Genomic DNA, 56,671 nt, shown 5'->3' on the forward strand with positions numbered 1-56,671 from the left:
CAACACGGACCTGATTGGTTACGTCCGAGTGGTGGGATAAACAGAGCACTACAATGGATTGGCTTCCTGTCCAGGGTATTCCTGTCTCAAACCTGGTGTTTCTTGGTGGAATTGGACCCACGGTGACCCTGACTAGGATAAAGCTTTTGATGAAAGTGAAATAAAAAAAAAAAAACATATATTGAAATCTGCCCTTATGAATGAAGAAATCAACACGATCACCTTCACAAATCTGCTCAGTTGCTTTTCTGTATTAAACAACATTAGATCAAATGTTAATGTTGCTTTTATGATTTTTTCCACAAAGCATGTCCTGTATAAATGGCATTTTACAGGCTGATCTTAATTTAAATGTTATATTTTATTTATTTAAACATATAGCCCTTTAAAACATATTTTCACATTGTTTAAATAATTTACATAGAATATTTTAACTATATTTATTCATGAATGAGAAATTAAACAGTGGCTGAAAGCATCTTGATCTTTTACCTTATTAAAAATACAGGATCTGTAAATATTCACTAGCAGTTTTTTTATATACCAGCATCACATCAGAAATAATAAGTAATGTTTTAGTTTTAGTTTTAAGGTCTTAAGGTAGCAAAATATCAAAATAAATACATCAATAATACCTAAAGTTTTGTGTAGCATATTAGCATCTGTCAGCTACACATTAGCAAATACAGTTAGAACAAAACAGCAGGCTGGCGAATTAGCAGCTAATAAACACGTTTTAAAATATAAACAGGGTTTTATTTTTTACATCCTATTTTTACATCGTGTTAAATGTTCCAAGAACATCTTTAATTCTAACTGTATGTGAAAACATCAGCATTTATAAACTGCTTGCCCCTGTGTTCTGTTCTGTGTGAGATTTCAGTATTAAAGTCTTGATTCACATTTTATAATATATTTATAATACAACGCGTCATTATATAATAGCCACAATTTTTTTGTTGGTAAATTAATTCCAAATAACAGTAGGATAGCAGAATGGCTAACTAGCTGCTAAAACAGCTTTTAAGTTTAATGGCATTTCAGTGTCATCTTATCTGGACTGTTTAGAAAACACAGAAGGAGGTTTTACATTCCGTACAAACATTCTCCATCATACATTCAGACATGTCAGTCATTCTGAACTGATCCATGTGCATTATAACACATCATAATAGGATCGTTGTACCATTGTGGTGGCAGACGGGGGACGATGTTTTAAATACTGTACTGGCATAATTAATATCACACCTGACATACAAAATAATGCAAATCTGTGTGTCCACTGTCAGTGTCAAATAAAATCTTTTTCTTAAAAGAAATAATGAAATACTGCAATGTAGTTATTTCATTTTAAAATTAAAAGCACCACCAGTGACAAAATATTTGTAACACGTTTTATCAAAATTTATAAGAAACATTTCACTTAATTTAATTTCAATTTATTTAACAGAAATACTTTGTAATTCTTATGTAATCTGTTTGTACGTTACATTGTTTGAAATAAAATCCTTCCTGTTTTATATATAGATATAATAATAATAATACATTTCTGTTTTAATAACACCACTAACATAAATCATGGATTATTAAAATATAATTTAATAATTGTGTAGTAAACAAGCAGGGCAGACAATAGTTCTGATGCATTTTAAAAATAATACATATAAATAATAATAATAATATATTAATAATAAAAACAAAAAGTTCAAAAAACATATATATAATATATAATAAATATATAAAACATATCTATAATATATAATCTATATGTAATATAATAAAAAATACAATATAAGGTAATAATGTATTATGATTATATTCATATAAATGTTATATTTAATAATAATAAATAAAACATAACAGCAATAAAATAATATTTAATTTGTTATTATATATTATATATGATATATTTGTTATATATAGTTATATATTTATTTATTATTGTTATTATATATATTTATTATTACGTATTAATAATTATAATAAATTTATATACATGTTTTTCATGCAAATCACCATTAAAAAAGTCTGATTTTATATATATATATATATATATATATCATAAATAATAAATATAATCAAAATAATCAAAAAATAAAACACGTCATGCAGGTCCACGTTTCCTGTGGTAGCTTTGTATTCTCGGCACATTTTTATGGCTTTAAAATTGTAAGCGAGCACTTGTCACCACAATGGTACCACGAATGAAACACCTGTAAGGCATTATGATTTTAGGATTTATAAAATGTGTTACCTATTTTCCTTGCTCAATTTTGAGCATTCGAATGATCTTAGCCATGCAGTTGATCAGGTAAAAGCTTTGGTATCATGTCTCTCACTCACATTCTGACATTCTTCAGATATTTGTGACCTTGCATTTAGTTTTTTAGTGGCAGCGACTGTTTAGCCTGAGGTTACACAAATCTCCCCGTGTTCAGGAAACACCTTCTCCTCCACTTACGCCAACGCTTGCGGTACATGAAAGCACTGGTGAGAGGGGTGGATAACATTGTGAGCGTCATCATGCCACATTTTCCTCCTCCTCGTAATCCACCACGCTCGAGTTTACTCCACAATCATTCCCTGAGATCGTTCTTACACGTAGTCCTGCAGGCTGTAGTGGACCTTGGCGCTCTGAGGACACTTTCGGGACGGCGAGTTGCACTGCTGTTCCTGTTCGAGTTTGAGTTTTTCCTGCGCTGGGTTCTCTTTGTGATGCTGCTCTTGGTCTTGCATGGACGGCTCCGTCTGGCTCTGCTGTTCTCTACGTTCCTGCTTTTGCTGCTTGTCGTTGTTGGATGAGCCGCAGTTCGTTGCGACGTCCCTTTTCCTGGGGCATGAGAGGCAAAAAATGACACCCCCGGCTAAGAAAAACCCAGCTGACACAAACGCCACATACACCGCTCCCCCCGGCTCATATTTTCCGCTTGGAGGAACTTTAGAGTCCATAAATGTGTTGATGACCTCATTGGTGAACCAGGATGCCGGTACAAGGCACAGGACTCCTGCGAGGACAAAACACGCCCCTGCGGATATTGCAGTTTGCACCTTGGAGCTTTGACTGCCCCCCCAATGGGTGCATTTAAGTCCCAGAGCTGCCAGCCAGAGCCCGAGAGTTGCCAGCAGGCAGGAAAGCACCATGGTAGTCCGGGCGGTCTGAAGATAGGCTGGCAATGCCAGGACAGAGTACTTAAGCGTGCAGCTAAAGACGCCAGAGCTGTACCAAGTGCAGTCCATCCAGAGGCCCTGCATCTGCGAGATAGCCGACATGATGTTGGAGCCCATGCTGATGCTCACCTTCCAGTTTGGAAGCAATGTGGCCGTGGTGGCACCAAGGACTCCTAGAAGTGCCAGGACAAACGCGAAAATCTGCATAGTGGACGAGGGCATGATAGACGCCTGGAATCTCCTCCTTGTCTCTTTCCTTACCTTTTTCGTTTTTGTTCCCTGTCTTTTGCCTTCCACCCTCGTCGCTCACCTTGCAGCGCCCCGTCCTTGCGCCGTCCCGGCTCCCTATCAGCACTGCTCAGGGCCAGATAATTTCCTCGGTGCGGGCTCCGCTGGGCTGCGATAAAGAGCGAAATGAGAATTGAACTGAGCAAGCAAGCGTGACGTCCTGACAGATGAGGCTCAGGGGCTGGTGCCTACGATGGTAGACTGTATTTTTCAGCTTTCAACATTTGTTCCCTCCCTCTCGCTCTCCCCTCTCTCTTTTTTAGGACATTAACACCCGCAGCCGGAACGCGTTTTACCCCTGCACCATCGTTTCGCCATGATTTTGAGTGCCTAATTATACCTTTCGGTTTGCGAAAGTAGCCCGAAGATGACGGGCGATCAGGGTTACGCCAATCTTCTTGTCAAAAAACGGCAGGTAAAATAACACCATTAAGAAATTGACTTTAGTATTTGGACAAGCCAGCGTGCTGTGTTATTGTATAGTTAATTGACTTTGTCCTTATCTCAGCCAGCCAGCCTGCACGAAAAAGCAAAATCGCCCGTTTTCTTTGTTCGCCTTCGCATTGCGGCTCTAATTCCAAGATAAAAGCTGGCACGCTGATAAACCCAACCACGTGTCGGCCATCTACGGACAATATTTATACTCACCTTCACGATGGCTTTCGTCATTCCACAATGCACCAAGCATCTCGCGATGATTTTACCCAAAGCCGGAGAGGAGCCATGTCTAGGAAAAAAAAAACAAGAAATGAAGGAAGCATATCTTCAGCACTGGTATTTTTATTTAAATAATAAAAATAAATAAATCAAAAGAATGTCAGGCATGTCTTTAAAAGCCCAGCCATGCTTTAAATGCAGAACTAAGCCAGTCTAAGTGTTTTAACCCTCCTTCACCTGAAGGTCGTTCATTCATAGATGCTCATGCGAGAGAGAAAAATCACACAATAAAAGCATTTCCTCACTGAGCACTGAGCAGCTGTCAGATAAGACTAGCAATTATACACCAGGAACCCTCCAAAAGAAAGAAACGTGTCTTTTGTCTCCGCATGTAGAGAGAAAATTACAGATAAAAGCTTGGAAACCCACTGAATCTGAGTCTTGATGAGAAAGTTTTGATTGTACACACTGGTGAAAGCCTGTGATTAAACTAATCCACAGCAATCACAGAAATCCTCAATTACTGCAGTAAAGGGGGGGGGGGGGGGCAACCCGGACCACCTGCATAGAGACACGCTGGAGGGGTAAAATCACACACAGACGTGGTCATCTCGACTACTGAAAAGTCCAGCTAGAAAAAAATACCATTTACACACTGAGTCTTAATTAGAGGTGGGTGCAGGGCCGGATTTAATGACCACCCCTAGATGTTTATACAGCAGTTTATTTATATTATCCATTATTTATATGCTACCTGATTTGAAAGGTGCTTCATAAAATACCCTCTTTCTCACAGCATTGTATTCCTTTTGCTCTGTGATGGACTGGCGAGCTGTCCGGGGTGGTTTCACCCAATGAATCAAACCCACCATGACCCTGACCAAGATAAAGCAGTGATTAAACAGACCCTAAATGAATGAATGTATTCCTTTTTTCTCGTACTCACATTTACATTAATTAATTCATTCAAGGTCTTGTTTTAACACACCCAATGCATCACAGTGCAGCGGTCATCCACCCCTTCAGACACAGCCAATCATGTCTGTATGTAGAGACCCGACTGGCCGACAGCACTGCTTGGGATTCGAACCCTGTATCCCAGAGGTAGTGGGCTAACATAATTTATCACATATCTCTCACATTTGGGCAGTTTAGGGATATTCGCCTTCTGATTTCTTTGTTAGTGTTTGTGATTGGTGACTTACTTATTACGTGTACATGGAACAGTACATGGAACAGTGGTCTTGTTGTCAATGTCAGGGAAAGAAAAACCCAAACTGTTTGTCTATGCTGTGAGGAATTGACTGAACCTTAAAAACAACATGGAACAAAGGTCTCCTGTCAAGGTATCAAAGAAAACCTACACAAATGTATTCCTAGAACCACTAGATGTAGTCAGCCAAAATATTTTATGCCATAGCGTTAAGGATAATCTAGATTAATCTAGGATAATCAGATGGAATGCCATGTCATTGGAAGCTGGGATATGCTTCCCAAATATCGAACATATAAATTGCTGTATTGTTTGTTTTTTTAAGACAAAGAAGTACACTATATGACCAGAAGTTTGTGGACACCTCAATATTAGCTTTGTCAAACATTCTATTCTAAATCCAGGGACGTTAATAAACATTCCCACCACCGTTAAGACTGTGTTTGGAAGCTGGGGTGAGAGCGCAGGGGCAGCCGTTATACAGCACCCCTCGAGTCGAGATGATTAGGGCTTTGCTCAAGGATTCAACAGTGACTGTGTGGCAAACCCGGGATTCAAACTCACAACCTTCCAGTCGGTAAATGCTACCACTGTCCCATGATGACTTAAATGATGACTTTTCACACCACATCTAAATTGCTGTATTGTTTGTTCTCTCATATAACTATATGACCAGAACTTTGTGGACACCTTAATGTTAGCTGGTCAAACAATCTATCCTATTCAAAACCTATGGGCATTTATATACATCCCTGCCCGCTTTATGGCTTTAACAGTCTCCACTCTTCTGGAAAGGTTTTCCCAAACATTTCCCCTCCCTTTTCAATAAAAAAAGCATTTGTGTGGTCAGGCAGTGATGTTGGGTAAAAACATTGCACTAATGCCAGTCCTGACCAGGACTTGACTTTCTTAATGCTGGTTTTCTTATGAGCAAATTCTAGCTGTGCACATAAGCAGGCACTGGAAACCTTGCTAGTTTTCCCACACAGAGTTCAGTACGGACTGAACTACAGTTCCTTACAAACCATACAGACAAAGGTCATCCCAATATTTAATCAGTCAATATTCTCCACAGACTGAAAAATGTCACATTCTGGTCTACATTCTACTCTTTTGAAAATAACATGGATCTGAAACAAAGCCTAAAAATAGAGGTTTAACTTCGTGTGAGGTAAAGTGAAAGTAAAGAAAGTTAATTACATGTTTTGAGTATTTCTCCTGTGAGATGCTACTAACAGTGAATTATCTTAAAACACTGTAGATTTAAAATGAAAGGTTAAACTAAGAGAAGCTTACTAAAACATTAAACACTAATTATATTTGGTAAAGCACGTTTACTGTTTACACATAAAAAGTGAATCCCAGGCTGTAGTGTCCAGCTGCATGGAAGGAAGCCAGACGTCTCGGGACTGTGCTGCTGCTGGTGTGTTTGGTCTGATGTTTGGAGATCGTGGGAAGAGACTCTGGGAACCGTCATATTTTTCACAGCGCTGTTTTTCCATCAACTCTGATTCCTTTAATACCTCAGGGACAATTCGTTTCCTGACCAGGAGAACATACAAATAATTTATAGTGAATTTCGAAGTCCAGAGACTTCTTCGCTGCATGATTTTTTGCACTCTTGATGGTGTAAAGTCACTCATGCTCCAGCAGCTTTGAGTATGATGAAGAGACCACTGTTCCATGTAGTTTTTAATGGAGAAAGTCAAACTAACTCCATTCATATACACTGATCAGCCATAACATTAAAACCACCTCCTTGTTTCTACACTCACTGTCCATTTTATCGGCTCTACTTACCATATAGAAGCACTTTGTAGTTCTACAATAACTGACTGTAGTCTATCTGTTTCTGTACATGCAAGCACCAAATTAATAAACAAAGTTTGCTGTTTGTACTTCAAAACATCAGACGTAACCTTCAGAACTTCAGTCTTTCAGAGAAAAAGAACATCACCCCCCCCCACACACACACAATATTCAGGTATGCTCAAAATGCCCCTCATTATACTGATAAAAAATATATTCACATATTCCACTCAATAGCTTTGCATAACGTTAGAATCCGTAAGTGTTCTCATCAGTGGTTTATATGACAGAAATGTTGTAGAATGGTACAAACCCCAGGGGGTAGATTTGGTCATGGGTATGGCCTTGGTCCTCAAAGACAAAAAATAAACAAAAATTAGTCTATCTGTACCAACCCGGGCCGGCACGGTGGCTCGGTGGGTAGCACTGTTGCCTCACAGCAAGAAGGTCCTGGGTTTGATCCCTAGGCATGGTGATCCGGGGTCCTTTCTGTGCGGAGTTTGCATGTTAGCATGTTCTCCCCGTGTCTGTGTGGGTTTCCTCCGGGAGCTCCGGTTTCCTCCCACAGTCCAAAAAACATGCAGTCAGGTTAATTGGAGACACTGAATTGCCCTATAGGTGAATGGGTGTGTGTATGTGTGCCTGCCCTGCGTTGGACTGGCGCCCTGTCCAGGGTGTTACTGTGTGCCTTGCACCCATTGAAAAGCTGCCATAGGCTCCATCAGCCCCACTCCCCTGAATGGATAAGCGGTTAAGAAAGTAAGTGAGTGAGTGTACCAACCTGAAAGCACTGTTCCAGTCCCCACTGTTCCCACACACCCAGGCTTGAGTACATTTATCTAGTGAGTCCAAAGCATGTCCGAGGGATGCCACACACATGCACACCAAAAGTCAGAAGCTCCTTCTAAAGTCCAGCAAGTTGTTCTCCAGCAAGGGATTCCTGTTTATAAGCATGTGATAGTTTGTAAAGACTGGACATCAGTGTGAAAGTCAGTCCACACTTCCCGGAGCTTTACTCACTCTGCTCTCTCCGAGCACCCTGCCTGTGGCGGTACTCGTAACATAAACACGCTGTTGATGTGGGAGTGAAGTGGGCTGGACTTACAATCCTCCACACTGTGTTACTGTGGCAACGCAGCCTCAACATCACCATCATCACGCTCATCATCATCGTCTCATTCCTGCACAGCTCAGACTGTCTTAAATATTCACTTATATCCAAAATACCCTAAAACATGGGTTAAATCCTTACTGATCACCGTGCATGATAGGTTTAGCATGTACTCCATGTATCTCTGTGGGTTTCCTATAGGTAGTCCAGTTTCCTTTAACATCAGAATCAGAATAAGATTTACTAGTTTACACAAACACAAGGAATTTGTTTCTGGCTGTTGGAATCTCTCTACTATATACAGACATTGTACAAGTTATTTAAACAAAAATGAACAGATATATAAAAAAAAGAGAAAAATAGCTGGAAATACATAAGAAAGTTTTGGGAATTAATAATAATAATAACAATAATAATAGTAATAATAATAATAATAATTACAAGCATCATACTACTAATTATAATAACAATAATAATAATAATACAAAATGTCATAATAATAATAATAATTGTTATTATTTTAAACATTATACGACTACTTCTAATAATAATAACAAATAAGAAATAATGTCATAATAATAAATATTATAATACTACTACTGCTACTTAATGCTGATAAATAATAATAATAATAAATATATGAATAAATATAAAAATAAATGTAATAATAATAATAAAAATAATAAATACACTACTAATTATAATATATAAGAATACATATAATAATGTCATAATAATATAATAAAAATTATTATTATACTTCTGCTACTACTACTACTACTACTACTACTACTACTACTACTAATAATAATAATAATAATAAATATAATACTGCTGCTACTACCAATAATAATAATAAATAAAAATAAATATAATAATGTCATAATAATAATAATAATTATAATAATTACAAACATTATACTACTAATTATAATAACAATAATAATAATTATTATTATTATAAACATTATACGACTACTTCTAATAACAATAACAAATAAGAATTATTGTCATAATAATACATATTATAATACTACTACTGCTACTACTAATAATAATAATAATAATATGAATAAATATAAAAGTAATGTAATAATAATAATGATAATATGAATAAATATAAAAGTAATGTAGTAATAATAATAATAATAATAATATGAATAAATATAAAAGTCATGTAATAATAATAATAATAATTTTAAATGTTTCAAAACTTAATATAAACAAACTGAGTTAAACTGACTCCATGTAAATGTTCGTGAATATGGAATAATATTTTTAGAAAGCTCATGATCAGGTGTCTATAAACGTTTGTTCAGTTTTATTTTCTTGCAATAGAAGTGTATTTAACTCAAATGTTGAGAGTTCTTTTACATTCTTAGCTAATTACCCTCAAACAGGTTTTTGTGACCTTTTAACCATCCTTGCCAGGGGTGCAAATAATTCTTGAGCTGATTGAATATGATAATTAGAATTATTTTTATGTGTGCATGGTAAAATCATCACGTTTTTACAGTCGAGAGGCCACATTGTTCTGTTGTTCAGTGGATACATTTACACCCACTCTCCTCCATCTGAAAAGGTGACATCCATCATGTGGCACAACGAGGTGGTATAAATATTCACCCTCCCACACAGCCGCCATTAATGTCACCCACTTAAGTTCTGAACAAAGGAGCAGCTCGAGACGAGAGCCGACCACACCACTCGTTTCACTTCTCTCCTCGCTCTGAATATTTAAGTATTATGCACTTTTATTTCTGTTCACTTTACACCCACTTCACATCTCCACACACAGTTAATACATGAATATATGAATCTATAAAGAATATAAATACACTGTATGACCAAAAGTGTTTGGATACCCGACCAAAAGCTTGTTGCACATCTCATTTGAAAAAGAGGCTTCTCACAAGACTTTGAAGTATGTCTGTGGGAATTTGTGACCAGTACAAAGATGGAACCATCCTGAACTCCAGCTCAACATTCTTTGAGTCTCCTGCCTTCCCTTACAGGCTCATAATCACTCGGCCTGCACTCGTTATATCATAATTACACACGGGTTCATGCACACTAGTTGATTATGATTATAGAGCCTCTTTATTTAAATCTTTATTATTTTTATGGTATAAGAAAAATCTGAACCTTTTGGAATGATAGTAAAGAGTTCACGTAAACTGCCAAAGAATTTGCAAAAAAACATACAAATACAAAAACAAATAATAAAAAACAGCCTATGGGAGGAAAGCATTTATATATGATGGACTGAAATTAACACCCAGGTAAAACCAACCAATCACAGGAAAGAGTGTGTTAACAGGAGCAGAAAGCTGTGACCAAATATGGAAAGCTGGTAACAAGAAGCAGGTGAAGGTGATCAGCACAAAACTTAATAGGCACAGGAAATAATGACCAAATAAGGAAAGTGAGACTAAAGGAAATCCATATAAGGACAGTGGACTGTGAAAAGGGTCAAAAAGAAAGACTAAATATGGAGCGTGATAGAAATCAAAACCTGTTAAGATAATAGATAGACAGATAGATAGACAGACAGACAGACAGGTAGACAGACAGACAGACAGATAGATAGATTATTAACCCTGAAGGAAATTAAGGCCTCAGTAGCAAGTTACATAGATCAAAAGTAATAGTACACACTCTAAAGACTCACATTATACAAACAAGTACCTGCATAATCACACCGTAGTCACATCGTACCTGCAGATGTGACAGAACCATCAAACAAAAACAGCGAGACGATGTTAAAAAGGAAGAAAAAAGATTTTATTAAATATTACAATTAAAAAATTGGTCCCAGTACAGAATATATCAACATTTACAAATAAATTATACAAAAGTACAGTACAAAAGAGGTGTATTTTAAGAGGTACTTTAGATAGAGTAACAACAAATGCACGTATTTCAAACATTTAACTTATTTAGAAAAGGTTTTGTTTACAGAATTGTCTTGTTCAAGTTTGTAAGCAATAAATCAAGCTGTTCTAGTCCTGAACTGAGAAAAGCTTTTGTCAAAAAAAGGTACAAATATAGACACCATATTCACAAACCACAAATCTACCAGTCCATAAAAAGGCAGTAATCCCGAAAGGCACCTTCTGACCTCTGTACCCAAACCCGGCACATTTTCCCATCTACACCGTGGGCACAACAACATTTTGGATGCCCATCACTGTATCGTAGAAGCAGCCCTCGTTTACTGCGGAGTTCAGACTCTGCTCGCTGTAATCCCTCACCAGCAAAGATCCCAGATCCACACTGGACGTTTCCTCCATTGTGGTCATGTGAGCGGTTCTCCCGCGCCCAGCTTCCCGCGACACATCCTCTGCGAAACTCAGTCTCTGTAGCTGAGCCTCCAGCGAGCTGGTGAGGGAGCTCAGCCGGGCGCTCGTGTTCCTGCCGGGTTCTGAACGAGTGTCCCCACCGAGCGTTCCGGCCTCTTCCGGGTCGAGCGGATTCGGCTGAAGCCTCTTGGTCCAGGATCTGCTCCTCACGGCCGTTTGGTGGTTCCTCCTGGGGAATGTCAGGTTGTGTGTCTCAGCCGGGGCGAATCGTTTGGGGTTTTCTCTGAGCACAGAGCGGAGCGCCTTCACCACGTTCACCATGTTCTCTAGATTACTGTAGATAACAGAGAAAACAAATGTCAGTTAAGCTGAAGCTAACTGGACAAGATTGTTTATCCCAGAAGGAGTAATTAACCAATCCAGCGTCCAGGTTAGACTTGGTTCATTCTTAGTACTCGTTTAACTGCAGGATTGGTTTTACTGTTAATGTCACAGCTTGATGTCTTTCACACAATGGTGCCTCTCAACAGCAGTTTATCAGGTTCAGGTTGTACTTTTTTACAAAATAACGTGGTATAACAATCCCAGGATAACATGAGGTCAAAAATATACATACAACTATAGGTGGAATCTTCTTGAAATCTATCAGTCAGTTGGGCGTCTACACAGACATGACTGGCTATGTACGAGGGGGGTAGTGACCAAAGATGGGACAGACCACCTAGGTCTTTCATCTCAATCAGCCGCTTTTGATTTTGATTGCCATCAACATACTTCTGGCATAACTGTGGTTGGAACTGTGGTTGACCACTCACTAATAGACAGAAAGGCCATTCTGACCCAGAACTACCTGGATTCAAGGATGTTATGGAAAACTTAACACACTAATATCACCATGCCTCACAGTAAGTACAGGGCTGTTGGGTTTGATTGCCACACCCTTTTTGATTGCCATACCCTTTAAAGTAAAATTATGTAATGATCCAAAAGATGGTGAACAAATAAACATGTCCACATTTTGCCTGAATGATTTGTTTAAACAGCTTTAAATCTGTTGCCTGTCCTGATACAACCCTCCTATTTCTATCTGGGCTTGAGACCAGCACTGAGAGTGCACTGATTAAGTGATGTGACATGCACTGTAGTGATGTAGTCGTTTACCTGCTGCAGAGCTGAAAGACCGTCTCTGGTCGTCCTTCGACTTCTGATTTGGTGTGAACCAGCTCCCAAAGACAAGGGTTCTCAGATCCTGGAAGAGCAGAGAAAAAAAACCATCTTGTTAAATTATTTACACTTGATGTAATTAGATTTTAAGCTCTCAAGTGGTGCAGCGCTGTATTTCGCTAGCCCATCACCAGTGTGAGACCCGGGTTTGAATCTCAGTAATGCAATCGACCGGCGAGGGGACAACACACACTGGATGTGATTGGCTGTGTCTAAGGGGGGTGAATGAAGCCCTGCGATGGGCTGGCAACCTGTCCTTATATATTTGATCAGACACACAAAAAGGCTTCAAGTGTCATGAAAACGTCATGCCATGACAAAATAGCTTATATATTTTTAAACTAAGTATATTTTAACAAGAACAGTAGTAAGTGTAAACACATTTTAAACAAAACAATGAAATTAACAGACCTGCTGAGTTTCCAGGTCGGATCTGTAGAGACGATGCAGGGATGAGCCAGCGAAATTTGAAAGGATCCAAATCGGCAGAGCGGTACGGCGTCTACATGAACAGCGAAAACAAACAAACGAAAAACGTTCATTTAAGTACGAGGGCTCACTTTTGTACACAGTCACTTTCTGATGCTTCTTTCCAGCATCGTACCAACTTTTTAATGCCATCAGAAAAATACGTTTTTGGTTGAGCATGTAGCCACTGATGCAGCACTGCTTTTACATCATCATCACATGAAAATCTTCTTCCCCTTAAAGCTTCCTTGAGCGCCCAAAAAGGTGGAAATCAGATGGAGCTAAATCCGGACTATAAGCATCTCTCAGTCTCTCAGACACGACCGATTCCTCCTCCTCCACCCTCACCGCTTATAACCACAATATCAAGATCCACTGTACATTTGTTTTTTTGCGGTCATTCCTGTATTTAGGTGTTGCCACTGTAGATCATTCTGGTCAGCAGACCTGATTTGGCTCAGATTTTATATCGGATGCCCTTTCGGACACAACCCTCCTTATTGCATAAAACAATAATGTTACAGCTAATTAATATTTACAGAATGTTAAGCAGACTCACCATCCTCTTCTTCATCTTCTCTCGATACACCAAAATAACAGCTCGCTTAAAAACTGTGAGGAACAAGAGAAAAAAATACGTTTTCATTGGTTTCTAAACCCGAGTCATTTATCACCAGCTTGTGTCAGAAAAGTGTGATTTATATTTATTTATTAGGATTAATTAGGAGAAAACCCATACAGACATGGGGAGAACATGCAAACTCCACACAAAAATTACCCAAACTGCTCCACATAGGAATCGAACCCTGGACTTTCTTGCTGTAAGGTGACAGTGCTACCCACCAAGCTAAACTTTAATTGGATTTGATTTAATTCTATACGAGTGTGTGAATCATACTCACTGAAGACGGTGAGCTCCGGATCCTTCCTCATCCGCCCCAGCGAGGTCATGGGGTTGAGCCAGAGAGCCGAGCTGTGGAGGATGAACTCTCCCATCGAGATCTCCGTCACCTGAACCCCAAACACACCACACTTACAACACACGTTTACATTTTCCACATATTATGTATAATGAAAATATTGATGCTAATAATATTAATGTAGCAGGTACACACCTCCTTCTCATTCCTGCTCTGCTCCGCCACCAGCTGGTCAAACACGGCGCCGTAATCTTCATAGATCTTCTGCATTTCGTTGATATGACTGGCCACCTTCTCCATGGCCCTCAGCGCCTCTGTGACAGTGCAAACACGCTGGGATTAAGAACACGCCAAACAGTGATGCTTCACAGTGTGTGAGGTTCCTGTGAGGTGTTCCGTACCTGTGAGGTGACGGTGCTCCTCGCTCTCGGGGTCGGTGAGAGACGCGAGCTCCCTCAGGAGCAGCGGGTATTTCAGGACTCTCTGTACGGGTTTGATGAGGTAGGACTCCAGCGTGGACGAGTGCTGTTTGGTAAGGTTCCTCTCCTCCAGGAACTCTTTAAAAGCTCGGTCTGTCTTCGCTGGACGACACAGAAAAACATGAATAACGTCTCACGTTTTTGTTCCGGGTGAAACCGACCCGGTCAAGGATGCAGAGTCTTTTACCTCGTTCTAGAACTTTCTGCACTTTGATGTGGTTGGCACAGAAGCCGCTGTAGAGCTTGAAGTGGTCGGCGTAGTACAGAAAAGACCCACCGAGAGAGGAGAGCAGCTTCTGGAGTGGCAGAAGGAGCACAGAAATTCATCAAGGATGAAAACGAAAGCGTGTTTCGTACACTGTGTGATCAAAAGTATTCGGACACCTGACCATGAGCTCATTTTGAAATAGAGACGTCCAATTTTAAAACAATTAGTATTAAAATAGAGCGACATCAGTTAGATCATTTCAGCTGTTCTGAGAAGACTTCTTACAGGAATTTGAAGTATGTCTGTGGGAATTTGTGCCCATTTAGTCAAATGAACATTTCTAAGGTTGCCCAAGAAAGCCTCAATTTAGTATTAGTATTAAATTAGAGTGACCTCTGTGTGATCATTTCAGCTAGAACAACAGCCACAGGAATTTGAAATATGTCTATGGGGATTTGTGCACATACAGTCAAAACGGCATTTGTATGATTGGTCAAGAAAGCCTCAGTTCATGGTCCAGTTCATTCCAGAGTCGAGGTTTAGGACACTGGAGGTTCTTGCTTTTGTGCACAGGGGTACAGTCATACTCTACTGGAACAGGATAGAGCCTTCCCTAATCTGTTGCTGCACAGCCAGAGGCTTATAATCCCCTCTAATAATTAATGTATTACACCTGTTAGCAATTGTTGTGGCTGAAACACATGAATTCAATCATTCAAAGGGGTGTCCCAATACTTTTGTCCATATATCGCATGTCTGTGTACCTGTTATGTGTAATTCTGAATTACCTTGAGCTCCTCTGGTGTCTGGTGTGCCGTGAAATCCGGAGACAAGCCGGCCTTCTCCTCCAGCGTCTGCAAAAACACTCTCTGGAAGTCCAGCATTTCCGGCAGGCTGCCAAATAAAGACTCCATCTAACAAGAATTAAGAGATTACAGAAAATTTTCAGCACTTGAACGCACCCTCATAAACTCTCTATATTTCATGTTTCTGAAGAACCCATAAAGATACTCACCTCACCCCGACTGAGAAATGTCTCGTTCTCTAAGGGCTTCAGATAGATCTCAAATAAACATCCCAGGTCCTGAATAACACACACACACATTTATTTAGTTATTTTTTGTCTTCTTTAGACTTCTCCAGTATTAAGGAGTCCCCACAGTAGATACCAGACGCCGGACGCCCTTCCTCACCCAACCCTCCTATTTCTATCCAGGTTTGGGGCTTTTTCGACCATCCCTCCTGTCGGACATTAGCCAATCATATCCGTGCAGATGCCCAACCCAACCATCTAAAGGCACTGCTGAGATTTGAACCCTGGATCCTCGGATCAGGAAGGGCATCCAGCACAAGACCAGAATGATCTGCCTGTTGGCCCCACAGAGTAAATAAACCTATAAAGTCTGTAATAAATCAAGGTTTCGGAGCCAACAAATGCTCTAATCACTGATTATAAATAGTCGTGGGTCCCGTAACTCTCTGTTTGGGAGGGTAGATAAAAAAAAACCTGAATTATTTACTGCACAATCATAAAAACAAACCCTAAAAACAAAATCCTTCAAAATCTCATGTAGGATGTGTGATACAAGCTTCACTGAGAGAGCCGGTCATTCTGCGTGTACTTCTCTCTGTTGACATCTGCTGTTAAAGCGGTGGAATTGCATGTTATAAGTCACAAGCTTTGGGCTTTAAACATCATCAACCTTGTAATTTAGGTGAACATGGCTGTACTCATCTAAAATAACATGGAACATTGGTTGCTTTTCCAAGGTTGTGAAGAAAACCTAAATTTCACCTCATGCTAAAAGGATCAGATGCAACCAAGAGCTGAAAACAGGTGACACGATCAACGCCACAGGTTTAGAGGCTGCTGTGCAAAAAAGCAGCTCATCACGTGGACAAAGTGGGTCCTTTACTGCATGGCAAAGATACCACTGTTTCAGGTATGTACTTCTACATCCTGGTAGTCAAACTAGCCTTTTTCAGAATCAGAATCTTTATTGTTCGCCAAGTACCAGATGTACAAGGAATTTCTTTTGGTGCAGGTGTCAACATACATACATCAAGTTATGAACGATAATAGAAAAGAAACACTATATATAAACATAGAATAAAAAATATAGCAGTGACATGAACAGTACAGCATCAGGCATTGTGAAATGAAGATGTACAGTACAGTACACTGACAGACTTTAAGATAAAAAAATAGAAAAGGTATGTTTTATATAAACATAGAATAAAATAAACTATATAGCAGCGACATGAACAGTACTGCATCAAAGTGTGCAATGAATGTGTTTTTAAAATCCACAATGACTTCACTTTTCTTTTATTAGCCGCTTATACTAATCAGGGTCCCGGTGGGTGCTGGAGCCTATCCCGGCTCTCAATAGGTGCAGGAAACACAGAAATACCCTAGACAGGGCACCAGTCCATCACAGGGCAGATACACTAACACATTTACACCTCAACACTCACACATACACACACAAACACACACAAACACACATAAATACACACACACACACACACACACACAAACACCCATAAATACACACACACAAACACACATAAATACACACACACACACACAAACACACATAAATACACTGACACAAACACCCATACACACACACAAACACCCATACACACACACACAAACACACACACACACACACAAACACACATAAATACACACACACACACACACACACACACACAAACACCCATAAATACACACACACAAACACACATAAATACACACACACACACACAAACACACATAAATACACTGACACAAACACCCATACACACACACAAACACCCATACACACACACACAAACACCCATACATACACACACAAACATCCATACACACACACACAAACACACATACATACACACACACCCAAACACACACACACACACACACCTAAGGGCAATTTCTGTATCTCCAATTAACCCGACTGCACGTCTTTGGACTGTGGGAGGAAACCGGAGCTCCCGGAGGAAATCCACATAGTAAGGACCCGGACCGCTCCAACTGGGAATCGAACCCAGGACCTTGTTGCTCTGAGGCAACAGTGCTACAGAAAACAACCAGTTGCAGAAATAATTGAAATCCTATCCCTGCTTTCACACAGACGACCCTTCAGCGAGACATTAAGAATTTAAAACTGTCCTACCTTGACGTAGGACTTCTCAGTGTGCACCAGCTCCTGAATGACCTTGCGCAGTCTCTCTGTAATAGTTAGGTGACGTGGGCTGCCGCCGGCAGTGCCAGCGTTGGTGGAATACGGGTTTCTATAACCCTCGACTGTCAGGCTGGTATTTCCGGGGCAGGGTTGGTACAGCGGGCATGCGTGCTCTGTACTCTGTAAATAAAAGGGAAGAGGTGCAGGGTAAGACTGCGCCTTTTGATTGTTTTTATTTTTCTCTGTTTATGAAGGTGAAATCAGGATGAGAATCTGAGAATTACACTCCAATGAGGATTATAATAATCTCAATAAACACCATTTAGAATGGATTAAAACGTTTGTTGTAAGGCAGACCTTCTTATTTATTCTCTTTTGATAATAAATGAGCACAAACTCCCACAGACACATTTAAAAATCTTGAGAAAAATCTTTCCAGAGGAATGGAGGCTGTTACAGCTGCAAAGTTAGGGCTGGTTTTGAAAAAGCTAATGATCTGGTGTCCACATACGTTTGACCAAGCAGTGTATGTATTTATAAGAGCCCGGTCCTGTCTGTATCTAGCCGTTAGCTAGTCGGTCAGCTATTAGAGATATAAGGTGGTTTGCATTTTCATGACATTCCTGTCCATTTAATTAGGAAACGTTTTTGTTGGACAAATTAGACCACATGTCCCAAGACTTGAGGTCAAGCTGATGATGTAAACAATGAGAATGAGTTAGCGGGGTGTTATCTCACAGAAACACACTCCACATTTAAAACACCATGAAAAAACACACACACTACAGAGAGTCCAGCCATTTATCATCATAATCTCTCCTGTCTGATGGTAATGAAGTGCTGATGAATTGATGAATCCCCCGAGGAGCCGATCTAAAGCCGTTCTCAACACAACCAAAGATTCTGACATTTTATGTATAAAGCTGCTTGGTCAAATAGAATACACAAGTATTCAAAAGTATTCGGACGCCTGACTATGAGCTCGAAATGGTACTGAAATAGTGACGTCTGTGTGATCTTTTCAGCTAGAACAACATCCACTCTTCTGAGTAGGCTTCTCACAACACTTTGAAGAATGTCTGTGGGAATCTATGCCAATTCAGTCAATACATTTCTGCATTTCCGTGGCTGGGCACTGTTGCCGGTCAAGAAAGCCTCAACTAATGTTCCAGTTCATTCTAAACGTGTTCAGAATTCAATTATTATCATTCAAGGGGTCATCAGTGCACCCCTAGTGCCGATCCCTGGCCCGGATAAACATGAGGGTTGTGTCAGGAAAGGCATCCGGTGGACGAATATTCCACTGTGGCGCCCCCTAATGGAAGAAGCTGAGAAGAATCCTCAACATGACCATTATTATTGTTATTATTATTATTATTATTATTATTATTATTTCTTTCTCTTTCAGCTGCTCCTGTATGGAAGAGTCACCACTGTGGATTATTCTGGTCTGAGTACCTGATTCGGCTCAGTTTTTTGCCGGATGCCTTTTATCGGGACTTAGGACCAGCACTAAGAGCTCACTGACAAGTGCACCACGCAATGGCTAGACTGTTTGGATATAGCCAATCACCCCTAGGTCCCAGTGGTAACAGGCCTTGGGAATTCACTGCTTATTTTTAATACAGAATTTTGTAAAAGAACAAATGTTAACCTCCGAATAAGCCACCGATGTTTCCTCAGGAACCTCCAGGAACTCTGAGATGTCTAAGAGAGAGAGAGAGAGAGAGAGAGAGAGAGAAGGAGAGAGTCAATTACTTATTGAAACAGTTATACACACTGTACAAACCCACTTTATTTCCTAAACACGCCCTGGGGAGCGAGCCGACACCCGACCGGTGTAAGGCAGCATCGATCCCGCTCCTCTAATGATGCTGTAGGTGGAGGCTCATTTATTCTGGCTGCACACAGTCACATCTCACCAGGAGAAAAACTCCAACCTGCATGTATCTGAGTAAAACGCACAGCCTGAGCCCCTGTACTGGGACACCCCTTCTTATATGCTTCCAAAGTGCAGCAACAGTTTAGGGAAGGCTCTATAAAGACTTGAAGGGAAGCCCAGAGAGTCCTGACCTCAGCTCCACTCATCAGCTCTGAGAAGAACTGGAACAACATCAGTGCCCAGCCATACAAACGCTGTCGTCTTTTAACGAAATAGGCACAAATTCCTTCTCAGAGGAGAAGGTTGTTATAGCATCAAGCAATGAGAGTCACACACTGATCTCTATGTGCACTGACATCGATCCGCCAGCAGAGGTCGTAACTGCAGCAGTTATGAGGAACCCCTCTGACCTTCCCTCCCTCGGTCGAACCAATCATCATCCATGTAGGCATCATTTAGTGCATGCAAACACACTTACTGTGACTAGAAGGTGGAGGCGGGCAGCATGGGTCGGCGGGGTCACAGCCTGGCCACACCGCGCCCTGCTCATCTGAGGCGTGGTCGTCCCGCCAGAGCACGAGCCGGAGCGTCTGCTGGCTGAAGAGGGGCTGGATGAAGCCCAGGTCCAGCGTGGAGACGCTCACGCCGTTTACTGCCAGGATCTCATCACCTGATCTCAGTCCTGCACACACACACACACACACACACAGAGTCAGTGACAACTTGGCAACAGTGGTGCTAGAACCAGCAACCTACCGATCAACAGTTCAGTACTTTAACCCCAATCAAGCCTCATGTCATTTCAATCAACTGCTTTCCTGATCCTGGTCAGGGTCGTGGTAGGTCTGGTGTCACTAGTATACACTGGGCACAAGGAGTATCCTGGGCAAAACACCAGTCCATCAAAGGGCTTAAGCCACCCCACCCTTCTTAGACATAGCCAATCAGGTCTGTGTAGACCCTGGCTGGCTGATAGCACTGCTGAGACTGGAACCTGGATCTCAGCTATTGTGGGCGAGTGTAACAGAGCAGGGAAAGGCCTTCCCTAAACTGTTGATGCAAGTTTTGATTGATTCCTTACACCTGTTAGCATTTGGTATGTATGAAACACATTAATTTAATAATTAGAAGGGCGTCCCAATACTTTTGTCCATATATTGTAGTATTTTAGCCTGTGGGTGGCACCGCTGAGACTGGAACTGCAGTGGTAGCTCAGTGGACTAGTAACAGAAGGTCGCCGGGTCAAGCCCCTCTGCCACCAAGCTGCCACTGTTGGGCCCTTGAGCAAGGCCCTTAACCCTCAATTGCTTGCATTGTAGATGATTTACCATGCGTAAACGCCAGGCTCCCAGGATGCACCTCACTCACGTAGATGTGACTTTTCCTTAAGCAGTCCACGTGGCCTGTTACTGCAAATCCTGCACACACACACACACACACCAGGTCATCTACACATTTATAATAAAATAAATAATAAATATTCAACTCCCAACATTTAAATCATAAAAATGTGGACATAAATTAATTACACACATTCTTATACTCACCAAAATCGACTGTGGTGTCTGGACGTGACATGGTTAACGTAAAGACGTCGAGTGGACAAACCTCCAGCTCATCGTAGACCTGGTGAGAGGGGGTTAGTATACGTAAGTTAGTCAGTGTGTTGTAATGTATAGCAGCATGTGTGACCGTATATTTACGGCGACCTCTCACCAGCTCTCTCAGCAGGTCAGTGTTCGCCGCGGTGCTGATCTCCACGTCCAGACCTAAACGTCTCTTCACGTGTAAACAGTGCAGCGCCGCGTCCAACTGACGTACCTAAACAAAACACACCCAGAGACTTTAATACCAGAACGTCAAACCCTGTACAGGTCACAACTACATTTCTAAATATTTACTCACTACAACACAACGTCAAAAATAATTGTTTTATATTATTATTATTATTCATATTATTATCTTGTCATTATCTTGTTGTCATTGTTGTTACTATTATTATTATTACAGTTGCCATTTTTAATATTCATAATATTATTATTATTATTTTATTGTTGTTATTACTATTGTTATTATTATTACTATAGCCATTATTATTACTCATATTATTGTTATTATTATTATTACTACAACTATTGCTATTATTACTATTCATAATACTGTTATTATTATTATTATTATTACTGTTATTATTCATAATATTGTTATTATTATTCATAATACTGTTATTATTATTATTATTATTATTCATAATACTGTTGTTACTATTATTATTATTACTACAGCTATTAGTATTCATAATACTATTATTATTACTATTATTATTATTACTATTATTATTCGGTTACTATTATTATTATTATTCATAATACTGTTATTATTATTATTCATTATACTGTTATTACTATTATTCATAATACTATTATTTTTATTATTATTATTATTATTATTCATATTGTTATTATTATTCTTATTCATAATATTGTTATTATTACTATTCGTAATACTGTTATTATATTATTATTATTATTATTCATAATACTATTATTATAATGATTATTGTTATTATTATTCATAATACTGTTGTTATTATTACTACTATTACTATTATTATTATTCATAATACTGTTATTACTGTTGTTGTTATTTTTTATTATTATTAGTATCATTATAAATTGCTATTCTTATAGTTATTAAATATATTATTATTGTTACTATCATTATTATGGTTGTTGTTAAAGTAGAGACAGTGATAAAATAATTTACCTTGCAGGCTGAAGAGAGCAGGTCAGCCACGAGAAAATCTGCTTTTGCACGAACTATGACCTCCTGCCCATCAGGCATCCTCACACACACCAGGCTCTCGGTGCTGCAGTCCCATAATCGACCATCAGGTGGCGCTGCAGGACAAAGTTTGGCAGAACCGTCCACTATCTGCTGACAAAAACAGACGAAATCGAGTGTTATCCTTTTCAGATCAATCTGAACTACCTATATCCTATATAAATATAATTCATTTTTCCTTCGGTTACTGCTTTAAACTGGTCAGGATTCAGGTGCGTGTGGAGCCAGTCTATTACAAACTCATTGTATAGAGGCAATTTAGATTAGTCAATCCTGCTCCATTGTTTCTTGTGTAGTAAAGAAACCCGTGCAGACACAGGGAGAACATACCAAACTGACACCACTATTCCACTCTTTATAAAGAGTAAATAAAGTAAAAGCTTTCACTCGTCTGAACATACTTTGGATGAGACATTCCAATTCATCCCAGTGGCGTTCAGTCAAGTTAGGGTCTAATCTCTACGTGGGCCAGTGGAGATTCTGGTACTTTAAGCAATGGTTGTGGCTGAAACACTAGAACATAAGATTAAGCAGGGGTGTCCACATAAACGTCTACTGCGCATGCACGACATGTTGAGCTGGCAGAATCGGAACCCCCACGGCTGCAGCTCTGTTTATTAATACGTGGTGAGAAGAAGGCCGAACGCTTCTATAGAACCTCACACAGCAGGTCCTTCACCCACCAGCTGCCTGTTCACAAAGCAACGTGTCAACAGAGCTGCAGGCTGTCGGGACAGCTGTGCAAGCCAAAAGAGCGAGAGGATCCCCTCTCACCCCCAGCACCCGCGAAGGGGGGGGCGAGAAGCACCCTCCCTGCATTACGAAACAGCATTAGCAAGTCAGATGGTGCAAGATGGCACCTGGACTTGGCACAGCATGGGGCTGTGAAACTAAACTCCATCTGGATGTGAGAGTCCGACGAGTGAGGGAAAGTAAAAACGATCCATGGGTAAATAAAAGCCAGTTGTAGCCTTGTGGTTAAGGTACTGGACTAGTAACCAAAAGGTCACTGGTTCAAGCCCCACCACTGCCAGGTTGCCACTGTTGGGCCCTTGAGCAAGGCCCTTAACCCTGCTTAGACAGCATACTGTCACTGTACTGTAAGTCACTTTGGATAAAAGCATCTGCTAAACGCAGTAAATGTAAATGGTACAGGCAATAATCCAGCCATCCTATCCATAGGAGCAACACCAAGCAACAAATCTACCCTCTGCATGTTTTAGGAGGTGGAAGGAAACCCACATAAACATTCCAGTCCCCAAGACCTGGTGATGTACGGCACCCAATCTACCTGCTGCACCGCTAATATCTGCATTATTATTAATGTTACTATTTTTATTAGTAGTATCAGGAATAATACAACTATTATTTATATTATAACTAAATAGTTATTGTTATTATTTTTTTATATAAAAATTATAATTATTGTTACTTATTAGTATTATTATTATATTAATTATAATTATTATTTAATTATTATTATGCTGTTGTATTACTGTTATTATTATTATATCATTACCTTATTATCATAGAGTTATTGTCATTATAATGAAATGAATTATCATGTGGCATTTTGTGTGTACAATAAAATTTTGTGTAGTGTGTGTGTGTGTGTGTGTGTGTGGTATTTGGTAATTTACATATTTGTTGAGCTGTTGCCCAATCTCCTCAGTCTGAGGATATAGTAAACATATATATATATTAATATTATTAAGCAAGAAACAGTTCTTCTATTATTATTGTTATATAAATCATTAAATTATAAATATTATTGGGTGCTAGAGTGGTGCGGTGTGCATCCTGAGCCTACAATAATAATAATAATCTCTCTATCACTATCAGTCGGCTGGGTTTCTACACAGACATGATTGGTCTGAGGGTGGATTGGCGCCCTATCCAGGGTATTTCTGCCTGCCATGTTCCAAATGCTTGAGTTTTAGTTTTTTTTGGTATATAGTGTGAATGCATTAATAATGTTAGCGTGTGGTAGTTTGGTTTTCCGCTCCCGTCCCGGTGGCTTTTGGGAAGGGGCGGGGGTAGAGAATTAGGGTGTGCAGCAGGGTCATTCCTGGCTAAAGCACCCAGGTTGCCAGATTTTGTCCCGTCATGATATTTAGTACCTCTGAGCTGCTCTGCGTCTGGTGGCCCAGAGATCCAGCAGGACGTCCTTCGAACACCTATCAGAGACACAAACGCGTGAATCAGACCCTCCGTCTCAAAAAAGCTGCCCTGTTTCTATCTTTGTGTTTAACTGGAAACCACACGCTGGTCCAGCTGGGTTTGATTCTATTTCCATCTCGGATCGGAGCACAAACGGCCTCTGAGGTCTGCAGTGAAATCATCAAAGCTCTGTAAATGCTCGGTAAATTACAGGTTAGAGAGCGCAGGCTGACGCGCCAGCCGTCGTCAGCGCTCAGGCTAGCGCCACCGTCTCCCCCTCGACCCGGGCGGCCGCCGGAGTGGCTGCGGATCGGCTGTTACGCTCCGGGATGATTCAGCATGAGACCACACAGCTCTGACACCGACAACGGCCGCCACGCTAGCACACAACGAACTAAACGCTGCAAAGTTTCGGTCAGGAGTAAGCGAGATGGCTGACTTGTACTTTAATATAAAACATAATATATATCACTAGACTGTGGAGCGTCCTCCTGGAGCCTAAAGATCAAAATTCAGCGCCAGTAAAGCCACCAAACCTAAAACACGATCGGTTGCACCAGCCACTGTTTCCCCCTCAGGAGTCTGAGCTGGTTCTGCTTCTCTCTGAACTAAATCTAATATCCAGCTGTAGAAAAAGAATCTCGTCGTCTGTTCACAGCTGTTTATCCACTCGCTGATGGTTCGGCCGAGCTGTCAGGTCAGGAAATGCTATTATGTGTCACTCAGGGATGAAACAAACACCCTTATGGTCAAAAACAAAACAAAACAAAAAGCGCTTCAGGGCTTCAGCCTCATGCAATCAGAGGTGATTGCTCAGCTCCTTCAGCCCGCTAATGATCCAGAGCGGTCTAATCCCGGCCCGACGACCCCCTAATAACGCACCCCTCCGACACAAAGTTACCATAAAGCACATGTGGGTAATCGCTGCAAGCTGGAGGGCAGGAGAGAAACAAAAGGTTTGTGTAAAACCACGCTGTCCCTTTAACATCACACAGCTGGAAAAGCCGTCTGTGGTCTGAAGCAGATCACCGGTCCTGATTAGTGGGGGGTCTGTGGGATCGTTTCCAGAAGACTCACGACTACGACTCAGATGGTGTGAGTCAGTGTCACTGGAAAGTGGTCCACATGCCATATCCTTTAAACCAGAGACCGGCATTTTGTCTGATATGTACCAGGCAACACAAGCAAAATACAGAGGAACCTCCATTTAACAGACAACATCTGGAAAACCGAATGTCCAGTCTAAAATTCCAGTGAGAAGCGTACCAAGACCGGTAGTTCAGTAATCGTCCACTAATCAGCGCACGTCTCTCTGTTTACATGAGTGATAGGCTTTACTCTGACGGGAGGCTCGTTTTTTTTTTCTGTTTGATGCTTCTTTTTTTAATGCATTTTCTCCCCATTTTCCTCCCAATTTAGCAACTACATTTTTTTGTCTTCCGCTGCGATACTGAGATACCAGATTGCATCCGAGGAGAGCACGTCGCTTCTCACACCTCTTCCAACACATGTACAGCCCTCCTCTTCTCGCCCCTGCATTCTGCACAGGCGTCTCTTCCGCCAATCTGGGTCCTTACACAGCGTATGAAGACCCAATCACCCACACATAGTCCGGCCCCCACCCTGCAGATACGGTGGCCAATTAGTATCTGCTGCAGGCGCTGCCAATTATGCCCGCCAGATGGCGCCCAGCCGACCGGTGGCAACACCGAGTTTTGAACCGAGGAGTTCAGAAACCAGGTGCTGGAGTGCTAGCGGAATATCCCGCTGCGCTACCTGGGCGCCCTATGCTTCATTTTTGCAAGTTCTAGTGCTCAGTTATAGCTTCGAAAGAAAGTATGTGACGCTTATAGTCCGGATTTAGCTCCATCTGATTTCCACCTTTTTGTACGCTCAAAGAAGCTTTAAGGGGAAGATTTTTATGTGATGATGATGTGAAAGCAGCGGCGCATCAGTGGCTACGCTCGCAACCACAAAACATGTTTTGCTGACGGCATTAAAAGTTGGTACGACGCTAGAAAAATACATCGGAAGGCGACTGTGTAGAAAAGTGATGTCAATTGGTTTTGGTTTTCGAAGAACCCTCGTACATCAATATAACTCCAAATGCTTATGGTTTTGAAATAAGATGTTCAAAACTGCTGGCATTAAGTCATACGCATTTGGCATTAATGCCTATATTTGGGATGGGGTGTCCATTTATTTCTACGCCACTACCTTTTACGGCTAATGTATTTCTCTTCTGGAAAAGCTTTCGACACGTTTACGCCCGTTAGCGCTCAGGTGTGGCTGAGACCCGTCTCGACCACATAACGCACTTACTGTTTTAAATAAACGAGCACAGAACCAGTAGCTTAAACGCCATGAACCTCAGGCAGTCAGTACTGGAGCAAAACATCCAGAATCTCAGCCGTTATCTAGATGAAAAGATTAACCAGGAAATTGAGCAGAAAGTCTGAGGTTCTGAGGAACGGTGAGGTGCATTCCATCAGCCAGCACTTCTGAGCCCATTTACCAACCACGGCTGGAACAGAGCGGCTTTAGAAACCTGCCACCGGGACACAGGCCAAGCGGCCGCTCGTTATGAGCTGTTTACACAGGTGATGAGGGAAAAACACAAACTCATCATGTTTTTACAACACGAAGCATTTGGAGTGGTGACTGAGGCCAAAAGGTGACGCCTCCGGGAATTACGATGCTTTAGGATGTTCAGGTCGATTATTTCAATAGAAATACTACTAAATGAGTTCGATGTCACAGCTGTAGCCTAGTGGTTAAGGTACTGGACTAGTAATAGAAAGGTCGCTGGTTCAAGCCCCACCACTGCCAGGTTGCCACTGTTGGGTCCTTGAGCAAGGTCCTTAACCCTCAATTGCTCAGATAATATACTGTCACAGTCTGTAAATGTTAAGAAATGTAAATGTCCTTGTGTAAAAACCCACTTTTATTGGGCAAGCTTTAGCCTAGTGGTTAAGGTACCGGACTAGTAATCAGAAGGTCGCTGGTTCAAGCCCCACCACTGCCAGGTTGCTGCTGTTGGGCCCCTGAGCAAGGCCCTTAACCCTCAATTGCTCAGACTGTATACTGTAACTGTAATGTAAGTCGCTTTGGATAAAAGTGTCTGCTAAATGCCGAAAATGTAAATGTCGCATTAGAACCCTCTCTAGGCAGTAGGCAGCTCACTAGATTTTCAGACAAACCCTTTATGTTCCTTGAGCTGACAGTTTCTGCACCTCATGGGGCGATAGTTCACTCCAGGAGGGGGTAGATCTACATAATCACGGTTTCCTCCCCCACTGAGTTGCTGGCTTCTCTGTTGGTAACCTACTCTTTCTTTACTGAATCCATGATGATGGACTTGGTCTGGTCTGGCCCGGTTTTGTGCCCGCACTAATATCAGAACGTATGTGGCTGAATATTAGCAACAATAAGGCATCCTATAGAGCCTTTTTCTCTTCAGACCAGGCTGGTGCCAATGCCTGAGACTCAAATCCAGACTCAAATCCAGTGCCACTCGAGCTCACCGTTAATGCTTTATAATAGCTGTGTGTGTGTACAGTGCACTGCTAGTATTTGCTCAGCCTATAGAAGCTTCTCCTGCATCAGGCGTCATCAAGAAACACCAAAATCAAGACAGAAATACTCTCGGCACAGGACTGCAGGACAACAACCTACTGCCGGGAGTCACAAATTCACATTTTGAAAACCTAGGGGGTATTTAGAGGTGAAAGAAAACCAATATACCCAAAGAAAACTCAAAGAAACACAAGGAGAACATCTTCAGAAGAAGCTCCTCAATGACAGTGACCAAAGGTAAGGATTGAACCCAGGTCTCCGGGACCCGTGTTGCTGTGCAGCACACACTGACCTGCTTGGGCGCCCAACAGACACATTTGTGGGTGTCTAATAGAGGAAAGGCTGGATGGGCAACCATCTGTGGGTTGTGTGAGACAAATAGGAGGCACTCAAATGTGGTGATGATGAGGAAGAGAAAGATGCTAATGTCCAGACCAAGTTCATGTCTTTTGGTAAATGACTGGTGTGTGTGTGTGTGTGTGTGTGTTTGTGTATAGCACAACTTTCGATCTTACCTGGCACAAAGACTGTCTTTTTTCCCGACTGCGTCTGCTCAGACTGTCCAGGCCTTTCTGAGAGGAGAAGATCCCACGCCTGCTCCGTCCAGAGCGTGAACGCCTCCTCAACGTGGCTTCATCACGAGTGCACATCTGTTTCCAAACACACACACGGTACACAAGCTCAGAGCAACGGTCAGTCTTCGTTCAGCTGAAGACACTTGGGTTTGAAGACCACGTGCACTCACCAGGGCGTGAAAGGACGAGACGGAGAAGATCCCCAGCCGGCTGAGCACCATCTTGGACTGGCGCGAGGCCACGGCTAACAGGTTCTTGGGGTTGGGCTGCTCGGTGCCCTGCAGGCTGGCCAGGTAGGAGCGCATACGGAACAGCTCCATGTTGAACTTCTCCAGGTTCTGCTCCCACTGCTGGATCTACACACAGCGTGTTGTTTAGCGTAGCTCTGCGCTAGCTGCTTCCACGTTTCGGTTCTATTTTGGTACTCGGCGTGTCCGAGTCAGATGATTAAGTGCGTAGATGTTTATGATAGTGCCCGAGCACGCTGGGAAAGTTTAAGTTCTGGCCAATCTTTTATAAACAGCCTCATTTTTAGAGCCTGGACGTAGTAGCACCCTTTTAAAGATCTAGCCAAAAGTATGTAGACCCCGTCCAATCAGCTTGATGGACGTCCCAGTCTAAAACCATTGTCCAACATGCTCATGGTCAGGCGTCCACATACTTTAAGTCATATTATGCATTTACAAAGCAACTCGGACGATGATTTAGAAGGTTCTATAATGACAGCATGGACCTCACCTGTCCCTCCACGGCCTTCCTGTTCCTCTGGTCAGCGATGACGGATAGCTGCAGCTCGGCCATCTTCTTCATCTTGCCATCCATGTCGATCTTCTGCAGCAGGGACCTGCTCTGGCTCCTCAGCAGCCGAAGCGTGTCCTCTTTGCCCTGACGCTTGGCCAAATGGGAGGCGCTGGCTGAGTGGATGGCCGTCACCCAGTTCTCCATGTCCGTCTGATTCGAGGCCTGCACAGAGGAGGAAGAAAACAGTCAGACAGACGATTATCCGCTGTGTGAGCTTTAAATACGACCAGCGGACTTTCAAAACACACATTTCAAAAGTCTGAGGACGCGTTCCAGTCCTACTTCAGCTCATGTGAAGCTTGTTAGATGACTGCTGGGTGGGTAGAAGCAGCAGAATTTATTTACTGACATTTCACATTTTTCGAGACTGCCGTGCTAACAACGCTGCTCCTGCTAGATGCAACGGGGACCTGGCGGGTTTGCACTGAAGATGAAATCATGTACAACAAGCTCAAGATCAGGTGCCCACATATTTTGGTCATTTAGGGTGTTTTCGAAAACCTAGTGAGCTGCCTCGCTGTCTTACTGCCTACATAGGCAGCTGCCTCAGTAGAGAGGATTCTAATAAGGCAGGTTATTCGAACGCGCTACTTAGATCGGGTTTCGCTTACTAAGCTAACATGGTTCAATGGTTCAATTAGCTGACAAGCCCGAACTTGCAAATAAAAACACTTGTGCAAGTTTATACAAGTTAAAAATCAATAATAATTTATTTACGTTTAAAAATAACTCGTTCGTTTCTCCGCACCGTCCGCCATGTGTTTTTATTCTTCTGTGAGAAATGTTGTGCCGCATTGAATGCTGGGATATCCTTCACCACTAGGGCAGCATCTGATGCTCACTCGTTCTTGAGTCAAAAAAGCGTTGACATTTTAAGATGCCTAACTAGTGAGCACATTAGGGCATCTAGGATTTCGAACAGCCTCCTTCTTTGGAGCGTAGGATGCCGTGAAATGCGTCTATGTAGAGAGCGCACTAGCTTTTCGAACACACCCATAGTGTCTATTTTGTCCCATTTATCATTTAATATTCTGTTAGACTGTTAGAATATTCTGTGATCCTTCACTACACTCTTAACTATGTGTGGCGAACACCAAGAGGACTGGACAGACCTGCCGTGGTTCGAGTCCACTTATACATTTAAAGCGTGGCTAATAATAATAATCTATAATAATAATAATCTTTATTTATATAGTACCTTTCATACAATGGTTGGTTTAAAGTGCTTTACAAAACAGAAATGAACATTTCTATTGTCCTGAAGTGCAGCATTTAGCAGATCTGCAGTTATAACTGAATACATTTTATTGTTAAGGGCCTTGCTCAGGGCCCCAAATGAGGGAATTTGGCAGTAGTGGGGCTTGAACCAGCAAAATTCTGATTACTAGGCCAGAATTTCTACATTTTTTACTATTTAGGCCTAAATTAAGAGTCTTCCTCAGTGTACTAACCTTTGTTTTATTCATACTGTGCTAAACTCCCGTCTTTTTTTACTGTTTTTTTAACTTTCCTTAAAGGGACATTGAGGTCGTGCAGATTTTTCAGTATTAGTGTATTATTATCTGTGTATCAGAGCTTTGTTATGTTTTTTCCACCAATCTTAAGTCACTGATGATCTTTTTGGTGTATGGTGAACAGTCTTGTTTGTCTCCTTTGCTAATTCAGAACCGGTCGAGTTTGTTTATTTTCTGTCCTGGCTGTAATATTAGAAACAGGAGTATTTTAAACAACAGGGTATTTAGGGCAGAAAGCTGGAGTGAAACGAACAACACAATAGGTCTTTCTTCTCTTCACATGAAGAAAACAAAAGTCCCACAGCCGAGCGAAGAGAGAAAAAATAAAACACAAGCAGACGCGTATACATAAACCTCGGCTTCAGACGTGTGCTGCCAGTTCCTCATTACCATGCTGTTTACCCAGATATAGTTATGAAACTGGCAGTCGGGGAACATACTACACTGACCGACGTGGTCATTACGAGCCCGAGCAGCCGCACATAAAACGCATTCCTGGAACGAATGTGGTTTCTGAACACAAGTCAGCGCACAAACATTTCGTCTGACACGCCACACGCTGCCTAAAACGTAAATATCACGACCAAAACACTCCAGAGCGGCCGCGTTCGGATCTATCTGAACAAGAAAGAGCTCAGTGATCATTATAATCATTATAATCATTAAGATGATACTGAATCCGAACCTGAAACAGATAGACGTCCCCGTAAGCGTTGCTCAGACAGAAGACGTTCTCTCTCTTCGGGTGCTCGGGGATCGGCTGGACGACGCTGTCCTCGGCCAGCAGGACGTAGCGTGGGGACGTTTCCTGCTCCGGGCAGCTCTTCCCGTCGGCCTCGCTCAGCAGGAGCATGCAGCCTGTTAGAAGACAGGATTCTGGGTTACGAGGGTGTTTCAAGGTTAATAATATTAAATATTTTATGTAAAACCACAAGAAAAAAAGCTGATGTCTGCTACTTAACATAATATTATTTTAGTACTATTAAAATGTGAGCTTGCTGGTTTGAGAACACTGTGTAGTAATGAGTTTACTTTATTAAAACCACCTCCTTGTTTCTACACTCACTGTCCATTTTATCAGCTCCACCGACCAATTAATAACTGACTGTAGTCCATCTGTTTCTCTGCATGCTTTGTTAGCCCCCTTTCACCCTGTTCTACAATGGTCAGGACCCCCACAGAGCAGGTATTATTTAGGTGGTGGATCATTCTCAGCACTGCAGTGACACAATATCCAGCCAACAGTGCCCCATGGCAGCGTCCTGTGACCACTGATGAAGGTCTAGAAGAAGACCATATATTTTGTCTTATTTTGTATATTTTGTCCCAATACTCCCAATACATAAGCACTGGTCAACACAGAAGTGAAATGGTCAGAAGAGTGATCCTTCACTATACTTAATATGTGACACCAAGAGGACTGAACAGTCCTGCCTTGATACCACTGATCACTTTAGAGGGGGGTTAATATTAGTAATCTATAATAATAATAATCTTCCCCCCCAACTGTCACCATTCAATTTGGACCTGGAGAGGCACACTAAGCTCCATGTGACTGCCACCCCCCACTCGGGATCAGTCCCTCCCTCAAACACGGCAGCTTGTGTTTGTGTGGACCCTTGGCCAGGTCGTTTACATTTAAGGCATTTAGCATCCGCCTTCAGCAGGCAAGTGAGGGTTAAGGGCCTTACTCAAGGGCCCAACAGTGGCAATCTGGAAGATGTGGGGCTACCTACATCTTAACCACTGAGCTACCGGTGACCAGTAGTTCTGAATTATAAACTAAACTCCGGCTGTGACGGAATCCGCCTCACCCTTGAGCGTGACCCAGTAGTTCCTCCACCTGCGTCGTGCCACCAGTTCCAGCTTGCGCTCCTTATGCAGGCCGATGAGGGGTTTGAAGGTGAGCCGCCCCGCCCTGCGGAACACGCCCTGCTCCTTCTCGAACATCAGTTCCATCCGCTCCAGAGAGCCCAGAGATCCGCTGCTGCTCTCGGCCCCCTCGCCCTCGTCCCACTGAGGATCGTCCCCGGTCTCCAGCTCCTGCATGAAGTTCTCGTAGACGTTCTGGTTCTGCTGGGGCTCGGTCAGAGAGCAGGCCGAGTGGGCCTGGCTGCTCGTCAGGTTCCAGCACGGTACGCTGGCGTCACCATCAGCGGCGCTGCTGAAGGCTTCGGAACCCTCCTGAATGCGGGACGAGTACAAACGAGAGACAGGAAGTGATACATTTAGTAAATTGCGAGCTTGACATTCTACGTAATGCACTAGTTAGCCAAAAGTATGCAGACACCTCATCATATGCCTGTTCCAAAGTCCAATTCCAAAAGAATGTGCTCCCTCCACCCACTTTGCAGCTACAGCCTCCACTACTCTGGGTTTTCCCCCACAAGACTTTGAGGTATGCCTGTGAGAATCCGTGCCCCTTCAGTCATTGTATATCCAGGCAACGTTTCCTCCACACCAAGTGCCTCCTGGCTTATTTCGACCCGAATAATTCTTAGAACCTTGGTGCTATTCAGAGACCCGGACATCATTTGAACCAGTTTTTATTGGTACCAATGGAGGGCGCTGCACAACAGAAGTAAACAGGAGTAACATGATGGCAAAGCGCATCGATTACAAACAAACAGTTGTGCTGTTGCTACAGATGTTTGTTTTGATCCAAAATGCTAAGAAGAAGTAAAAGACCACTACGCACGAGACACGCCCACAGATCCCACCAGGGTTCCACTATTCTTTGCTTCCAGTTGTGAATGTTCCCAGTACTGAGCCTTTTTATTTTGGGTGAAAATGCGCCAAACGGTTTGAAATTAGGTACGCAAACTGGAGCAGACCTTGTTTTGCTTTGTCCAAAAGGGGGCAGTCATGCTAAAACAGGAAATGACCTTCCCTCAACAAGGTATAATGTTTTATATAATTAACTTGATGTACCGGGTGGCACGGTGGCTCGATGGGTAGCACTGTCACCTCACAGCAAGAAGGTCCTGGGTTCGATCCCCAGACGGGGAGGTCCGGGTCCTTTCTGTGCGGAGGTTGCATGTTCTCCCCGTGTCTGAGCTCCGGTTTCCTCCCACAGTCCAAAGACGTGCAGTCAGGTTAATTGGAGACACTGAATCGCCCTATAGGTGAGTGGGTGTGTGTGTATATGTATATGTGTGTGTGTGCCCTGCGATAGACTGGCACCCCGTCCAGGGTGTTACTGTGTGCCCTGCGCCCATTGAAAAGCTGGGATAGGCTCCAGCACCCCCCATTGTAGGCATCTAAAAAACCTATTTAGAAGTCCTATTTAGACCTATTTAAACTAATTAGAAGGGATGTCCACAAACTTTTGGCCCTATAGTGTCTTTCACAACTAACTATGAACCACTTTAAATAATAGGCTTTTCAGGAGCTTGACTTGTATGGTCTGTCATTTACTTTTGTGCTTTTTACCATGTACAGAATCAACAGTGTAGATTGTTTACACCTTGTGTATCCCAAATCGCAACTGCACTGAACCCCCACCCCCAACCCCGCAGTCCTGAGGCCCTCATATTCCCACCTTTCCTTGGCTGAAATGATAGCTGTTGATATCGCCTGTCCCGTCAACCACCACATTATGAAGGTCAGCAGCGCTATCTATACATCAAGTACACAATCACTCCACAAAAAAGGTCCTCAACACCCACCCACACCCGTCTGATCCCACACAGGCAGCCACAATCACGAGCAGAATAAAAGAACACCAGGCGTGTTTTAGAATCCCCCTCATCGCCCCCCATCGTCCCTCACCTGCAGCCTCCGTTTCTTCCTGCTCAAGCTTCCGGTCCAGTCGCTCAGCCGGCAGATCCGACTCTTCAGCGAATCCTTCCTGGAACTTCCTGATTTCATGCAGGGCAGGGTGAGCGAGGAGAAGCTCTGGTTATCCTGGCTGTCCTGCCGAGAGTCAACGTGGAGGTCGGGCGCATCCTCGTCCTGGTCTTTAGACAGGACGCCAACCGTAGGGAAGGGTCCGGTCAAGTTCGGGTTAGCGTAGATGCCACCGGAAGGGCTCGACCCTGGGTGCTCAGTGTGGAACAGGGCTGTATCTCCGATGCCGCTGTCGTCCTCGATACATCCAGAAGGCTCCTTGGCGTGGCACAGGATCTCATCCGCCTGGTATTCCAGAGGGGCTGGAGGACAGGCGACGTCCTCGGTACGGGTGGAGGACAGCGTGGTGTACCCGCTGCTATCGTCTGAAGGTTGGTTAGTGGTGAAAACGTTGTCGCAGAGATCCGAAGCGGCGCCCCATGGAGAATCGTACCAGGATTCTTCAGAGCTGATAGAGGAACCTTTGCTGTCTCTCAAGGTGGAGTCCATAGGTGTAGCACAGTGTTCGTTCTCCAGACCTCTCCTGCTCTTGGTAAACTCCACCCTCAAGCTTCCGTCGCCACTTAGGAGCACCTTGGGGCTGCTCTTGGTCTGAGGAACGTCAGAGCCGGATACAGTGTGGCTGTATCTGGTAGACGACCCGTGTTCCCAATCTGGGTTCCGAGAGCTGGGATGCTGCATGTTGACGTAGCCGTAATGGTACGAGACGTAGGGCTGATTGTTCTTGAAGTTTCTTGAGGACCCATGGTTCTTTCCAGCTCCTCCTGAGGTCCTCCACCAACTGTGGGGGGAAAGGACGTCCTCTTTGGTCGTGTGCAGCTTCAGCGAGCGAGGCCGTGCCTTGCTGGGAACGATAAAGCCGCCGTGCTGGCTGTCCGTGTTCCCCATTCTGATCTGTCAGACCAGACCAGATGTTAATTAGCAACGAAGAACCATGAATAATAAAACGTCTTACATATTTTAAGAGTATATCATGCAAATACTTACACTTTTTTACCCTGTAATGCTGGTCCCTAGGACAAAAACAGACGATCTGTCATATTCCTTGAGTAAATATGTAGTGCTGTTAGTCCTGCTGTTCTTGTTACCGTTCCATATAATACACTGCGCAATTCCTCGGTTCCCAGAATTCCTCCGTTCCTCACGTCGTCCTCTCTTTCCGCCGTTCCCTCCCGACTCTCTCTCTCCTCCCCAGCTGTCCCAGTCTTTTGCTCATCTGTGAAGGAAACAGAGGAGGGAGGAGCGTACGTCACAAACACAGCCAACCCTTGTGTGCGAGCCCCGCGGTGGGAACCACCCACCCCCCTCCCGAACACGATCCCAAATCCAAACAGCGCTCATGCTTTCCCCTGCCCGGGCCGCGTTCCATGACGTACCGTTACAAGGCTTCACAAGAGCAGACTTCATTCTGCACCGATGTTTATTTTTGGTCATGGAAATTCCAAACAATTTTCATTCATTTTCTGCCGACTTTAACCATAACGGCTGCGAGGTAACGGGATACGTCCAAACAAGGCTGCACACAAAGCTTTTTTTAAAAACCATAGATGTTCGTTTTGTTTCTGTTCCCCGGTCTGAACTCTTACTTTTTATTTTCATTCAGTGTTTCTGGCTGTTGCATAGCAGCTGCATCCAACGGGCAGTTGCAGTCTAGTAGTCTAGCGGTTAAGGTACTGGACTAGTAATCAAAAGGTCTCTGGTTCAAGCCCCACCACTGCCAGGTTGTCACTGTTGGGCCATGAGCAAGGCCCTTAACCCTCAATTGCTTAGACAATACACCGATCAGCCATAACATTAAAACCACCTCCTTATTTCTACACTCACTGTCCATTTTATCAGCTCCACTTACCATATACTGTAGAAGCACTTTGTAGTTCTACAATTACTGACTGTAGTTCATCTGTTTCTCTGCATGCTTTTTTAACCTGCTTTCACCCTGTTCTTCAATGGACAGGACCCCCACAGGACTACTACAGAGCAGGTATTATTTGGGTGGTGGATCATTCTCAGAACTGCAGTGACACTGACCAACTAGGTAGGAGTGTCTAATAGAGTGGACAGTGAGTGGACACGGTATTTAAAAACTCCAGCAGCACTGCTGTGTCTGATCCACTCATACCAGCCCAACACACACTAACACACCAGCACCATGTCGGTGTCACTGCAGTGCTGAGAATCATCCACCACCTAAATAATACCTGCTCTGTGGGGGTCCTGTGGGGGTCCTGACCATTGAAAAACAGGGTGAAAGTAGGCTAAAAAAGTATGTAGAAAAACAGATGGACTACAGTCAGTAATTGTAGAACTACAAAGTGCTTCTATATGGTAAGTGGAGCTGATAAAATGAACAGCGACAGTAGAAACAAGGAGGTGGTTTTAATGTTATGGCTGATCGGTGTATGTTCAAGTTTTATCCACGACTTTTACCCCCAAGGTTTAAAAGGAGGTGTCCAAGCATTGACGAAACAGCCGACTGGTTACGAGCCCAGGGAAGTGTGCAGGGGGCGGACTGTTGCTCATATAGAACCTCCGTGAGCCAGCGAGCACACAGACCCTTTCAACAGCGCTGAATGTGAAGGCGGAACGAGCGCATTGTGACGTGACTGTCCCTCCCCGTCTCAGACCGGACGATCTGAATGATCTGAATGGCCGCGTCTCACTCGCCGGATCTTTTGTCGACGTGTTGGCCCCACCGACCATCTGCCTCCTCATAGAGGGGCTCAGTCACCCCCCGACCTCCACCGCCCGACCCCCACCAGCCTTCAAACGCCCCGATGCACCGGAATGCAAATGAGACGGCGAATGAGAATGAGATGGCGAAGGAGAGACGCCCGGGCAGACCCGACCTGATGGGTCAAGCACATTTGTTGAGCTTTTGGGCGTCTGTGTAGGAATTTCATCTGATCACCTGCTCCTGACATCGTGGATCAGACTTTTTATTCAAACATGATCATTCAGAGAGCAGAAGTGCCATCTGTGCCATTATTATTCAATTTATCACTAGTTTAAGCTCACACAGCACCAGGGCACTTAGGACCTGGATTAAACCCTCACCTCTGCATCCTGATATAAATAAATACCGAGCCACCATGCTGCCCCGTATGAAGAGGTTATCAGAAGAAAATGTTCCTACAAACTCCTCACAAAAGTACATCTAAGGTTGGCAAACGATATCTACATCTGCCAGCGGCAGGCGATCGGGTAGCACAGTGGTGGAGGAGGCGAAATACAATCAGGTAACTGGATAACTGCAAAAAAAAAGATTCAACCAGTGACATTTTAGAAACCTGTGCTCTGGACTGATGAATAAAAGAAAATCTTTGGCCAGAATCACCAAAGGTGTGTGTGGAGAGAAACAAAACAAGCAGCACTTCCTGATTCTTAAAGAGAACTTTAACACACAGGAGGATTATGATAAGCTCTCTGTATTCATCAGCCACTGTTTCTGTAGCGAAGGACCGACTCCCTCTCCGGCCCTTCCCTTCAGTACTATAACAATTTCCTCCGGAAATTTTCTGCTGCCACACACTAAACTGTATTGACTATGTTACTTGCATTTTTTGCACACCTCCTGGAACTGAACAAGTAATTTCTGCACCTTACTTGTATTTTTGCACCTTATTTACTTTTTAGGCACCTTATCTGCATTGCCAATTTTACGCTGCTAATGTACAACATGTCACTACCTCATGAACCATTGTACCATCTATTCACCATCATGTACTAACACTTGTCTTTAGTCCTGTCTTCTAATTACTTGTTTATATTAGGGATAATTAGGAATATCTTTTGTAGTTATTTATTATAGGATTTTTTGTATTTATTGTTGTATTTACACTGTTTTGTATTGTCTTGCACTTTTTGTACCGTGTTACACCGTGATCCTAGAGGAACGCTGTTTCGTTTCAATATGTACTTGTATGTAGCTGAAATGACAATAAAACCTCTCTGACTCTGACTCTGACTCCTCTCCCAGACTCTGTGTGATCACCCGACCAGGCCAGCGGCACCACTGAGCCACGGACTAGCGCATCAGACTGCGGACCATCTGAGCCCCCTTTGCCGGTGGTTATTAAACAACTTCTGCTAAATTTTTCCTCAGACTTTCCTATGAAATTAACCAATCTTTTAAGACTCACAGCAATAAAGTTCTGGGTTCGATTCCCAGTTGGAGTGGTCTGGGTTGCATGTTCTCTCCGTGTCCATGTGGGTTTCCTCCAGGTGCTCCGGTTTCCTCCCACAGTTCAAAAACATGCAATCAGGTTAACAGGTAGAGATACGTACTATGTATGAGTGTGTTTGTATCCTGTGATGGACTGGTGACCTGTCCGGGGTGTTTCCTGGCTTTTGCCCAATTATTCGGACCCAACGCAACCCTGAATAGGATGAAGCGGCAGTAAAACATGAATTAATGTTACTTATACGTTAATATACAGTATATATACATCACACAGTTTACAAATTCAGGTTTAAAACCTGGAGCTTTTTAATAGTTTGTTTTGTCGTTTGGGTTCTAACTGCATGTTTATCACATCTTTGCCATTTCATGGTACAATCGTCTTATCTTTATATTTTGGTTCAACTTTATATTTTATTTTTATGGCTGTGTGGTCAGTTAAAACTGCTCTTGTGTTGTCTTGTGTCTTGTGTGTTCATTTATGGTTCCAGGCGCATGTACTTGTTGTCTTTCCTTGGTGTATTTGGGGCGTTCTATCAGAATGTGCTTTATTGTTACAGGTGTTGAGCTTTTTCATCGAGCTTTATTTACCATTTTGTTGCAGAAATTTGGGGTAAAACAACCCAAATGGACAAGACAGAGCTCAAAACCTCGCACGGATGATTTAGTGCTTTAGTTCTGAGCTGAAATAGAATCGGGGGGGCTCGGATTAAAATAGTGATGCGTCCGGAAAGTGGAAGAGGAAGCAGGAGATACATCACGGTAACAGAAAAACAGAAACACCTCACGTCTCACGGGACTGGTCACTAACGGCCTGGTAATGACCTGAACCAGACCTGCAGTCCGGTCCACACCTCAGAGACACTCGTGATGAATGTGTGTATTTTATTCGTGGAGGCTAAAGCTCCGAGGCATGTGAAGGTGGTGGGTCGAAGGGGGATGGTGGTGGTGGTGGTGGTTACGGCAGCTGGTCACCTGGAAACCATCATATGACTAGGCCTCTTGTTTGGACCGGCATACCACGACCGGCGCTGCACCGCTGCCGTCGTTCAGCCAGAGCGAGATGTGGAGATGTTGAGATGAAGAGAGAACAATGGACACTGGTGGTTTTTAAGCTCTCAGTGGTGGTTGGGGGTGCAATTACTTGATAAAAGTGCTCGTTCGGATCAAAGTGAGAGGGGGAGGGAGAAAGGAACGCATTCCTAAAAGCCGGGCGGCGCGATTCGGCCCTATTAACTGAGATCCAGAGTACAGAGAGCTAACAGGCATGTGTGATCCAATACATTTCACGTGTAGACGTGGGACTGGAATCTTACAGACGGTTCCTGAGTAAGCAAATGAGTAGGCAAACAGTTCCCAAAAAAATAGATCAGAAAGTTATGTGGTCGCAGCCCAATGCAGAAAAGCATAAGAGATGGGTCAGGAGCTTCAGTCGATCACATCATACTGGTATGGTTGTTGGAGCCAGATAGGCTGTTTCTCCACAACAGTTTCTATAGTTCAGGCAAAAAGTGCCTAGTGGTTAAGGAACTGGACTAGTAATCAGAAGGTCACTGGTTCAAGCCCAACCACTGCCAAATTGCTGCTTAAGCAAGGCCCTTAACCCTCAATTGCTTAGATAGTATACTGTCACAGTACTGGATAAAAGTGTCTGATAAATGACGAAAATGTAAATGCAAAAAAAACCCTGAAAACATCTAGTGAATGGCAGTTCGTTGGGAGGAACTAATCAGTGTGACATTAGAAACTTCTGTGTATGTTTTATTTAGCTTTATTTGACATAAAATGTATAGTATTATGTAGTCACGTATCTCTCTACGTAGATGCATTGCCCCTAAATCCTACGCTCCTGAGAAGAAGGCATGTCTAAATAGCTTAGTAAGCTAAAACTGTGGCGGTAGGCGGGGACAGCCGATGGTGCAAGCTAGAGCGTCTAAATAATAAAAAATAATAAGTAAGTCTTAAAAATAAAGACCTTAGTGACTTTAATAAGGCCCGAAGGGGATTCAAACCCACGATCCAAGCGTCAGTGGGCTAGTGTAATTTACCACTGCGCCACAAAGTACACAAAATATTTTTCCTATTTACGTGTGTCCACGAGCTCACATATAAGCCGTGATTCAGAGGGAAATATGGCAGACACAGGACTGTTTCTGTCAGGAACAGCCACAACACTGAGACTAGCCAGAGCGTTTTAGTAAGAACATCTAGTTTCCAGTAAACACTTGGTCCTGTTCCTGATGTTGGCGTATTGGCGGACGCTGAGAGCCCAGGCTGCTGGTTCAAAACACAACACCAGTACAGTTCGTGGGTCACTTGAAAAAAGAAAGCACACCACGAGTTTGAATCTCGGCTCTGCTACCGGTCGGTTGGGCGCCCCCTAGCGGGCACGATCGACAGTGTCAGCAGGAGACATAATCAGCCACTGAGTCTGCTGGGTGGGAAAGACGGGACTAATACGTGGGCGGGGTCTTCGATGCTGTGTAAGGAACCTGATTAGTATCGCGAGGCGCCTGTACAGAAGTGGAGGAACGTGGGGATCGGTGCATGACTCTCCATGTGCAAGACCGACCTCACATGAGAATCCACCGAAGTACGGGTAAATAAGAAGGGGTCGAGGGAGCGCTTCAGACACCATTGAAATCCTCAGCAGTGGAAGACGGGACAAAAAGGGAGAAAGTTACAGGTCAGGAGGACCAGCAGGATGAAACCTGACACCATCCGCTACTATCAGGACAGGAAACGGTCACATGCGTCACAGAACAATGTGGAGGGAAAGGAAGGAAAGATCTTTAACACTGGGGGACCCGGACTGATCCGAACTGGAGCTGAAACGTGCTGGATCCGACCCACGGGGACGCTGCTGTCGAAGCTACAGAGTCCAGACTGCGATAAAACCGAACCGGCAGCCGAGCACAGGAAGCCGGGCCGAGCCTGTTTCCTGTTCTATTTTGGCCGCGGGCAGACGGGCGGAGCCGCGATCGGTGCAGGTGGGCAGCGGGACAGAAGCGGGCGGGTCTTTACAGCTGCTTCCTCACACTCACATGAGCGCTGGCTTCTGCACCGTAAACACGAACAGGCGCTGGAACGAAACACCTTAAAGCTTCTTTTGTTTCTCTGCGACCGCAGTCTAAACTCTGCAAGTCATCAGGATTCGAGAAAACGTCAGAGCACCAGCGCTCGGGGCTAATCCAGACCGACTGCTCTGACCTGTAGATTCGTTTATTCCGTCGCGTCCTGCATGATTTATTAATATTAGCAACATTTACCCGTATAGGTATAGTGACGTAGCATCATCTTAATATAGTTATAGATATAGTTATTTATTTTACACACCTTTATTATCATTATTACTATTATCATTGTAATACATACTTAACTAATCCCATCATTATTAAAATGTTTATTATTAGTAGTATTATTATTACTATTATGTACGTATATACTGTAGTACTACGCATATACACCGATCAGCCATAACATTAAAACCACCTCCTTGTTTCTACACTCACTGTCCATTTTATCAGCTCTACTTACCATATAGAAGCACTTTGTAGTTCTACAATTACTGACTGTAGTCCATCTGTTTCTCTACATGCTTTGTTACCCCCTTTCATGCTGTTCTTCAATGGTCAGGACCCCCACAGAGCAGGTATTATTTAGGTCGTGGATGATTCTCAGCACTGCAGTGACACTGACATGGTGGTGGTGTGTTAGTGTGTGTTGTGCTGGTAAGAGTGGATAAGACACAGCAGCGCTGCTGGAGTTTTTAAACGCCTCACTGTCACTGCATATCAAACAGTTCGTCTCATTGGAGGAGCTTTGAAAAGGTCAGCGGCAAACTGGGTCAACTGCGTTTTGCCCCTTCTCATGTAAATGCGCCATAAGAGAGAATCAGGGCTGCCTGTGAGGGACCAAATTTACATGGTCCAAACCCACAGTGGGCACATTTGCTGGGCGTGTAGCTGGCACATAGTTTTTATTGTGCAGAATTTAAACATTAAAGATGATTATTTAGTTTCCGTGTGTAAACACTAAACACAATAGTGGCAGCATCCAACAGAATCAAGCTAATAAAACTATTAAATGATTGAATCAGACTGATCACACACTGCTCACTGGGTCTTAACGATCAGATCCTGTGATGAATTACAGCGTCGACTCGCTGCTGCTTTTCCTTTAAACCGAACGTTTATTTAAGCACCTGGCACTGACCGGCGTGTCAACACGCTTCAGCTAACCGCTAATGAGCAGGATGCTTTGGTTAGCGCTGAGCCTGAATAAACACAGCAACACCTTTACATAAACCGCCCGCATGTACAAACCCGTTCCGCCTGAAAGCAAACACACGCGGTTATAGCGGGAATTACTTACACAAAACTGACCTGCAAGAGACGTTAGACCGTTAGAAGGCGCCACTGGTACGATATATTAAAATTATTAACAGTATTAAGCCTCCAAATGCTCTCACAAACAGTGATCACAGCCTGGGATTAAGATCATTTTAATTAGTGTGTTTAAGTTTCCTTCCAGATTTTGGCTTTTTGTTGTTACAGAAGAAAGCAGATCTCACGCTATTATTTATTTCCTCATCAACACTGACAGACTGGCAGCTTCTACAGTTAAAAAAAAGCATGAAGTAAAATGATGCTACCACCGCCATATTTTACAGCATGGATGTGGTCATCTGGCTGATGTTCTACAGAGCATTTGGTGACGTTTTACCACTGATGTACTGTATTAATGCATGGTATGCCAAGTCAAGTCAAGTGAATTTATTTATATAGCGCATTTTACAATAAACATTGTCTCAAAGCAACTTTACAGAATCCAGGACCAACAGACCAAAAACCCCTATTGAGGAAGCCAAGGGCGACAGTGGCAAGGAAAAACACCCTTAAAATTACAGGAAGGAACCTTGAGAGGAACCAGACTCAGCAGGGACCCCCGTCCTCCTTGGGTGGCCTGGAGGAAACTCTGATTGAAATTGAACTGAAAGTAATAACTAGCAAAAAAATAATTGGAGTTCTTCATTATTCAGTCCAGTCTGTGATAAAGAACGTTGTAAGTTCTGGACATTTTTGGTGCAAACACGCCAGGTTTTCCATCCCATCTAGTAGGAGCAGCACTGTTGGCACTGCAGTCTCGACTTGCAGTCTTTAACCTCGAGAGGGTGAACAGGTTTCGGACAGAAACCTATGCCAACTGCGCAGTGGCAGACAGAAAAGCCTTTCAGAGGGTCGTGCACTCTGCCCAAAAATAAATCGGTCTGCGAATTCCTTCTTTTCCTGTAACACTTTGAACACAGATGATCATCAAACACTGAACAGACAAATCAGCGGTCTGTTTCACAGCAGCAATTTCACCAGTAGCTTTTGAGAGTTTGACTTTGGGGAGGTTCCCTGACCGAGGTACCGTGGCTGTAGTTTCATATTGTCTCCACCTCTTTATGTTTATAAAGCTTTGGAGTGTATTTGTGTAAGGGGGTCGAGGTCAGGGCTCCGTACAGGACACTGGAGTTCCTGCAGGGGAACAGAGGAACAGATATCCTGGAACAGGACAGGACCTTCCGCAAACTGTTACCTCAAGGTGAAATCACACAATTTATCGAATAGAATTTAATGTAGTCGCCTCACAGCGAGAAGGTCCTGGGTTCGATTCCCAGCTGGAGTGGTTTGAATTCTTTCTGTGTGGAGTTTGTATGTTCTCTCTGTATCTTTGTGGGTTTCCTCCGGGTGCTCCGGTTTCCTCCCACACTCCGAAGACCTACAGTGTGTGTGTGTTCTGTGTGTGTGGTGATGAACTGGCAACCTGTCAAGGATGTTTCCTGCCTTTCGCTTAGTGAATTGTACCCACCTCAGGGTAAAACAGACAAACAATGAATGAATAAATGTGACTAAAACACCTGAACTCAATAATTAGAGGGTGTCCATATACTTTTGACCATATAGTGTATTCCTGTCTCTTTCTGAATCTGTTTCCATCATTTCACTCAGTATTTTCACTCTCTCCTTTTTCTCACACAACCGTTTCCTTCAGCTCTGCCCTGCACTTTCCTGCCATTTGTCATCGTCCTCCGTACAGGAAAGCCGGACCTTCCTGAAGACGCCGTGTTCCAGCTCTGGAACCCCTACATCACCACCGAGGAGGAAATCGGACACGACACGCCACGCTGTGCAGCTCCATGAAAATCCAGCTCACCGCCTCCATCTGACTCACAACACCCATACGAAACCGTTCCGTCCTGCAGGCGCGCCCCTTGACGTTCCTCTCCCTGCACCATCTCCTCTCTGGACGATCCACCATAGGCCCGAGGAGCACGTAAACACGAGCTGATCAAAACACGGCCGCCTTACACTTACATAACTGTGAGTAAACACAGCTCAGCGCCGCAAGAACTGACCTCACCACTGGGGATTCAGGAACTGAGTCTGTTATGTAACAGAGGGAGGGACGGACGGACATGGAGCCGTGCTGGAGACTGAGAAGTTTCTAGAAGCAGGGCTGAAGGATTCGTTACACAGATTAAAAAAGCAGATTTTTGAAGCCGATTAACTGCAGATGTTAATGATGAACTGATTATCAATAGGGCGACACTGTGGCTTGGTGGGTAGCACTGTCACCTCATAGCAAAAAGGTCCTGGGCTCAAGCCGAGTCCTTTCTGTGTGGAGTTTGCATGTTCTCCCTGTGTCTGTGTGGGTTTCTATGTGGGTTTGCATTAAAATCCCAACCTGAAGCTGCTTTGTGTGGACTGTGTGTTAAACTCTGCATACGTGGGTCTGTGAGGAATGATGTGGAGATTTTGCATCGTGCTCCAGTATAAATGTAGAATCTCGGATTATCATCAGGATCATCTTACTGTTCTACATCACTGTAACCTTTACTACCTTGCAGTTATTATTGAATAAAGTATAGAGACGTGTTGATAAGAAGCTCAGTTATGTGTTTTAGATTTTATTGGGACGCTGTGAGCTAGCTGTGAACTAATCGACTTTGATCGGTTCTACAGTCCGCATTAAAATATGAAAATATTTGGGGTTTCGTTGCTCATTAATGGTGTAACCATGAGAAATCATCTATATATCATTAGACAATAAACAGAAGAGGCCGTTTCTTTCTTCTGGTACTTTATTGTACACCAAAAGTATACGAACACTCCTCCTAATTAATGTATTAAGATCGTTTAGCCACCAATATTGCTTACAGGTGTACAAATCCATCGTCTTTAAATAAATTCTACACCTCCAGCCTTGTTGTCCGACACTGTGACAGAGGTTCTTTCCTGTTTCTGTGCATCAGGCAAGATCCATAAAGACCAGTTTGACTAGTTTGGTGTGAAGGAACTCCAGTGGCTTGCAAACAGCGTCCTGTGATCGGAAAGTGTCCACTAATAAAATACAAGGTGCCTAAAAAGGCTACAGCTCTGGGTTCTTACCTACAGTACACCCACGACCTGCGCTAACATAAAAATCCCAACAACACTGCTGCACCTACTACACTGATATAAGAACAACACTACAGTTTTATCATCATGATTGTCTCACTGCACCCAAACATCCTCCGGTCAGAAGCATGAGCATTGCTTGTGATTGATAAACTGGGTACATGCAGGTAACAAAGTATACAAAGCAACAGCTAAGTTACAGTCAGTAATTGTATACCCACAAAGTTCCTCTAAATGACCTGTTTAACTAATGAAATCAATCTACAAGGCAGCAAATGTGCGCTTCTCTTACAAACATATATAAACCCTTTTTCCTCACCATCTTATATCGATTTTAGGTTTTACAGCACATTCAGATCCCGGCACCTTAAGCTCCCACTTCTCTGATACAGAAGTGAAATGCATTATGGGTCACACAGGCTCACACGAAGCCACAGGGAAAAGGATCGGCATTAAACTTTAATCTAGAGGGATTTTATGTCCAGTAGCCGAGCGGTTAACCCATAAAGCCTCGCGCCCTACAGCCACAGCGGGCAATAAAAGCTCATTATTACGAGTAAAGCTTCGGTCCCGGTCAGAGCCGCTCCCTTCTCGTTAAGACTGTACACGAGGCCGTACCAGGTGTCACACACTCGCTCAGGTGTAAACAGAGACGGTTGTGTGTTTATAGAGTCACTAAGCATTACAGTTCTAATTTAAAGCACCAGAGTGTGTGAATATGACTGATACTGTTCACTAAGGAATATTTCTGAGCCAATATTTAATCTGTATTGAGTAGCTGGATGGAAAACCTCTAACAAATGACGTTCCTAATCAACAGCAAACTCTGAGGATCCGGAGAGGTCCATTACTGGTGTAGACTGGCCCATAAAGAGAGGACCCTCCATTTAACGAGAATTTTGGATTCCATTCAGCAAGATGTCGACGTTTCATTAGCACACAGTACTCCTCCGTGTGTGTATAATAAAGCATAATCAGCGCTACTGTTTAAACAGCAACGGTGTTATTATTACACACCGTACGCACGCGGTGCGACTAAATGACTCGAGCCGGGTTAAAATAAGCTGTGAAGATGTTATCGCAGCCCCTCGTCCCCGCGTCCCCCGGTGGAATTTCACGCCCCTGCTGAGCCTGAACAAGCAGCCCAATGTTGAACGTGAACCAAACCTGAGAGGTACCGAAGCCGCACCGCGTTCCTCCATCCGCACCAGAAAATGGAGGTTAATTAGGTAGAAAATCCACCCTGAATTCCACACGCCAGCAGTTCACACAGCTGGGAACAAGAGGGCCCTTCTTCTGCGCTCACCGCAAAGACACCACGGCACTTCTGAAACGGGATTAGAGGCGACAGGCCAGCGGTGGAAAAAGTGAGAGCGAGAGATGCCGAGGCTCCTCACACTTTATTTCTCTTGCTGGTTTACAGCACGGTTACGAGGGTGAGTCCCGATTCCTGCCAAAACCAGATCAGCACCGAAGCCTGATTCATGGACAGGTGGTTTTTATGCCCGTCGCTCTTTTAATATTTCAGGACTTCCATCTTTAATGCCAACCACTGAGTACCAGGATGCATCTGGGTTAAGGAACGCTGCATCGTGACATGACACAATGTTTTCTGCTCTCGCTTTACCATGTGGAGGTAAATAATAAACAATTATTATTTTTGCGCTCAAGTGGCGTAGTGGGATATTCCACTAGCACACCAGCGCCGAGATTCTGCTCCTCGGTCCAACTCCTGGGTTCGAAACTCGTCGTTGCCACCAGTCGGCTGGGCGCCATCTAGCGGGCATAGTTGGCAGTGACGTCTCTGCTAGGACGGGATGACCAGACTATGTGGGTGGGGTCTTTAAATGCTGTGTAAGGACCCTGATAAGCAGATAGAGAAACACTGTGTGTTTGCTACCCATCCCGTTGCATGACGGAAGCTTACAACCTGTTCTCAAGCAGTTTTAGATCTGAGGACTCTGAGCCGACTTGCTGCGAGCAGTGAGGTGTGATGGTGGCAGGATTTACGATTATTTGTATTTGTGTGGTCATGCAGACGGTCTGTGTCTCTACAGAGTCAAAAAAGGACAAGGACGTGGTATTTTAGCAAAGGGCATCAGAAGTAAAACTGAGCCAAACGAGGTCTCAGGACTCTCGTCCCGGGCGGATCACAGTCCACAGTTCTGGGCTCTGTGGAAAAGGTCAGCGAGCTAAATTTCGCCAGGGTTCACATTTGACTGCTGTAGGAACTCGTGGTGTCCCAAAACATGCGACTCCTACACAAAAATGTGGGCATTAATCCCATGTTTAATTCAGACGGACATTAAAACACTCAAGTGACCCACCTAACATTCACAATTGCCCTTGATATTTTCCCAGGGCGTTACAGTGGGTGCATTTATAAATATGTATCAGGGTCATGTGACCCTGCCTCAATAAAAGCCCGTTTTTAGACAAAGCTTAACTAGGTGTGTGCTGCACAGGCGCTAATCAGTTCAACGATTACCGCCCTCTCTATTGACCATATGCTGACCTTTAGAACCCGGCTGGACACTTTAGTTCAGGTCCCTGGAGAAGGGCAGGAACCCGAGGGGTCGGTTTAGGACAATTAAGAATGGAATGTGGTTTCCAAGGGACCTGCAGTAAACACAAGAGATCACTATAGAGCTTCATGGATGTTATAAGGCTCCTACACTATCAGGTTAAACACCAAGCATTGTTACTGAGGGTTTAAAAAGGAGGAGAATGTAATAATGTACTATATTTTATACAGATACACTATATGGACAAAAGTATTTGGACGCCCCTTATAATTACTGAATTTATGCCTTGTAATAAATCTATTATATCAAGGAAATTACATGCTTCCATCTTCGCAGCAACAGTTTAGGGAAGTCCCTTTCCAGTTCTAGCATGACTGTACCCCTGTGCACAAAGCAGCTCTATAAAGACATGAAGAAAAGTTCCGTTTAAAGAAACCTGAATCCTGACCTCAGCCTCACTCAACAGTTCTGAAATAAAATGGAACAATAACGGGGGTGTCTTGACCAACCGGAATGGGCACAAATTCTCTCAGACATACTTCAAAGTCTCCTGAGAAGCCTTCTTAAAAGAGCGGCTGTTGTTCTAGCTGAAAAGATAATTGGAAATTGGATTTCCAACAAGCTCTTGATCAGGTGTCCAAATACTTTTGGCCCTATAGTGCATCATAGCTCACTACAATATTTCATTAGCTGAGCCGACTTGCTGTGAGCAATAAGGTGTGATGGTGACAGGATTTACGATGGTCCTGCAGTAGATCTGTGTGTCTAAAGAGTCAAAACAGGACCTGGTATTTTAACAAAAGGCATCAGGAGTAAAACTGAGCCAAATTAGGAAAGCGGACAAAAATTACCCCTAAATACAGGAGCAGCATAAAGAAAAAACATATTGAGCCATGTCATATATATCTGATTGAAGCAATTGAGGGTTAAGGGCCTTGCTCAGGGGTCCAACAGTGACAACTTGGCAATAGTGAGGCTTGAACCGGCAACCTCATGGCAACCATGTGATTCCTAGTCCGGTACATTAACCACCAAGCTACTGCTGACATTTTTCTGCTCTGAAGCCCTCTAACCCTGTGAAAATGTTAAGCTTGCTTGACTGTAGACAGTATCATCTCTGTTTCAACTAGGGTTGGGCGATATGAGTAAAAACAATGATTTCTCGATATTCTTTAGAGAAGAGGCGATAAACCTAAACCGTGTATAATGTTTTATACATGTATATAAAAAATACTGTCGAATATATCAATACTAGTTCCAACAGCTTTTTATTCATGGCGGACCTTGTGTTCTTAGATTCAGACCATCCGAACAGTCTTTTAAAGTGTTGGTTGTTGATACTCAACCATTACTACCATAACTGGAGGACCGTCACCCTGGTGGTCATACACAACACACCAGAAGTGTTTTATGTTTTTTTGTATTGTATGATGGGATTCTCGAACCCAGCCCCTTCAGCTGCACACTGCATTCCTGCACGATGAGCATCCGGATCAAACGACGGAACGACCGAGTGATTAGAGGTTCGTGTTTCAGACAACACTGCGCTCTTTGTGCTGGATGTGGCCGAGCGGTCCGAGCCGATGATCTGAAGCCGAAGCCCGATGCCTGCCGTGCGTCCTGTCGTGTGGAGCCACACTCCGAGCTTTTGTTTACGTCGGTGACCTGTAGTGACACGCTGCTCTGAAACCACTACAAAGAGGCCCGGCAGGAGGGGGAGCCGCTTTGGCACACTAATGAGAAACGTCATTATAGGTTACGGACAACATGCAGCGATTTTTCACACTGTGTAAATCAGCTCAATGATCCGGGTAAGATCGACAGCATGGACACGAAAGCACACAATGAAAAGAAATAAATGTATGACATTTATAAATAATATAAATGCACCAACCTGAGATACAAGTGATTGAAATGGTAATAAAAAGCAAAGCGTCTCCTTTGTGTTTGTGTATGAACAGCTTATCTATACAAAGTGATTTACAATTTTACAAACTGAATACAATTCAAGCAGTTATTGGTTGAGAACTTTGCTCAGGGGCCCAATAGTGAATAAAGGTGGAGCTTGAACCAGCAACCTTCTGGTTAAAAGCCCAGCACCTCAACCCCTGAGCTACCACTGCCCTTGCCAACATGAGCCAAACACTAAACAAATGTATTAATATGATATTGATATTGATAGTGTCCAACAACACTCAGATTCGAACCAGAAGGCATGCTATCAGCCGACTGGGCGTCTACACAGACATGATTGGCTGTGTCTGAAAGGAAGGATGGATTGGCACCTTGTCCAGAATCTTGTTCTACTGGACACAAGACACAGGGCGTCAATCCATCTCAGGTCCTCTCGCCATCAACCCCCCCTTAGCCAATCACGTCTGTGTAGATGCCCAGCCGGCCGATAGCACCACTAAAACCTGAGCCCAGATCTCATCGATGGTGCAGTGTGCTAGTGAAACAGGCCCACTGCACCATAAGTGTTAAGTGGGTATATAAATCAAAATGACAAAATAAAGTGGTCGGCTTATTGTTTCCCTTGACTGTAGATCAATGGGGGTGGAGAGAGGAAGCAAGGGGGTCAGGGGTGTATTGACGAAATAATAATGCACAGAGTAGCAGGTGTTTCCTCAGTCATATGAATGTAAAAGCAGTGATGTAGAATTAAATCATTAAAATTATTGTTTTTTTATAAGCATGGCTTTCACTGTTATTGTTAAGTTAAGGCGCTTACCTAACTACCTAAATTAAAGGCATTAAATACAGTAGATTGTACATTAGATTTTCCCACTATTTAAGTACAAACCACATTTCCAAAATCCACCTTCTGCATGTTTCCATGCGGACACTCAAAATATAAGTGACCAGGGGCAGGTTTAGAACCCAGGTCTTCTGATTGCTGGAGCTTTTACACACATATTCTTTTCATAAAGCCTAAAAATATCAAACAACTAAAACTAATTTTAATTTATTCATTCTGACTAACTGCTTCACGGTGTTAAGGGTCGTGGTGGGCACTGGGCAAAACACTAGTCCATCTTACTGCATCACACACTTAAACACTGACCCACTGACTTACACAATGCAATTTGGACCAGAAGGAACTGAAAGCTCTGAGAGAACATGCCAAACTTCTGACAAACAATAACCTAAGAGGCAGGTTTAAAGCACAGGTCCTTGGGTCCCTGGAGCTCTACAGCACACATTCCTGTTCTGTCTCCTTTTTTTAAATCAACTGTACTAAAATTGTTTGGCTTTCATTCTAAAATAAATGATGTTCTTTACCATCGATATGTTTTATTTCTAAGCAGAAATATCGCGATGTTAAACGATATCACTGATCATACCGACCGCTCAGTTAACCTTACAACATGTTCTTCTCATACACTAAGAAAAATACCATGATTTGTGGGTTAAAATACACATAAATACATGTTTAAGTTGCTAAAAGTGGTTTCCTACACTGCAACAACCAACATTTATTTATATTACCTTTATTTATAGGGCGTTTGAATTATATACAGACTGCTTTAGTCTTACCAACTTAAAGTAAATAAGTTAATAAAATATCACTAATACTCACCAAACGATAAAATAACGCGTAGAAATGCTAAAAAATAAGATGTTTTATTAATCCAGAACAAATTTCGGGAGGACGGACCGCCTCTGCTGCTCTCCTCTCATGTTTGACAGTAGTGATGAAGGATTCGCGAATGAATCGGTTCTTTTGAATCAGACTCTGCATAGAGAGTCGATACGGTGAATCAATTCTGACGACGCAAACAATGCTAACGTCTTCTCAAACTATTTGATAGATAAACACACACACACAAACTTCTCCTTCTATTTTGGGGGTTTTAATTACTTTACTCTTATTAAATGTGCAATAATATAATGTTTACTCATTTAATCAGTACAGTTCAATACAATACAGTACAGTACAATTGCTAAACATACAGCCAGCAATGATTTGCAAACACTTTTTGTCTTGTTATCAGTTAGAAACAGTACAAATGTCATCTAAATGGATGCATAAGTTATCCCAAGGTGTGCATGTACCTCTTTGCATTAATTATGCCTTTATACTGTAGATGTTCAAGCTAGCCATGCCATGCCATTGGCACCGACACACCCTGTACCATGACAGATGCTAGCTTTTGAGTAGGATGGCTCTTTTACTCCTCGGCCTAGAGAACACAACATCCAACATTTCCAAAAACCCGTCAGACCGCAGCACACGTTTGCATTTTGCATCAGTTCATGACAACTGTACAAGACAAATAACATTAATGCTAGTTCAAGTAAGGGTAATTCAGAATGTTTGTTTGTTTATTAGGATTTTAAGGTCATGTTTTACACTTTTGATTACATTCATGACAGGAACGGTAGTTACTCATTACACAAGATTCATCAGTTCACAAGGTTATATCAAACACAGTCTTGGACAATTTAGTGTCTCCAGTTCATTTCACTTGCACGTCTTTGGACTGTGGGAGGAAACCGGAGCTCCTGGAGGAAATCCACGCGGACACAGGGAGAACATGCAAACTCCACACAGAAAGGACCGAACCCAGGACCTTCTTGCTGTGAGGTGACAGTGCTACCCACTTAGCCACCATGCCGCCCAATTTAGAATACCTGAAGATTTGCTGATATTGGCTGAAACACACGCCAACATGGAGAGTAATCAGAAGCAGAAGCAGAATACTTTATTGATCCCAGAGGGAAATTGCAGTTCTTACAGTAGCACCCACTTATGTAGAAAGAATAAACACTCTACTAGCTAAAAACTAAGAAGAAAAAAAAGAAGAAAATTTTGCAAATAGAATTTAAAAAGTTATTTACACATAATTAAATAATTAAATGCTTGCATTATTATTATTGCACATATGAATACAAAAATTGCACTGAATACTGACTGAGTAATGACACTTTCTCCCACTTTAATCACTGCTTTATAAGTGTACTGAAAAATTTGACCCAATTTATTTAATCTGTAGGTAGGAATGTCACTTTTGTTACTATTTGCCAGTCAATTTATCTAAAGCAGCCTTTAGCTTATGCTGCCAAGCATAATAACATCATTAACACCTTTATTCCACTGCGCATTCAACCCCATCTACCTCAAAATATCTCATTAATGACAAGATTAAAGATCGCCGTTCATAATAATAGCCGCAGGGGATCAGTATTACCGTTTCACACTAAGGACAAATCAAATTACTTTCCAAATTACTGTAAACCAGGCAGTAATTGCTCCGGGGAGACGAACCATGTAAACCATTGTACATTCATTTATTAAAATTATAATTGTTTTATTAAATGCTTCAGTCCTGGTCAGGCACAACCAGGAAACACTGAGATGGAAACAAGGTGGGATGCACCCTGGGCAAGACACTCACTATACCAGCTTTGCCATCAAGTTGACCCACCATTTTATTATTATTCTAATTATTATTCATGCTGGTCCACTGAGGCAGAGAAATCCATCGACTGGAATATTGACAGGAAGGATAAAGCAGATTGAAGTTTGCACTCTGGGATTTGAACTGAAGCTGGAGGATATATAATGAGACACTCTGAGGCTCTTTTGTTTCGTGGAATTTTGGAGCTTCTGTTCATGGAAACCCCTCGAGACAGCATGGATAAACGGTGGGAGCATTAATATGGAGCTGGACCCCATTTTACTTCTGATAAAAGAGGTTCTGCTCCTCTGGGAAGGTTTTTCACTAGATTTTTAAAACAGACAGTAGAGAATTCTCACAGACACTCCTAAGCTGTGCGGGGACTGTTATAGCCACAATGGGAGGGGGAAACTTCATTGTAATGTCCAGGGTTTAGACAGAACGTTCTACAGGCTCACAGTCATGCGTCGACACCCTTGTTTGATTTGCAAATACACGGTGGTAAAAAACGCTCATGCTGTCATACTCAGTTTGGAGAGCTTTGCCTCTTCCATGAAAGCAGTAGTTGTTCTGTGTTTTTCTGTGTGTGCTGTCATAGAAGTAAACATTATGGGCTTATAGCGGCCTGTAGGGCAAGTAATGTAGCTCTCAATGTTTTTCTTTTTGTATTTGAGCATTAAACAGTCTGACCTTGAACTGAATCTGGTGCAACACCCACTCCTGTGAAGTGTCTTCTGTCCTACTGCAGAATAAGAAATGTCAGTGTTTGGAGATTGGCGTATAACCCTAACATGGCTTGTTTCTTGGCATGATGTAGACACACACCGAAGTGCTCCAGACCACCAAATTGCCAAAGGTTCTGCTTAAATAGACGTTCAAAGAAAAGATATTTAAAGTTGTATTTTTTTATATATATATAATTTTTCCCACTTTTTTCCCCAATTTTCTCCCCTATTCTAGTCGTGTCCAATTACCCTGCGTGCGTCCTCTATACTGGTTCGACCCTTCACCGCTCACTGAGGACGCCGCTCAACTGACATACGTCCCCTCCGGCACGTAGTCAGTACAGACTGCATTTTTCACCTGTACGAGTCGAGTTCATACACTGACGAGCACTGTGTACGGAGGGCCACACCCCCATCAGCATTATTCCTCAGCCCTGTGCAGGCACCATCAGTCAGCCATCAGGGGCCGCAGTCGCACCAGTTATGACGACCTATGATCCGACTTTCTTACCCTCTAACCCTGAACAACAGCCAATCGTTGTTCATGCAGCCGCCCAGCCCAGTCAGAAGGCAGAGCTGAGATTCTATACGATGTATTTGAGATTAAAGTTGTATTTAATTCTTTCTGTATTCATTTCTTTCCAAGGTGATGTTTTAAACTTTTGGTTTCATTCATGACAGGACAGGTAGTTACAGGTTACCCATGATTCATCAGTTCAAGTTAAACATCAAACATTGTCAAGCCAATGTTGTGTCTCCAATTTACCTCTTACATGTCTTAGTACTGTGGGAGGAAACCGGAGCACAAATATATGGTAATTCTGACATGAATACCCACAAGATGTGATAAACATGGTATTGAAGACCAGAATTGGCAGGGTGCTCTGACTGTTGATCAATAAAACATTTTAGCCCTCAAAGAAAGGCTGGATTAAACATCTAGGTGCTGAACGGTAAAATTCTGCCGTCTAGCTTCACAAAGCTGAAATCTTTCTGAGGTAATAATGCCCTCATAGATGTAAAAAAAACCCCCTCCTTTAATTCTGTGTTCATTTCTCAGGGTCTGAGTAGAAACTGCGTGGTCATCACTTTTATGAACACAACCTCAGGTGACAGCAACAGATTTATTGTGTAGTCATTATTTCTCAACAAATT

General features: G+C 42.9%; 2 protein-coding genes across 4 annotated transcripts; both read right to left on the bottom strand.

Moving 5' to 3' along the window:
- Positions 1 to 2,566: 2,566 nt before the first annotated feature.
- LOC134319766 (claudin-20) lies at positions 2,567 to 3,390 on the bottom strand. The gene has a single exon (XM_063001016.1). The coding sequence runs from the start codon at positions 3,388 to 3,390 to the stop codon at positions 2,596 to 2,598; it is 795 nt and encodes a 264-aa protein (XP_062857086.1). The 3' UTR covers positions 2,567 to 2,595.
- A 7,673-nt stretch (positions 3,391 to 11,063) lies between these two features.
- On the bottom strand, positions 11,064 to 53,046 carry LOC134320372 (rho guanine nucleotide exchange factor TIAM2). 3 transcript variants are annotated; one of them, XM_063001731.1, is made up of 26 exons: positions 52,970 to 53,046; positions 36,230 to 36,458; positions 35,165 to 36,136; positions 33,208 to 33,577; positions 32,079 to 32,251; positions 29,817 to 30,041; positions 29,249 to 29,434; positions 29,019 to 29,153; positions 24,888 to 24,944; positions 22,690 to 22,857; positions 21,640 to 21,744; positions 21,471 to 21,549; positions 21,252 to 21,341; positions 20,402 to 20,605; positions 19,696 to 19,748; positions 18,033 to 18,221; positions 15,863 to 15,931; positions 15,636 to 15,761; positions 14,827 to 14,935; positions 14,562 to 14,741; positions 14,356 to 14,474; positions 14,143 to 14,251; positions 13,800 to 13,852; positions 13,184 to 13,274; positions 12,710 to 12,797; positions 11,064 to 11,882 (listed from the first exon to the last, which is right to left on the bottom strand). In XM_063001731.1, the coding sequence occupies exons 3-26, from the start codon at positions 36,128 to 36,130 to the stop codon at positions 11,399 to 11,401; spliced, it is 4,428 nt and encodes a 1,475-aa protein (XP_062857801.1). In that variant the 5' UTR covers positions 36,131 to 36,136; positions 36,230 to 36,458; positions 52,970 to 53,046; the 3' UTR covers positions 11,064 to 11,398. The 3 variants fall into 3 exon arrangements, with proteins under 3 accessions (XP_062857801.1, XP_062857800.1, XP_062857802.1); XM_063001730.1 differs by having other exon boundaries at positions 22,690 to 22,860; XM_063001732.1 differs by lacking the exon at positions 24,888 to 24,944.
- Between the last annotated feature and the right edge of the window lie 3,625 nt (positions 53,047 to 56,671).

Source organism: Trichomycterus rosablanca, chromosome 9 (genome assembly GCF_030014385.1).
Source record: "Trichomycterus rosablanca isolate fTriRos1 chromosome 9, fTriRos1.hap1, whole genome shotgun sequence".
Lineage (NCBI taxonomy): Eukaryota > Metazoa > Chordata > Actinopteri > Siluriformes > Trichomycteridae > Trichomycterus > Trichomycterus rosablanca.

Coding starts and splice junctions, on each gene's coding strand:
- LOC134320372 (XM_063001730.1), bottom strand. CDS start 36,130: ATGGGGAACACGGACAGCCAGCACGGCGGCTTTATCGTTCCCAGCAAG. Junction 18,222..19,695: donor CATCGGTGGCTTATTCGGAG/GTTAACATTTGT, acceptor TTTTATTTACAG/AGTACAGAGCACGCATGCCC. Junction 11,883..12,709: donor GTCTTTCAGCTCTGCAGCAG/GTAAACGACTAC, acceptor TGTTATCTACAG/TAATCTAGAGAACATGGTGA.
- LOC134319766 (XM_063001016.1), bottom strand. CDS start 3,390: ATGCCCTCGTCCACTATGCAGATTTTCGCGTTTGTCCTGGCACTTCTA.